Source organism: Cryptomeria japonica, chromosome 9, assembly GCF_030272615.1.
Source record: "Cryptomeria japonica chromosome 9, Sugi_1.0, whole genome shotgun sequence".
Taxonomy (NCBI): domain Eukaryota; kingdom Viridiplantae; phylum Streptophyta; class Pinopsida; order Cupressales; family Cupressaceae; genus Cryptomeria; species Cryptomeria japonica.
In genome coordinates this window covers 650,648,613-650,720,701 of record NC_081413.1, presented here as the reverse complement: position 1 = coordinate 650,720,701, position 72,089 = coordinate 650,648,613, and the positions used below count along the sequence as shown (strand labels likewise).

Sequence of the window (72,089 nt, the reverse complement as noted above, 5' to 3'; positions counted from 1 at the left end):
ATGACAGCTTCTTCAAGAATGTGAGGGACGGCAATGCGGTTTTGGAGTCGGATCAGAGACTGTGGGGCGACGCCTCCACCAAAAGCGTTGTTCAAAAGTATGCGGGCACCATCAGAGGGGTGCTGGGCCTCAGATTTGATTTGGCTTTTGCTAAGGCCATGGTCAAATTGAGTAACGTCGGTGTGAAAACTGGGAGTGATGGCGAGATTCGCAAAGTCTGTTCTGCCTTCAATTGATCTTTGTTCTTCTTCGGCAATGACATGTGTTCGGAATACATTTAAGAGTTATATAGGTCTTCGCTCTCTTATGAAATTTTAATTTCTGATTTGTCAGTGGTGTGGACGAGAATTTGTTGCATATCGTCCAAAGGTTATAGGACGGTTCCAAGAGCTAAGCTCTCGGACTAAATTTCTCACTCCTTTTTCAATAATGATAATAATTTCTTTTAAGAGTTTCATAATAGTTCAAGAGGGAATAAAAGAGAATTAGAAGAAAAAACAAATTTTTATAATGAAAGTTTGATGTTAATTTTAAATTTAAAGGTTATGTTTTCTTTAAGAGACATCTACTCTAGGGTGTTCTCATTTTTAATTGATGAAAGGCATTTGGCTTTATGCTAATTAAGAGACAATTACTCATTGATTAATAGATGTCATCATATACACATTTTTATGTGTGGGTAGACAATAATTAATACTAGCACTTGTACTAAAAGGAAGTGCAATGGTTATGTCAATAATAAAATATGTGATAGATAATATATTGGAATTAAAAAAGCGAAAACTAAATTTTAATATTAGTGTTTTACTGAGCTTCATTAAGATGCAATATAATAATAATTGAGCAGTGTAAAATCTTATCACCAAAAAAATTAGAAATATGATTATAAAATATGGATTATAAATTTTAGTTTAAAATTTAAAGAATAAATGAATAATTAAGATGAGACATTTTTTTGTCATTTAAATAAAATCAAATATTTTTTATTTTATTCACATTAATTAAACAAGAGGTTTATAGAATTACGTTTTTGTTTATTTTTATTATTATTCTTAAAATATTTCAATATATTCGTACAAGATCATTTCTATTTAATTATGAATAAATCTTATTTGAAGAAAATGAAGTTATTGTGATCTAATGAAATAAGTAAGATTTCTTCTCCAAATTTTAAAACTCAAATAAATTCATTTTGGAAAAAATATTATTTCATTCAAGAAAATAGAAAGGGAGCCAAGGAGGGAGAAAGGAAGATAGAGGTAGAGAAATATATGGATAAAAAGAGATAGAGAAGGCATACAAGAGATGGAGTGAATAGGAGAGATAAAAGGATAGAGAGAGATAGCTCAATTGATAGATATGATATTTTAGGTAGATATCTTTCTCTCTACCCATTTTTCATTTTTCAATTCTAGTTTTGAAGGTATTAGTTTCTACTGTGTACTTAAAATTTCTTTCAATACATTATTATTATTGTCTTTTGATAGATCTTTACTTAAATATTTTTTAAAAATATAAATTATTATATATCATATATAAATATTTTTTAAAAATTATATACAACCTATATATATTAAAGATATATTACAATTAAATTAAGTCACATGTACTTATATAAATTTTAATATATTTATATTTTTAATAAATATAATTTAATCTCTAATAATAATAATAAAATAATAAATGTCCAAGGGGTTGAGCTTAACTGGTTAAAACATTAGGTTCTCACTGTGGAGACCCAAGTTCAACTCCTAATAGGGATATCTAAAAGTGGAACTCTAAGTTGTGACTCTTGGCCTTTCATAATGGGGAAGGTCTTGGGTCAATCTAATCAAACATAATAATAATAATAATTTAAAATATTGCGGCTATGACCTATTACCTATCAAAAAAAAAAAAAAAATTACATTAGAACTTTATACATAATTAGGATTTTGTTACAATTGTCAGTAGCATAATTATATTTCAAATTAAAAAAAAAAAAGTTTTACAACCAACCTCCTCCATCAACAATGAAAAATTGAATCCCTAAAAAGATTCTCACATGAGTACATGTAAGAAGATAGAATCTTATATGAACCCACAATCCCTATACCATAATAAAAAAAATGAAATCCACATGACATCTATTTGACTATAAAAAAGAATCAATATATTAATTGATGTAATTGTATCCAATATAACATGAGATAAATTCAATTATAACATGATATAATAATCTATAAGAATTTACCTAGAAGTAATTTTCAAAGGCTCTCTCACACATTTTGAAACATTCTAAATAAATTAATTTTTAAATTATATAAAATATCTTAGCTATGTGGAAAGAAATTGAAGTATAACAAATTTTAAAGATTAATCAAAAATCAAATTAAACGGTAAACCTTTAAAATCACATCCAACCAAAGCACCATTAGTTCATCACTTCTTAACTTGTGAAGAGTGAAGAAAATTATCTAAAATTCATTGAGCATTGCTTGCTAGAAAATGTGGAATGGAATGTGCCATCCATGGAATCAATTAGGAGTTTAAAAATTAAAAAAGAAAGAATCACCAAATATAGGGTAAGATATATCAGTTTTACAACCAACCAATCTCCTCAATGTTGAACTATGCAAGGTCATGAAAGTATGCAACTATTCTCTTACTTCACTGATGGTGCAAATTGTTATTAAATTGGAAAGGGAAGACAATGGTGTGTTTATAGTATGCTATCAAACCCATTGCATGGGATTTAGCCTTTAGAACAAAAAAGCCTTAAATTTTAAGAATATACATAATAGGTATCATAAGCCATGGCATCCTTGGAGGAATTATTTGAAGGAGATGGATTCAAGCGAGGATCAAAGAATGGAGCCAAAATAAAAAAATCTAAATCCTTGAAATATAAGTTGTGCAAAGACAAAAATCTAGTGAGGCAAATCCAATCCGTTTTGGTCTCAAGAGAGCTAGTGAAACACCAAACATGGCCGCTATTCTCTTGCAGGCCTTACAAAACAAAAATTACAAATCATAAACTAGTTTCAAAGAAAAAACATCTAAAGAATCCATTACCCATCACAATAATTAAGGAATCTACCAAATTTTATCACATGAAAACATAAATCTTTGTAATTACATAAGGGAGGTGGGGGAAACAAAATAAAAAGAGGATGGTAAACCAATATCTAAACTGGGGAGTAACTAAAATTCTGAGAATCTTAATGAAAAATCTATACATTGTGGATTAGAGATAAAATATAAAAGTTGGTATAGAGGGGTAGTAACAAAAGAGAACAAAACAATTTAATTTAACTAATGACCCAAGAGAGATTAATGTGCAACAACCATGAGAATGGAGTATGAGATGGACCTTTGGAGAGGGGTAGCTAGCACGGTGATGTAATCGACCCTAAAATTTGGGATTAAAAAGTCTCTTCCTGCCAATGTGGATCTCCTCACTATATCATTGAGAAATTGATCAGCAACGTCACAACAAAATCAGAGAAGCATAGTGAAGATGACAAAACCTGGCCTAAGACAATAGACTATTTCAGTGGGGTTTTCCACCAAATAAAGTCTATTGGATAATTAAAAATCTTCAAGTAATTACGACACACATATATAATGAACAATATTTTTTAATTAAAATTAGAATGTACATTTAAAAATTAAATAATGCATTTTAAAAAATTCTTTTAGCTCTCTTCATTCTCATGATGGACCACAAAGAGGGATTCAAAACTTGATGCAAATTTTTTGAACACAATTGAATCCATAAACAACTATATTTTGATAAATAAACTATGTAAAAAAAATTACAATAATTTTATATAATTCTGAAATAAAATAAACAAATCTAAAGTAAACAAAATAGAATACAATAAATTTCAGTAAATAAAATGAAATAAAATAACTCTTAATAAACTAAATCTTGAATAAATAAATAAAATTATTAAATAATATACATAAAATAATTTTTAATAATATAATATAAAATAAAATAAAATAATTTTTAATAAATAAAATGATAAAATTAAATTAAATTCAAGATTGCATATTATTAATGTCTTATGTATATCTTAATGTATGTAAAATTGACTTTGATTTAATTTGTGTTCCTCACACAATTAATTTTTTCTTACTTAATTTTCCCCATCATATCTTAAATTGACCTTACTTCCTTACATCGCTTAATGTAATAATTCATTTGGCTTAATTTTTCTTCATTATTCCTTGACCTAACTTTCTGTTATCACTTACTACAATAATTGACTTTGCTACATAGACATTTTGAGCTTCATTTCATCACTAACTTGACTTAATTTATCTTCATCATGCAAGAAAACTATCATTTATCACTTACTACAATAATTGACTTTTCTACATAGACATTTTTGCGCTTCATTTCATCACTAACTTGACTTAATTTATCTTCATCATGCAAGAAAATTAATAACCGCTCCCTATTTGTTTGGTCTATATCTTACAAGTTAATATTGTTATGAGAGTAAATCTATTAAATAATAATTAATTATTTATTAAATATTAACAAACAAACTATTGAATATTAATTATGTATAAACAAACTATTTTAGAAGTTCTATTAAGAGAAAATAAAAAATAGTAATATAATCATGGTTTCAATAATTTTTAGATTATAAAATAAATTTTAAATTTTAAATATTAAAAAATATAATATGTACTATAAAATAAAATATTTTTTAAAAGGGTATAATTTATTTTTTTAAATAATATAAAATATTAGAAAAAAATTGATGTTATATGAAAACTATGATGTTTCGGTAAAGTTTCGGTTTAAAATATTATTAAAAAATATTCATGAAAAATTATTTTTTTTATGCATGTTAGATATTAAAGCTATTTATTGGGACGAGAGGGGGAGAACTGACGAAAAATAAAATTGTTCACTCTTTTTTTTGACATAAATTCCACATTACTTTTTTCTAAAATTCTCAACAATTCAAAGTTTGTCCTTAAATTTTAAAAAAAATATATATCAAACAATATTTTTTTTAGTTTTTAAATTTCAAGCATAACCTTCATCAAAATTTATATATTTCAATAGTTTACATCATGTTGGCAAGGTATAAAGGGTTTTGAGGCAACATATAGATGTCATTTGGGTCAATTTTAGGCTAATATATCCATTACATATCATTTAAATAGTCTTAGAACACCTTTAATATATCAAAATAAGCCATAAAAAATGTAAATATTATAGAAGGAAAGACAAATTTGTGGGAATAAGATAATTAAGTGTTATTATGAAAGCATTGAACACACCACAGGATTGAGAGGGGGAAGGGGTGTAAAGACGTAAATCGTGCTAACTTCAATAATAGCTGAAAAATTCTTTATTCTTAAATAAACTCATAATTCCTTTAATAAGTCTATTTCATTCCACTCGTCCTTCCATAGCTTCATTTGATCACTCCATTTATATCATAATAAACATGAAATTTCTATAAAAGATAAAGATTCTTCATTCAATAAATCAATATAAGTAGTATCTCAATCATACAATACTTAGGCATTTCAAGTCATCGTAAGTTCAATAACAAAATAATACAAAGTAAAGGGTGAGATGCATCCTTTGATCTGCAACCCAAGCTATCTTTAACACAATCTTTAGCATCAAGATGAGAACAAGATTCAGGGACTTTTTCCGCCCAACCTTGAAGCTTACACTTCGCCATAATTCTTAGTCAATCAAGAATACCCGACCCTGCACGAATTGCTTAGCAAAAGAATTCGAAAGACAAGATGGAATTTGGTGTGTGCCTAGATGATACATGCATTTTCATTTTTCTAATTCCATTAATAAATAAGAAAGATCAATCAAGGATGTGGTAGAGTGGATAAATAAAAGAATTCCATCTATTTCAATGGTTATTCAATTGATTACTCGACCGAGTATAATGCCATTGATAGCAAATAATATAGTTTGGAAAAAGCAAACTCTCTCTATAATCCACATTCGACACCCATTCTGGAAGGTAACCTTCCACAACACAAGCCTATCTAGCTTTGTTCACATAAATCTAGAATAAATATATACATAAGACAATCTTTCGCCTTTCAATTCTAGCTTCCTATTTCTTGCAAGATAAAAATACAATGATAAAGAGACAATCTTTTGTTGAATAGAAATAGAAAGAATCAATCTTTCATTAAAATCAATCCTATCTGACAGGAAGCAATCTTTCATGGGTAAACAAATATACATCTGAAAGAAAACAATCTTTCGCTTCTATCTTTCAAGCAATTTAAAGACAATAATTAAATATTAAGAAGGTTTAACACTTGTATGTATCTTTATATATAAATTGAATAAAATGAGTACACATTCTTTTATTCAATTATCAAAACATTTTAAAAGCGTAATCATTAAATTGCATTCCCTTTCTTATGGTTTAGAATTTCCATGTTTATATCATCTAAGCTCTATATCTTTCCATGTGTTTTGGTTCATCTACCTTTTTTCTCGAATAACATATTTAGTTTAATACTAATATGTGACTCTCCATGATTTAAGAACTCAACTCACTGATTTTACTAATTTTCCATAACAACAATCTAACATGATGAAAATTCATAAAGCGCCTATCTATATGGCTTTTCAAATTAGACACCTAATAATCATCTTTACTTTTCATGCAAGGATCAAATTCGAAATTATAAGTCTTTTCTTCATGAATTCAAAATAAGCTTCAATATTTAATAATTCGTTATCCTAGTATTTCCTCTTCTTTGTGATTCAAATTTTAAGTTTTGTATGCACAATCGCTCTATCCTCTTACTTCATTTCTAGAGGATTTAGTAGTCTAATTTCTATGAATTTCACTTATGTTTATCAACAATCTAGGGGGTAGTCGGTGGTGTGTCGACTCCCTCCATACTACGCTTGCCTAAGATCATGCAACTACATATTAACCTGCCAACTACCATTAAGTTTCAGTGGCTGCACGTGGTCGATGTTAATAAGAAGGGGAGGAGGAGTGGTCAGTAGTAATACTGACCCCTCCCTTTAAATAAGGGGAGTGGTCGATATTACTATCGACCTCCCTCACATTCCCTTAGCATTATTAAACCACCCTTCTCGATCATTAGCTTTTCATTTAAGTCGCTTTCCACTATATCATTATTAAACCATTTATTATTATTTATTTTATTTTATTTTTATTATATTTTTAATTTTATTTATATTTATATATAAATAAATAATGACTTTTCATTTACATATATATTAAACATTAAACTTGTTAACAAATTCTTTAATAAACCGTTCTTATGATTATATATATATATATATATATAATATGGATTTTCATAAAATAATTTAATTCCGCAAATCTATTTACATATTCGATAATTACATACATATTTATAAGTCCATGATCGAATTATTATTAGAACTCATAAATATATATATATATATATATATATAATCTCAAATGATTATGTATAGGTAAAAACAAAATTCATGAAGTAATTAAATTTTACGATAATTGGATATATATATATATAATAACTATATAGATATATATGTATATGATTGAATCAATTTATCATATATATATATATATATATATATATTATCCAATTTACAAAAGTAAAGGTTGTGGGTTTAGACAAAAATTAAACGGCAGTGTGGGAGCTCTACAACCAAGGTACATGAACGGTCCTTGGTTGTAGGTTGGCTCTCTACCCAGGGGCTCCCAGACCTAGTGGGAGGCCCTCGCATTAATCCCTACTCGTGCCTCCATTAATGGAGATGAAAACTGGAGATGATGGGTTTAATACCCACAAACCCTCTGTGAATGGCAAGAAATCATTCAATGAAGCTGTTAAAGGGCACCGCACGACCATCCCGGACGAGGCAAAGTTCGAACCAGAGACAAACCAGGATGCAACAACAAATCTCGAGGAAGGTGAGGTTGCCTCGGCCCTGAGAATCATCATTAAACCTAATTCCACTATGAAAGTTGTATTTCTAAGGAAATTGCTCAGCTTCGGGATTCTGCGATATTTTTAGCAGCCCTTGATGTAGATAAAATGCCATCTAGACAATATCTTAATAAATAGTTTCATGATACCTGGTCAGTTAAGCTTGGAATTCAGTTTTCTTTTTGCAGAATGTTAGAAAAAGGCTTATTTCTTGTTTTTTTTAATGATAAAGAGATTCAAAAGAGGGGTATTGAAAAACAATTCTGGAATGTAGGCAACGCCTGTTTTAGGGCCGTCCCCTGGACTCCGCTTGCTTGTAATGAAGAAATAATGACCCTCTCCAACCCTAAATGGGTAGTTATTAAAAACGTCCCCCCTTTTTTGTGGAACTGCATTGCTCAAATCACGGAGTTGGTTGGAAAGATTATTAAAATTGATTCTTCAGCCTCTCTGCTACCTCACATGGATGCAAGGGTTCTAATTGCATTCAACCCTGGAGTAATCCTCCCCTTTGGTATTGACATCTGTATAGAAAACCAACTCTTCTCGTGTCCCTTAGAATACCTAGGAGGGATAAATGCTTGTCATAGATCTAGGAAAAGTGGCCATTACTTAAAGAATTGCCCTCTAATGGTGAAGAAATTTGGTACTTCCCTCAAGAAAACCTCCAACAATAACCAACCTCACTTGGACTCGGAGTAAGCTAAAAAATCAGACCCTGTTCCCTCTGCTCCCCCACCTCTTGACCCCTCATCCCAGCCTAGGGTAGCTGAATCTCCCCCCCTACCTCAACCCCAAACCCTCCCTTGCACATCCACTTCTCCTCCTTCAATTGCAGAAGCTATTCTCAAATATCAGTTGGCCTTAAAGGAAGCAAATCGGACTAGTAGTGAGTCTGGTGTTCTGGATACAGAAATGAGCATAGTAGCTAATCCTCCTGGGGAACCTAGGAAACAAAATGCTCAACAAATTGTCTTTGGAAAATTAAAAATGGGGGCAGATCATAAAAAACAACTTGAACTTGCATTATATAATCAAAATATGGAAATTGAGTCATGAACCATTCCCTTCCTCCAAGAGTTGATCGGAGGGGAAGATGGTGGGTCCCAGGTTGTCACTAGTGCTACCGAGAAGGTCATTCACTCCCCTTACGGACCTATAATTAGCATGAATGGACCTACAAAGGACATAAGCACACCTCATATGGAAAATATTTCAAAGGAGACTAAATCAAGAGGTGACATTGAATCTATTAAGCAGATTAATATAACCTCTAATAGCACTGATGGGGAGGTGGAGCCCACCACTTCTCCTTTGAACCAACCCCTTGAGAAAGGGCATGATACTAGATCTGGGATACAGTCGGCTATAACTGTGGATGACAGTATTGTGAAGGAGAATCCTTTCTCCCCTAACCCTAAAACCTTTGAGGTGCGAACCAATGATGAGAGAGAAGATCTAACTGGTAATTAAAAAAAAAAAAAGAAGGAAAAGATCTCCTAAAGTTGGTAAAGACAATTCAGCTAGAAAAGAATCATTAGGACCTAATCAACTCTCTGAACTCAGAGAAAAAAGAGGGAGACCACTATCAACTGTAGCCTTTGATGCCAGCCACCTCTCAAAATCTGAGGAATGGCCCAAATGTTTTGAAGGGTTTAAAGCCCTTGGGGACAATTCTAAAACAACCCCTCAATGATGAAAACCATCTCATGGAATATAAGGGGATTAGAGGCCCTAGATAGGAAATATGTGGTTAAAAGATTTCTAAGCATGCACAAGGAGATTGATTGTCTTATGCTCCAAGAACTAAAATCAGTAGGATTCACTCTAGAAGTTGGCCTAAAATCCATCTGGAGGGATGCCACCCCCTTCTTCACCAAACACCCTAAGGGTAAGGGTGGAGCTGCAATACTACTAAGCCCTAAATGGAAGAACAAGGTTCTCAAATGGGGTCAATCCCCCTGTGACAGGGCAGTATGGGTTATAATAAAAAATGATAATGAGATATTTGGTCTCTATTCAATATATGCATCTAATGACTACCGAGAAAGAGGGGAGATGTGGGAATGGATGGAAAAATTAGAAGACATCCCTTGGCTCTTAGGAGGTGACTTTAATATGGTACTCAATGCACACGATAAACAAGGGGAAACAAGGTGGAATGGAAAGGAGCGGAGAGGATTCAGTGGGAGAGGATGATCAACAAGCTGAGGTTGACTGACCCAATTGTAGGGAAAAAAGGAGAACATAACTCAATATGGTACACTTGGTGTAACCACCAACAATAAAATAAGAGAGTATACTGTAGGCTAGATAGATTTTACTTCAACAGGGATTATTTTGAAATTATCAAGAATGAGGAAGGGGTTCAGTATATTGTTATACCATATACATTATCTGATCACCACCCCATTATGATTGGGCTAAAGATAACTAATAGCAAAATTGCCCCACCCAGCCCTAACTTGAGTTTTAGAATGAACACTAGCTTGCTAAGAGATGGTGATCTCAAGTGTGCAATATACCTAATCAGAATGTTCAATAAATGTGCAAACAACAAGCTATCAAAGATTGAAAGGTGGAACCAAAATATTGAAACCTGGACATCACTTTGTCAGGTGGTAGGTAAAAAGAAAGATAAGGATACCAGAGCTAACGAGATGAAATTATATAATGCTTTACAAGTTGTTGAATCTGAACTGCAAGGGGATCCGGAAAGTGAAGCATTCACCCATCAACTCATCAGGGCCAAAAATGACCTTAGAAGGATACAAAATCAGAAGATTAAAGGTTGGAGAGCAAGAGCTAAGCTCAACTGGTTAGAGGTAGGGGATTGTGGATCCAATTTCCAAATGTTCAAAATGAAACAAGGAAGAGAAAATATAGACTCTATATGGGAGGACAATAAAAATCTCTCTAATCCAAAGGAAATTTTAGAATGTTTTGCTCAATACTACAAACTACTGTTTTCTACAGAACCAGTTAGGAAAGAATAGGACAATGCAAGGAAATTAATCATGTCCTTGGTCCCCAAACTCCATGATAAAGAGGATAGTAAGATTCTTGAGGCTGCAATTACAAAAAAGGAAATCAAAGAAGCTATAGAGGCACTCAGTAATGACAAGTCCCCTGGACTAGATGGATTCCCAGTAGAATTTTACAAGGATAATATTGAATGGATAGTGGATGATCTCCATGAGATATACTCAGAGGCTATTCACAAGGGATCCCTTGGGGAAAATATAAACCAGGGTTTGATAAACTCCTCCCCAAAGAGGGAGATAGAGCCCTTGTTAAAAACTGGAGACCTATTACACTGTTAAATGTATCATATGATATTAGCAAAGCTGACAGCAAATAGATTGGAAAGTATTCTACCAAAGATCATCAGTACTACACAAACAAGGTTTGTCAAAGGTCGTTATATTTTAGAGAACTTAATCACTTGTTGGGAATCACTCCATTGGGCTAAAGAAACAGGTCAAAATGGGGCAATGCTACTCATTGACTTCGAGAAAGCCTATGACATAATAGAATGGGAATATATTATTCAGATGCTCCAGACTCTAGGATTCCCCCCTGGGTTCTGTAAATTGGTCAAAACTCTATTGTGTGATGCCAATGCCTCAATTGAAATAAATGGAATAAGATCCCCCAAATTTGCACTGTCCAGGTCAATAAGGCAAGGCTGTCCCCTTGCTCCTGCATTGTTTTTCATAGCTGCTGATGCAATGGCCTATGTAATCAAAGACTCCTCTATCACTCCACCTGTCAGGGGCATATCCTTACCTAATCAAAAGGAAATATGTAATATCCAATTTGCTGATGATACTGCAATGCTAATTAAACTTGATGAAGAGAACCTTACTGCTCTGCTAGAAAATATAAATGTTTTTTACTTGGCCTCTGGAAGTGAGATTTCTATGCACAAATCTAACATACTTGGTTGGGATGACAGATCCTCGGGTTGGCTTTCTAAATTTTCCCTCAATTGGTTGGGTCCTTCCCAATTGGTGAAATATCTAGGTATCCCATTCTCTGTTTGTCCGAACCTAAAGGAGATGTGGGAATGGGTAAGGAATAAGATAGAGAAGAAACTCTCCAAATGGAATAGGAACTATTTATCTCTGGCTGGAAGATTTCAGGTATGTCAAAAGATCTTGGCATCATATAACATCTATTTCTCCGTTGCCTGGCTCTTCAAGAACTATCAGTTTAACCATATCCAAAATCAGATAAGGGCATTCCTTTGGTCTAATGGGAAAGGCATCAAGAAGCAACATGCAGTGAAATGGGAGTGGTGCACAATGCACAAATTGTATGGTGGGATGGGACTAAAAGATCTAAGAACTCAAGGGATAACCCTCGCTTCCAAATGGATTCTCCAAGCCATAGATGGGGAGGAACCTTGCAAAGTCCTAATAAGAAATAATATATCATCCTCAACTCCAAAAAAAGATAAGAAATGGAAAGGCCTCCCTATAATTGACCTTCTTCTTGGACAGATGGATGTAGCCCCAGCTGAATCAGGGGTCTTCAAATCCCTATGGAAAGCCTGGGAATAGGTGAAACATCTAGTGCAATACAATATGAAGGGATGTAAATAGGGACAATTCACTAGTGAAAGATCTATCTGGTGAAATCTAAGTTATCATGGAAAACCATTGGCAGCCCTTCAAGGTTGCTCTACTCTTAAATGGAACAATATGGGAATTAGACAATTTGCTTAGATTGTGAAGAATGGCAAACTGAGATCATGGGAGGATCTGTAACTTACCTTCGCCATTCCGGTGTCCCAACATAGAACCTATAACATGCTTAGGTCTACCTTATCCAATGCTCTACCCCAATCCCCCCTTTCTCACTCACCCTTTTCCTCCTCTGCAATTAGCTGGGTTGACGGCAAACCTCTTTCCTCTCTGAAAGCCAAAAACATCTATGCATCTCTCACTGAGGTAGATACCATTTTTCTTCACCTTAATAAATGTTGGGAGCTAGACTCAGAATCTGGGATATGGAAGGACAGATTAGGTAGATTTTGGATGAACCCAAATGAACCTAAGAAACAATTCTTTGGCTGGAGACTGCTGTTAAATAAACTCCCTTTAAAGGATAAGGAAGGCAACCTCCTAAACTGAAAAATTTGTAGAACTCCTGAGACTGTGAAACATGCATTTTTTGACTGTCATTTGCAAAAGAGATCTGGAATTTATTTGGTTTAAGACTAAATGTTAACTATGTTGAAATCATTAATGTTGTTTTAGGCTACATTAAGGGCTGTAGGAAAACTGCAAATATCTTCTGGTCTTGTTTATCTTTAGAAATTCTTTGGCTCATTTGGAAATACTGTAATGATGATGTCTTTAATAACAACACCAGGCACCTCACTGAGTCTCTTAGGAGACTCATTTTTCATACTGTCTCATTGCAGGTCACTGTGGTCATAAAGCTAGACTTAGAAAAGTTTGACAAATGGATAAAAGAAGGAGCTACCATTGTCTACATTAGAGAGCTATCCCACGGATTCACATGGGAGAGAGATGAACTAGGAAAGGCAGCATTTGAGCAAGCTCTCATGGCCTTCATGAGACAGGTTGACCACAGACACCTACAAATGGACATTTCTAGGGAGGAAGCTGAACGGATCCACCAGAGCACCTCACACCCTCACAGGCAGGATATTCTGGATGACCGTATGGAAGTATGGCAAGATGGAGAGAAGGGTTGGGTGGCCTGGATCCCAATAGTGGGAGTTATTTCTACTCCAGGCTCTGATATTTCATACATTTAGACTGTGACTACTCCTTAGACTATCTATTTTGTTCATATAATATACTGTAATTGTGATTATCATCTCCCCATATGTGGTGATACTCGTAGATTATTAATTTTTTTGTTATCTACACCTTCCTTTGGTGCCTTGATACTCACCATATCCAGATAGTTCTATTTTTTTTTTGTATTGACTCTTTGATATATAATCCAAAAAAAAAAATTTACAAAAGTAAACTCATAAGTACGTTATTTCATATATTTATACATATCTGCATATAAAGAGCGTATAAACCTACAATCAATATTCATATCTAACCCATTGGCAAAACAATCTTACTTTAAAATAAGACATAATATTTCACCATCACTCATGCAACTTGGATTTAATTCAATCACCACTCAAATCTTGCAACAAATGCTCATGTATAAATATTTAAATCAATCTTCTACTCATTCCAAATTCATCATTCCAATTTAAACAAACACTCAAATAAGGTTATTTAAATCATCTATCTTTACAAGATGCAAATTATAAATCCTAATGTGGTGTGTGAGCGATTACATCTATTCTAACGAAATCCAAGAGCTAAGACAACTCTACCTGAACCATGTTCTCGCCTTCATCAGTGTTCACATGTTCCTGCATTCACTTGCACTCAAATGCTCATTAGCAATGACGATCCCAATTTTACAATAAAAATTATTACTGATCATTCAATTGTATATAAATCATTTCAATGCATTCAATCTCCTATCTTATTTCATTAACAGTTCCATTTTCATTTCATTTCAATTTCATTTGAAAAATAAACAATATTTTCTTAATTAAATAATTATGGAAAAATAGGGTTCGTGATAGGGGGTTAATTAGTTTGGACCTCAAGAGTATTTAGTTTTTTATTGTAGCATCATAAATTGTACGCACTTGCTAGGGTGGTACAATTTCACACCTAGTTTAGCACCCGCCTTGGCACATCTTGCACTTTGCATCGCATTTTCCCTTTAGCACTTAATTAATCAAATTAATTAGGTCTAGGGTTCTATATTATCATCCTCCATATCATAAAGTTGGGCCCTTTTCATTAAAGTGTGCCCCTTTCATTTTATTCCTCCAATACATCATTTAATCAAAAACCCTAATTAGGTCCTATTTTGAACTTGGGGGCTTGATTTTGGGGGTCAAAACATCTCAAAATCACCTGTAACTTCGGGATTCTCTCTAAAATCATCATATCCGACGGCCCTGAAAATTTGGTGAAAAGTTGTCGGGACCATGGCGCTCGGAGTGCACACGGTCCCGGACATTTTTCTCGAAATTCTAGGAGTGCAATCCAATCATAAAATAAAGCTTAACCCCAAGAAATTGGCAGGAGATTCAATCTCTAGGTCAACCAAAAGTTGAAATTAAGACCTAGGGTTTCATATATAAGAGCTCTCTTTCTTCATTTGAAAGCATCAGAATTTTGGTTTAGGGGACCTTCTATGCAGCGAAAGAGCAGATCTTTGAAGACTTCAACAACATTCAACATCCATCCATCAAGCATTCATCAATTTCATTCATCCATTTAGGGCTTTGAAGACATTGAAGAGCAATAGGGGATCACCAACTGAAGATTGGCTTGTACCCCTCCCTTGGGGTTGGGATCTTGCACACACACAAGGTCTGCACACACACACTACTTTTACAATACAACTTGGCTATTCGTGGAGGTGGAAATCACCAAAGCGGGGGTTTGACTAAGGCAAAACCCTATATAGCCGCCTACAACCCTTTTCAGATATAAGTGCAGATTTCTGAATTCGAAGGATGCCGCAAATTGCAGATCCGACGGAAGCGGACCGAGACAGAACTTCACACCAAATTCCAACCCAGAAGACCAGGATAGGGGCATGGGGCACCCTGGTCCTGCCAGGCTAGGGGCGCTGGGCGCCCTGGTCCTTCTATCAGACAACAAGTTTCAGACAACTTTTCAGGTGGCAAAACAACAGTTTCTGGAGCAGTTTTAGGGGCAGAATCAGGATAGTGGTGCCCACACCCCCGTCCCAAACATTTCCACTCAGATTTTAACTCCGGGTACACATCTGCATTCTTATCTTGTCCTTGTGTTTATAGCTTTCCATTGTGTAATCTCAATTCTGCAATCTTGTTCATACTTGCACTTTAGGGTTAGGAGTTGAACTTGCATCATTTTATCTTTCAATTACAACAAAGGAATAGAAACCCTAATAGGTAGCCCATGGCTCTCTCTTCCACAAAAATAAGTAGCCAATTGTGTGATACCTCTAGGCTCTTTCGTATTCCGCAATGTGTGTCAAAAGGAAGGATTAGGGTATGTTAGCCTAGTCTCGCTTTTTCCCCTACACATTTTGGTGAACCCGACGTGAATTTTATTATTGCTTTCTCTTGCATTGCATTTGTTAGATCTAGATCTAGATTTAGTGTGTGTCATTTAAGTTTCATTTTCAATAAAAAGAAAAAAAAAAAAGAGAGTGTGTTTCTTTGTTTCTTTGCATTGTGTGTTTAAGTTTTATGCAATCTTTATTTCAAAATGTCAGATTTTTATTTGCAAGATGTTCATATTTATGATGATGTATGCAATTATGTTGATTATGAGTATAGCCAAGATGAATTAGATGAAGCTTTGGATGAGTTTTTGAACCCTAAAGATACCCAACCTTCATTTTACCAAAAACTCGTAAACATTGTTACTATGCCATTTCGTTGTGATGAGAAAGATAAGTCGAATGATTCCTCTCAAGGGTACATTCCTATCAATTCTTCCACTAAATCTAGTAACATGGTTGTTTTCAATGATCCCCTCTATGAAGAGATGTCTCCTTTTGAATCAAAAGATAAACCTTTTAATAGATATGATCATGCTTTGTTGGATGATGCCCTTGATGACTTTGTGGCTCCTAAAAAACACTCCCTTCATGAGGATCCTTTTGTGCAAGAAGATGACATTATCCCTACATTTCCTAGTGATGGCATTTCCTTTTCCAATAAAATTCCCACTAGAGATGATGAATTAATGATAAATGCTTACCCTTCTCCTAAAGTTGGTCTTACCCATAAGTATCCCTTAGAGAAAGAAGATGAAATAATAAGCAATTTCCTTAATTTTGTCTCCCCTAAAGATCATATTGAACATATTTTGAGGAAAGAGGATGGTTTTAACACATCTATTAATGCTCTCCCTCCTAAGGATGAGGAATTAATAAACAATGTTATCTCCTCTCCCGAAAATGACAATACTTCAAACATTCCTTTCAACCACTTTACTATTTGGGATGAACCATTAGAAGAAGGTGTAGATTTTCCTCTACCCCATGAGAGAACCCTAGCCAAAGGGGATGAAATCAAGATTGAAAACTCCCTTGATAGTTTCTCACCTTCCTTGAATCTCAATTATTCTCCCTCTAAAAATAAAGCATCTCCCTCTCCTCAACTTGGTTCTACTCATAAGGATACCCTAGTTCAAAGCAAGATGGTTAACATCTCTTTCAAAGATCTCCCTCTCAAAAGTGAGACTTTAGAGAGTAATGTTGATCCTTCTCCTAGAGAGTTTATTCCCCATGTAGATCCTTTGATGATAGAGGATGATATGACCTTTCCTATTATTACTCTTCCTACTAGAATATCAATGCCTACCCCTTGTCTCTCTCCTAAAATTTATTTAATCCATGATAAGATTTTAGTGCAAGAGAAGACTATCAATAATTCTTCCAACACTTTTGTTCATTCCTCTAAACCATCCTCAATCAATTTGATACATGTGAATGAAACACCTAACAAACCTCTCTTCACTGTCCAAGGTGCTTGTCCTTTTCAAAATTCTCAACCTTTAACTAAGCCTATCTTAGTGGTTCAAGGTGGTTATGCTAATGATTCTTTTTGCACTCCTAAGAAACCTATTATTACTGTGCAAGGAGGTTATTCTACTAAGAGCCCTTATGAGTATGCTAAGCAACTGACTAGAGAGAGTTATAATGCGGTTGCTCATACCTATAACACAAGGAACAATAGGCAACCTAATCCTCCTCCAGTTATCCCAACTTCACTTCCTCCTTCCCAACCTATTCTTCCTCAAGTTCCTCATATTTCACAAATGCTTAGTAAGGACTATGATCTTATTGAACAACTTAAAACTACTCTAGCAAAGATTTCTATTTGGGATTTAGTTCAAACTTCACCTGCCTATCATGGGATGTTACAAGATGCTTTAAAAAAATTAGATGTCCCACCCGCAGTGACACCTAATAATAATAATAATAACATGGCTTCCCTGATTGATTCTACAAGCAAACCCAAAGCTCAAATTTTGTTCACACAAGATGAGTTACCTTCTCATGAAATTCAAAATCAATATGATCCTCTTATGATTGTAGTCATTATCAATGAAACTGCTATAAGACGAACCCTTATGGACAATGGCTCTGGCCTTAATGTGTGTAGCATTAATCTATTGCATAAGATGAATGTGGATACATCCCTTATTGAGCCTGACTCTCGTCCCATTTGAGGCTTTGATAATGTGGGTAAAGAATGTTTGGGTATCATAATCTTACCTATTACAGTAGTTCCTGTTACTTTACCTACACCTATTCATGTCATCTCTGGTAATTTGACTTACAATCTTCTATTAGGGAGACCTTGGCTTCATAGTATGCAAGATGTCCCCTCAACTTTGCATGGGCGAGTCAAATTCATTTATGACAATATAACATACACCTTGCTAGCTGATACTAATCTTCAAGAACCATTACGAACTGGATCTTCTTGTTCAACTACTTCCAATCCTTCTACCACTTCAAATGCATCTACTTCCTTTAAGGATTTTGTCCCCTCTAGTACTCTTGATCCTTCTACTCAATCTGAATCTTCTCCCAGAGATATCTTTTCTCTCGAAAAGGCTCTCTTGGATGATGATTGGGGATCTTTAGACTTTAACCCTACTTTTGTAGGAGAATATAGAGTGCCTAAGATGTAGAAGGGAAAATCTAAGGAAGAAACTAAAGAGAAGCCCACTTTGTCTAAGCAATTCAGTAACAACTTTGTGGCTACCTCCGATTCAATAACTCTTCAACATCTTCCTCTAATACAAATAGCACTGAGACCTATGGGGCATCACCATCTCTCTCTAATTTAGCATCCCTTTATGGTAGTGGTTTTCACATTTTGGCTAAGAGTGGCTATAGTGGAAATGGTTGTGGCACAAATGAACAAGGAATTAAAGTTCCTTTAGAACATAACATCCATGAATATTCATTTGGACTTGGATATAATCTTTCTAAGCCCACCAAAGCATCTAAAAGACCATCTCTCAATGTGAATGCTATATTTAGTAGTGATGATGATCTCACTTCAACTAAATCATCTTCTACTTCTATCAACTCTCATTCCCCTCATAAGGAAATCTTGGCAATGAACAAATCTCTTTATGACTCCCCTCAAATTTCTAAATCCACTTATGAATCTTTATCTCCTATTCATCATAAAGTCCTTTCCTCCAGGGATAAGGCTCTAATAAATTACACTCATCCCTCTTCTAAGATTTCTTGTGACTTTTCTTCTTCAATTTTTATCATTTTATACATGTTTTTGATCTCACTTATAGTTGAGCATTTAACATGTCATATTCAAATACCTCATTCAATCTATCATGTCTTTAAATAACATTAATGGCTATTATGTTTCTCATCATTATGTGACATTGGTAGCTCATTTACTAGGGGCTCATTATCATTCATGATGGTACAATTTCAAGTGCAATCATATTTTTGAAGCAACATAATAGCCTAATTTTCTATGTTATCTCTTGTTCCTATGGGGACAAGAGTGACTTCATACATCTCTTTCTTTTATGGTTAAAATTTCCCTTTGGGGTAATAGTGTGGAAATATGGATCATCTTTTCTTTAGAATCCTCTTTTCCTAGATATGGGAGAAGATGTGTATTCTCTTTCTTATCCTACCCACTTCTTGTGAGGAGCATTTTACATACACTAATGTCTTGCTTGCGTGAACTCATGTGAGTATGTAGTACATTTTTCTTATGTCTAAATCTCTCCCTAGAAGATTGTGTAAGTCCTTCTCATTGTCCTTATCCTTGGGAGGCAATGATCTTTCCTTATTTTTATCTAAGGATCCACTTTTTCCTATTTTGTGGATGGTGTGAACTTTATTACTTGATGTTATTCCTTGTATGCATTCGTTGTTGTTTGTTCAAGGATTCTCTCTTACAAGAGGTGTGAGTCCTTGACTACAACCTCTTTTGCACTTGGTAAAATACATCCATAATGAATTCACTCTCCCAATTGGGTTAAAAAGAGCGTCATCCTTCATTAAGAATCACTTTCACCTCGCAAAAGAAGGAAGTATTGCATTCTTATTCTCTTCTTTGTCTTATTCTAAAAGATGTTATATTTGTCTAAGACAATTCCTCTCGGGGATAGGTGGCTTTTGTACAAAGATCTCTTCTCCTCTAAGGATCTCCTTTACACATACTACAAGATAACCCTTTTCAACTATCTTATCTTTTCTTCTCTTTGCATTTTGTTTCCATTTACATCCTTCATCTTGTGTTAGAGAACTCTCAAATCCTCACACTCTTTGTTGTGTTTGAATTGAGATTTAGTCCTCTTTCTTACCAAATGATTCTCCATTAGTTTTTGATCTCATATCAAATCTTCTTGTGAGCATTTGTCATCAATATTCTTTAACAATTCGAAGTGGTAAACATGATACCCTGTTTCAACTCACTAAAATTAGCAAGCCGAAACAGGGGGGGGGCATATAGCTACCCTTGAATTTTCATCACCTTCCTTAGTAAGCATTAGGTGATTTTGTGATCTAACGTGTGTTTTGTAGGGTGCGGTTCCTAACTGTGTACTGCAGATACTGCTGGGGGCTTCGTTCGACAGACTTATGGATATATCCTTTTTCAAATAATGTTTACTTTCCTGTACTTTAGCTTGCATATGCATGTAGTGTTCATATGACCGCTAAAGTGGGGCTAAATGTAGCGTCATTAATTGTACGCACTTGCTAGGGTGGTACAATTTCACACCTAGTTTACCACCCGCCTTGGCACATCTTGCACTTTGCATCGCATTTTCCCTTTAGCACTTAATTAATCAAATTAATTAGATCTAGGGTTCTATCTTATCATCCTCCATATCATAAAGTTGGGCCCTTTTCATTAAAGTGTGCCCCTTTCATTTTATTCCTCCAATACATCATTTAATCAAAAACCCTAATTAGGTCCTATTTTGAACTTGGGGGCTTGATTTCGGGGGTCAAAACATCTCGAAATCACCTATAACTTCAGGATTCTCTCTAAAATCATCATATCCGACGGCCCTGAAAATTTGGTGAAAAGTTGTCGGGACCATGGCACCCGGAGTGTACACGGTCCCGGACATTTTTCCTGAAATTTTAGGAGCGCAATCCAATCATAAAATAAATCTTAACCCGAAGAAATTGGTGGGAGATTCAATCTCTAGGTCAGCCAAAAGTTGAAATTAAGACCTAGGGTTTCATATATAAGAGCTCTTTTTCTTCATTTGAAAGCATCAGAATTTTGGTTTAGGGGTCCTTCTATGCAGCAAAAGAGCAGATATTTGAAGACTTCAACAACATTCAACATCCATCCATCAAGCATTCATCAATTTCATTCATCCATTTAGGGCTTTGAAGACATTGAAGAGCAATAGGGGATCACCGACTGAAGATTGACTTGTACCCCTCCCTTGGGGTTGAGATCTTGCACACACACAAGGTCTGCACACACACTACTTTTACAATACAACTTGGCTATTCATGGAGGTGGAAATCACCAAAGCGGGGGTTTGACTAAGGCAAAACCCTATATAGCTGCCTACAACCCTTTTCAGATATAAGTGCAGATTTCCGAATTTGAAGGATGCCATAAATTGCAGATCCGACGGAAGTGGACCGAGACAGAACTTCACACCAAATTCCAACCCAGCAGACCAAGACAGGGGCGTGGGGCACCCTGGTCCTGCCAGGACAGGCGCGCTAGGCGCCCTGGTCCTTCTGTCAGACAGCAAGTTTCAGACAGCTTTTCAGGTGGCAAAACAGCAGTTTCAGGAACAGTTTCAGGGGCAGAATCAGGACAGTGGTGCCCGCGCCCCCGTCGTGAACATTTCCACTTAGATTTTAACTCCGGGTACACATCTGCATTCTTATCTTGTCCTTCTGTTTACAACTTTCCATTGTGTAATCTCAATTCTGCAATCTTGTTCATACTTGCACTTTAGGGTTAGGAGTTGAACTTGCATCATTTTATCTTTCAATTACAACAAAAGAATAGAAACCCTAATAGGTAGCCCGTGGCTCTCTCTTCCACAAAAAGAAGTAACCAATTGTGTGATACCTCTAGGCTCTTTCGTATTCCGCAATGTGTGTCAAAAGGTAGGATTAGGGTATGTTAGCCTAGTCTCGCTTTTTCCCCTACACATTTATCTTCAAACTTTAAACCACAACTATATAATCACAACAGTTATGAATTGAAAACATACATCACAACAAATACATGAATACTAGATTTACATGAAAAACCCAAGTAGGGAAAAACCATAGTAAGAATTAGACTCACAATATGAATATAACTTATTACAATATTGCCCCCAAAATCCACTACTCCTGAGAAGACTTCTATAACTAAGGCACACAACTTTAGGGCAAGATACAAATGACTTTCAAGGCTAAAACACATTGTCTTCGGACAATGTACAAAAAGTTGCCAAGAGACTCATTGTTTTCTAATAGAGAAAGGAATAGGTGAATTGAAAGAAACAAGATCTTTGGATCATGAAATTGCTCTTGAATCACTGAGTCAAAAGGCCAAGATCATGGCAAACATATTTGACTTCAAATTCTATCTAAAAACTTTTTCATATAGAAGATAATATCATCAAATCTCTTCACAACAGACCTTCGCACAATCTCAATATCAAATCTCCTATAAACCACCAATGTCTACTACTTGTCAATTTGCACACCTTCCATACACCACTCATACATTCACACCAATAACAACCATTGCAGTCCACTCTAAGAGACAAAGAGAACCCAAAAAAATCATAACACATCCATTTCCATCTATTCCAATGAACCATACATGTTAATACATCTTTTAAATTCGACATCAAATGAAACATGTAGATAAGCATTAAAACACACTAGGTAGTCAGCCCAAAAATAAGTCTTCAGTACAAATTTCACAATGTGGGTCTACACACGCCATGGTGAGACCCAAAAAACTAACCAAAATCATCCTTCATAGAAAACATAGAGCAAAAGGGTATGATCCAAGTAGGATAGAGCACCATAGTCAACCAAAAACCGGACCGACTAACAACACAAGGCTTAGAACATCAAAACTCTGATTTCCAATTGGACCATCATTTGAAAACTGAATTAGAACATTGCATAGACCATATGAACATGTCCTCCAAACTATATCACTCCAATCCACATATCCAGAAGCCACTAAGCATTCTCTGGACCTATTATGACAGATAGCCTTAACTGTCAAAAACATCAACAATTAACTCTATCGTTTGAGAAATAGAGGGCCTATAGATCTAAAAATGCAATATACATAGAACATAAATATTGCATTCAAAACCATAACACATAATCTTCGCATATTGGAGAAATGCAAGACAAATTCTTCCACTGAGACATTAAAAACTCTTTCCTACATAAATATTGTTTCCTACATATTGAAACTTCTAATACACCAACCTTTTGAAAATACTTGAACTTCTCCACAAGATAATCAAAATACATAAATACTCTTTCCTACATATTGAGACTTCCATTGTGCTCTCCTTACTTGACACCACAAGCAACAATACCAAAATACATAAATAATCTTTCCTACATATTGAAACTTCCACTCCACCATCCTTACTTCAACATCAATGATAATACAAGACAAGTTGACATCAATGAAAACACATGATAGGTTGAAATCAATTACAACAAAGCATAACAAATCAATTTTTTAACAAAAAGGATGTGATGTGAAGCTAATATGAAAAGGCATAAAGTGGCAAAAGTGGGAGATAAGAGCAGGGAATAGTGTGGGAAGATGTGTGAAATAATATGAACTAAATATATGTGAGAATATGTGTGTGTGTGTGTGTGTGTGTGTGTGTGTGTGTGTGTGTGTGTGTGTGTGTGTGTGTGTGTGTGTGTGTGTGTGTGTGTGTGTGTGTGTGTGTGTGTGTGTGTGTGTGTGTGTGTGTGTGTGTGTGTGTGTGTGAGAGAGAGAGAGAGAGAGAGAGAGAGAGAGAGAGAATTGATATGAATTTAATCAAATTTTTATTATAGTTTAGAATTAAATCACCAAAATAATGTAAAACCAATCCATTAAAAAAAAGGTTACCCATCTATCTTTTACCAGCAAAACTTCTAGATTTAGTTGATTTTATATTGTATAAGGAAAAGATTACAAAAAAATACAACTCGATCAGCTGTCAATAACAAAACAACAACAAAAGAAAGAAAGATTATTTTATAGTTCGGGTGGTGTGTATATGGATCTACAATATCAATATGAGACTACCTCTTACTCCTACGACAATAATACAATAATACATCTTGAAAATAATAGACTTATAATCCACAAAACAACAAATATACATTATCAAAATCTAAAAAGCAGCAACTTCTGAATTCAGTTACTGTTAATAGTTCCATCAATTGGACTACCCTATCTATATTTTCAATTTGGATTACCCTGTCTATATTTCTAGGTCTTATTGGCCACCCACAATCCAAAACTAAACGAGCAAAAAATTAGATAGGTCTTAAAATCTTTTCCATCAACATTTTTATACACTTCTTTCATCATCAATGGATTTCAACACATGAACTCTTAGAAATATTCATATTCATAGATTTATCCAACTCCACCATATGTGTGTTGAGCGTATACTGATCATTAATAGTTGTGTAGGAGTGATCCAAATGGAAACCATGAAATTCTTTTTCTCGGTTTATGGAGAATGAAAGCTCCTGCCATAGTTCATAATTGAGCTCCTCTCTCCATCAAACACATTTTTTCTTGGCCTAAGTATAGTAAGAGAAAACCCAGGACCTCACAAATGCTTTTACATGGCTCTCCACATCTCTTTAACTACCCAAATTATGACCATTAGGTTTGATATTTCATTGATAATGTATTATGTAAATGTTTTTCCTACTTTGGTAGCAATGGTCTTGCCACCATTGATAATCTCGAGGACCACCTTCTTTCTTTCTAGCTGCCTTCTAAAGTTAAACCCATTCTTTCACCAAGAAAGACATTCCAATTCTTTCTAAATGAATGTGCCACAATAGACATTATATAATAAAGGAGGCTAACTACATTCTTTATTCTTTTAACATCTTCTTGATCATTTTCCGGTATTGATAGGTGGATAGTTTTCTATTGTGATTGACATCTACTAATATTAAACAAATGGTCTCATTGTCACATTATCAATATATCACATTTATTTTCATTTATTGAGTCTATCTTCACTAATTAGCTTTAGTTAGTTCATAGAAATAAAATATATTAGTCATAGATGGATAAATCATTCATTGATATTTAACAAATGGTCTAATTGTTGCATTACCAACATGTCACAATTTTTTTCATTGATTAGGTCTATCTTTACTAACCACCTTCGGATAGTTAACACAAGCAAAATACATTATTGATAGGTTGATATTTTTCTTTGTGATTGCAATTCATTGACATTTAACAAATAGTCTTATTATTGCATAATCAACATGCCACAATCTTTTTCTTTGATCCTCACAACCACCTTTGCGTAGCTCACACAAGCAAAAGTCATTATTGATGCATGGATATAATTTTTCCATTGCAATTTTTATGCATTGATATTTATGAAATGTTATTATTTTTGCATTATCAATATACCACAATTTTTTTCATTGATTAGATCTATGCTCATCAACCACCTTCGTCCATTGATACTTAACAAATTGTCCCATTGTTGCATTAGAAACATGCTATAATATTTTATTTTATTGATTAATAAATACTGCATTCAATCATACTTTATCAAGACTTTAATAAGACAATATCAATTGATATTTGTATTAATGTGTAATTGATTTTAATTTTTATTGATGAAATTTATAAATGAAATTTGTAACAATAAGTATTAATTTAGAAATTAAGGTTCTATACCCAATCTTTTTGTTAGAAATTAAGTAGATGTATTAAGGGGATTAAGGGAACATAATAGGATTCAGGGGGGCTTGCAATCACAATTTCATATTTCATATTATTCTATTGTAATGTCACACTTCTATAGATATCATTATTTATGAAAATAATGTGCATCACAAATCAAATTAATATATAGCGAAAAGTTATTAATCACATCAAAAGAAGATAAATAAAGTTGGGTTCAATTAAATATGTCATCAATCTTCACATATCAAGTCATAAGACTAGATTATTTTATATACCCAGTCATCAAGTATATAAATAAGTACATCAAAATACTTGTCAAATTATAAAATATTATAAATTATATAAAACGAGCATACCAAAAATATTATCAAAAATAAATTCAAACATTTCGATTGGTTTAGATCTCTCATTGATTACATCCAAATTCCTCTCATGATCTTCTTCATCTAATCTCCACTTATGATGATCATGTACCATGACACACTATATTAGAGCCATATTAGTATCGACTATTAGGTGACTCTAATGATAAGTGTTATTATAGGTTCATAATTAATAAAATAGACCCAATTATGAATAATTTTTACATGTCTCAAATATCAACCGAACCTATGAATATATATTTTTTTATCCCAAATATATACCTTACAAGATAATTGAACACATGAAAAAATTTGATACCTTCAATTTCTTCTAGTTTTATCAACTTTATTATCTCATCTAGCAAAAAAAACAAGTTAATTCATATTATTTATATTTCTAATTTCTATAATGATAGTAAGAGCATATCGTGACACAACATGTACAAAGAGAAAAAAACCATAAGATACATATACTCCTTTACATATAATTTTTCTCAACATCAAGTTTAACAATTTTCTTAAACCTTTTCTAATCAATATTGAAATGTGGTCATAATCAATTAAAATTAGATAATTATATTCACATCTTTTATCTTCCTTTCAAAGTCATGAACCCAAAATCATAGAATTAATTTTTTAAAACTTTCAAATTTATTATAAGTTAAATTTATAGATAAAATAAATGAAATCACCCTATTGGGAAATTATTGAGTAGTTTGTTTAGTATAATTGATGGAATACATTGAATGTTGAAAAATATTAATTTTTGTGAATCAATAAGATTGAAAAGTAGAATGGTTTATTGTGCTTTCACCTGCCCTATGCCTATATTTTTTATGTTTACACAATTATTATTGGCATTGCTAAGCTATTGTTTATGTTTATTTTTATATTTTTATCATGTGCTATTGGTGGAATTTATATGTGTAGTTTTGAAGAAAAAGTTATTATCACATCATGAGAAAAATTATTGTATATATCTATATCATTTTTACATGTGGTTTTCATTTACATTCATGTTGGTGGCTTATTTACTTTGACATACATGATTCATGGTAGTTCACATGCAATTCCAAGAGTGGGTAAAATGTAGAGGTAAAAAGAGTATCACTAGCATTCATATTGCTTGTTTTTCTTGATTTGACCACCCTTTATCCCAAGTGCCAAAATTTAGTGTCCAAATGAAACACTTCTCTTGAAATTGAGTTGAACTTGGCCACCCATCCCCAAGGATCTAGATCATTCACCCCTTAAATTTTTGTTTTCTATCCCAATTAAATCTCATAATTGTGGCCCTACACCTAGTTCATGACTAGACATGTGACCTTGAGTTCCATTTTTTTAAATTAAAATTAATTATGGTGTAATTAAATTCAGTTCTAACTAGATATTACATATCAAATCAATAACAAAATATTCAAATTTATATGCTACAATGTTTTATAAAAAGACAAAGCTATAGTTGATAAATTAGATCATTGAACACTTATATGAGAGAGCACATACAAAATATTTTTCATATCTAATAGCATAGCATCAACATCTACATTCGTACTTGGACACATAGCTAGGTATTTGCATTCGAGATTGCATGTCTTTGAACTTTTCAAACACTAAATTGGATCAACCTAACATGGCTTCACTGTCAATAAGACAAGAAACAAATACTACCTTTAAGAGAGAATGATATATTGACACTTTTGAGCACCACCTTTTTCAAATAAAAAATGGTGAATGCAATTCCAAAGAGTCATAGTAAATAGTGAAGGTTTTTGAAAAAGATATTTGAGGCCACATTTTTTAAGATCAAGGTCATATGCATAGTTTTATATCTTAATATATAATGCAAATCTATTTATACTTTGTAGAGACTACTATCTCATATACGATAATAGAAGTATGCATTGCAATAAATTATCTATTGTTACACATAAAAGTAAATACCTATGACCTTCTTTATCAATTCTAATCTCTATCTATCCAATACCTCATTTAACACTTTTATTTAGATTAATTAACTAAAATTCTTTATAATATTAAAGAGAGACATTAATGCACTCAATAATTAACTAAAATCCTTTAAAATATTAAAGAGAGACATTAATGCACTCAATGCTTGCCATTTTCATATAACAAAAGTATGATCATAAATCATGCACTACAATAAATTATTCATTATTATACATAAAACTAAATGCACTTTACCTTATTTATCAATTCTAATTTTTATCTAATACCTAATTGGATACTTTTATTTAGATTAATAAACTGAAATGTTTTATAATATTAAAGAGACATCACTGCACCTCCTGCTTCACATGTCCATATGTGGCCTGAAAAATTAGGTAAAAGCCTATACATGGTTACTTTTAACATAGGCATGACCCTAGAAAAGCCGAGCAAAAGGCCTTTATACAGTACTGTAATTTAAGGTAAAAGGAACTTTCTAAGAAAAAGAACAAAAGAGATAAAAGAATGTTGGCATTTGTGTTTATCTACGAAGCATTGAAAATGAGCCCAATTCAAACTTTGGAGCTCACCATCTAGAATCCCTTGACTTGTAAAGTCTCCTCTCTTACCACCTAATTCTCCCCCCTCTGTAATGCAGGAATCCACTGAAACCCACCTAAGAGTGGTGTATCTTCTTTCAAGTAAAAAACAAAACATTTGCTACACAAGATGGGCCCTGCAAACATACTAATATTCTTCATTTTCCTTTCTTTCACACCTATGAAGATTTTGTTCACTTTTGAACCGTCACAGAAGAAAGGAATAAAGCCAATGGGATAAAGAAGTAAAACGCGTCGATCTGAATATGATGTCAAGTCAAAGCCTGGCACAATGCACAACAGCTAGCTTTGTCATGTCATAAAGAAAGTCCATGCATTTGCAAATGGCCGGCAGCCAAGATTGACTCTTGAGCTATTGAATAGCTATATAAAGCTTGTGTTGAAGTCTGAAATATCAGACATCAAGCAAGTTTTAGTTAAGGTTTCAACTTGAAATCTCCTGTGAAGTTGAGAAGCCATGGCAATGGGCATACTGCAATTTCTGGCCTTCTCGTTGGGTGTTTTTGTATTGGCAGGAGCTCAGGGAACCAAAGTTGGGTTCTATTCCTCCACTTGTCCAAAGGCTGAATCCATTGTTACATCCACCGTCAAGACACATTTTAATGCTGATCAAACAATTGCAGCTGGCCTGCTAAGGCTTTTCTTCCATGACTGCTTTGTTCAAGTAAGAAATCAATGGCTTTTTTATTTCACATCATAAGAAAAAGGTTTTTATAGGAAGTTTACTAAGAGTTGGGTGAATTATTGTAATGCAGGGTTGTGATGCGTCCATATTGATCACTGGTCCATCTGCAGAGAAAAACTCGCTGACTAATCTGGGGTTACGTGGGTTTGAGGTTGTGGAGGATGCCAAAACACAGGTAGAAGCTGCGTGCCCAGGAGTCGTCTCTTGTGCTGACATTCTTGCCCTTGCTTCTCGAGATGCTGTTGTGCTGGTATTCTTCTTCTTTCCCTTATTTGAACCGTTTGTTTTTCCTGGTTTTATTTCTTTTCGATTTGATTGTAGAGCTTTAAAAAACTGATCATTGTATAATAAATAATCAATAAGTATAGGGATGAATAGATCTTTTTAATGATATTAGATTTTCACAATTCATAATTTTAATAATTGCTGTAATTTTAATTTCTCAACGTCTCAACATTACAGATCAGACTCTATAATCCATCATAAATCATCCTATTTAAATATCAGTACTTGTTCTTAAGATTATTAATTTTAATACGTGGTTTGCAATGCAATGCAGAGCACGGGACCAACGTGGGATGTACCGACTGGTAGAAGAGACGGCTTAGTTTCATCTTCCTCAGACGCTGCCAATCTCCCAACACCTGCTGATTCTGTCACCGTCCAGAAACAGAAATTCGCTGACAAAGGCCTCACGACCGAAGATCTTGTAACTCTCGTTGGTGAGCACTCAAACCACACTCTACAGTGTACACCAACTAATCCATAACTGTAAAAATTTAATCTTTTTATCATTTTTGCATGTAGGAGCCCATACGATTGGACAGACAGATTGCCAGTTCTTCAGCTACAGACTGTACAACTTTACGACGACAGGGAACGCTGACCCTACCATCAGCAGCTCATATCTCTCTCAACTGCAGTCACTCTGCCCCTCCGGCGGCGACGGTTCGAAGCGCGTGGCTCTGGACAAGGGCAGCCAGTTGAACTTCGATGACAGCTTCTTTAAGAATGTGAGGGACGGCAATGCAGTGCTGGAGTCAGATCAGAGATTGTGGGGCGACGCCTCCACCAAAAGCGTAGTTCAAAAGTATGCGGGCACCATAAGAGGAGTGCTGGGCGTCAGATTTGATTTGGCTTTTGCTAAGGCCATGGTCAAATTGAGTAACGTCGGTGTGAAAACTGGGAGTGATGGCGAGATTCGCAAAGTCTGTTCTGCCTTCAATTGATCTTCGTTCTTCCTCGGCAATGACATGTGTTAGGATTTTGTTTATGGGAATAAATTTAAGAGTTCTATAGGTCCCCACTGTCGATTTAAGGCTGGCCATTTACAGTGGGTTAGGTTGTGAATTTTCAAATTTTTGATTTGTCTGTGGTGTGACAGATTGTTGTAGGAGGGCTCCAAGAGCTAAGCTCCTAGTTGGAGTAAATTCTCCACTTCTCTAGAATAAATACAATATATATATTTTTGGTAAGAGTTCCATAATAGTTCAAGAGGGAAATAAAGAGAATTAGCTTTTATAATGAGAGTTTGATGTTAATTTTAAATTTAAAGATCATGTTTTCATTGGGAGTTCTCATTTTTAATTGATGAAAGACATTTTTTCTTATGTTAATCAAGAGACAATTATTCAAAAGTGTTTGTCTTTTCATTAATTAATAAACATTGTCATATGCACATTCTTATGTGTGGAGAGACAATAATTTATATTAAAGAGTTTCAAGTAATAACCCCATTAAATTTTACATTTAATGATTAAATAATAGCATATTTTTTTATTCTTTTGGCTCTCTTTATTTCGATGATAGATCATAGAATGTGATCCAAAACGTTGATGCAATTTAATGTTGAACACAATTGAATCCAAAAATAACTATATCTTGATATTATGAAAATCTCTTTTCATTAAGATAAAATAAACAATAGAAAAAAATACAATAATTTTAAATAGTTTTAAAGTAAAATAAATAAATCTAAAGTAAATAAAATAGAAAACAATAAATTTCAATAAAATAAAATAAATCTTAAATAAATAAATAATTTTTTAAAATAATGTAAATGAAATCATTTTTTAATAGCATAAAGTAAAATAAAGTAACTTTTAATAAACAATACAATTCAAAGTTCTATAGTATTAATGTATTATGTATATCTTGATGTGCATAAAATTGACTTTGATTTAATTTATATTTGTCACACAAATAATTTGTTTTTTAACTTAGCTTTCCTCCATCATAACTTAAATTGACCTTACTTCCTTTCATCACTTAATGTAATAATTCATTTGACCTAGTTTTTTTTTGACCTAACTCCCTTTTATCACTTACTACATTAATTAACTTTGCTTGCATAGACATTTTGAGCTTCATTTCATCACTTACTATAATTTTGAGCTACATATTTTCACTCCAAACATATGCAACATTTATGCAGAACAAAGAACTTTGTCAATTCCTTGGAGGTCATCAAAAGATAGTAATTTATTTGTCAATTCCTTGGAGGTCATCAAAAGATAGTAATTTACTTAACAGAGATTTATTAAAAAATAATTTACTACACAAACTTTTAAGTAGCTTTAGATTGTACATAACATAATTTAAAAAAATAATAAGGTTCTTACTATTTGCAAGAAGCCCAATATGCTAAAGATAAATTGAGCATTGCACATTTGATAATATTGAAAATAATTAATGATGAAATTTTTCAGACCTGTCCGTCTTTCTAAAAAAGAATGAAAGGGATCTGTACCTATATTTGTTAACTACTGAACTTTTTCAGATAAAATGTAGATCTATAATATTTTCATTGTCCTAAAAATAATCTGTTAAAGCTAACCCAATAGACAAATGCACAATATGTAATATGGTGATTAAGAATAAATATACAGAATAAGAGATGAGCCCTTGGATGCCCTTAGATGAAACATTTTGTGGAGATCCTCCAATAGATTAGTGTGGTTGATTTTAATGAGCGGTAATCATGTTTAGGTTGTAAAATTTATTCTAATATTTTAATTCAATGTTTTTAATGTTGTAGTTGTGAAAGGACATGGGTATTTTTAATTTGTGCACCCATGATTTTTTATTAGTTCCTCTCATGACAGGAAAACTGATATATTCACCCAAATCTATTAAATGTCAAGGCATCAACCAATCAAATCAAGAATTAAAATAGGTTGACCATGTGAAAGCATCAATCAATCAAAATTAAGAATTAAAATAGGTTGACCAAATTTTCTAATGTTTATATTTTTTCATATTTATTTCAAAATACACAAATTGATTTATTTATTATTCTATTGATAATAATAATCTAATAGAGTCATATTAGGATGATGTCAACATTTTAAATGTCAAAAAATCAATCAATGAGAAGAAATAATTAAAATAGGTTGATCAAATTTCCTAATGTTTGTATTTTCATACAATACTGTTTCGTCATGTTTCTTTTGACAATGCAATGGATAATAAAGCCACTTGATTTTTTATAATAATAATAATTTAAAATATATAAAATTATAGATATCAAACATATAAAATGATTAAATGTATAGTTTTAATTAACTCGTTTGTATAATGATAAGATAATAATTTCTTATATAATATTTTATAATAAATAAAATTATTAGATAATAATATATTAATGAACTAATTATAAGATATTAATTATATATAAATTAAATATAATTGTATAATTAATACTTATTATAATATAATCATTAATAACAAATAATTGAATACTTACTATGAGTAATAATAGATGTTATTAATAATTAATATTATAATAATTTATTATTATATGTCTAATATTATTATTATAATATAGATTAATTATTACATGTATAATTATACATAATAGTACTTATCATAATTATTATTATATTTAATTAATTAACAATAATAATTGTATAGCTATTATAATTATATAATTATTATTATAAAATATATTAATTAATTTTAGTTTAATGATTAAGAATAATTGTACATAAGAGTTTTAATTATAATTTGACATACAATGTTTCTTACAAAATCTTGGAAATAAGTTTCTTAATACATGATTACCATTAAAGATTATATGTAGATTCACAAATGAACAATAAAAATGAAATTAATAAACCATATTTTAAAAAGTAGTAAGTGCCAACAATATTTTACTATGGTAATTGAACTATGCAAATTTTATAGTGTTATTAAATCCATGCCTAATGCATAATGAAATCTCAAATGCTAACCCTAAGTTATTATTTTCATTTTCACCAATCTATAAATATTTATAATCTTGCAAACTATAGTGCAATTTGAAATTATTGATGCATGCCATACTTTTCTTTACTAAGTTCTTTTATAATTTTAGGCTTTTTTTTCCAAATTTATTGTCTTAAGTTATAGACTAATGCATATACTATTTGTAAAGTGTTTCTAAATAGTCCAATCTTAATAAATGATTTACTACAATTTGTATAATATAGTATTTCTATATGTATAGTACATTCAATTTAATAAGAGTGTAGAAAAGAGTTCAAAATTATGATTCTTATTCAGTTTAATACAATTTGAAAAATTTCAGGACATTTTTGATGAATTCAACTCAAGAAATCAATGTTGTTCATTTTATAATGAATGTGAATACAACAACACAAAGGCGTGAAGAGCTTTGTGGCAAGAAGCAAGTAGCATCAGATGTGAGAAATGCTAATAGAAAATTAGTCTTGTTGGACCACCAAAATTTCCAATGCAATATAATTCTTTTTTTTTTTTTAAAGAGGGGTAAAAATTTATTAAATAAAATCGAATGGTACAAAGAACAAGGCCTCAAGCCCAGAAATGAAAACAAAAACAAAGAACTCAACAGAAAGCCCCCAAACGGACAACAACTAATCTGCTAAATCCTCCTTGACCAAATCCTCAAGAATATGAACATACTTCGAGGGTAGATGAACCCAGTCTTCAACTCTCTACCCCTCCAAGTGACCTGAAGCCTACTTCACCAGACAATTAGCAACTCTATTCCACTCACGGGGAACATAACAAAAAGAAACTGCCTCCAAGGAAGCACTCAAAGAAAGAATGCAATATAATTCTTATGGTTCAAAACTACTAACCATTATTTTGCTTTCCCCAATGATCAATTGTTGAAAGAAATATAAATGTAATTGGTTATTTAGCACAGATTAATTAAATTGAAATAACCCTTATAACATGTTCTTAGAATTGAATCTGAATTTTAATAATTCACAATCATTAGTTGCATTGTACATTATTCCCAAATTACCACGTCATAAACAAACACAAAAGAAATTTTCTTCATGAAAAATCAATTATTGAAATTCATAATATCATAAATTATATTCGAGTTACAAAAAGAGTTCTTGAACCTTTCTATAATGGTATAGATGATTATCCTGATTTAAAAACCACCTCTAGCAATCCATACACTTGTTGTTTTCCTTTCAATGACTATTACAATAAAGGACTTCTATCACATGGAAAACAAAAAAATTGCACACTACACAAAAGACAAGAGAAAAGAGTAAACAAATGCTAGTTGAATTTAATGGAATATAATAATGTAAAAAATTATATTGAAGTTATAAAAGTTCTTGGAATTTTTTATAAAACAATAAATGTCATGCATGTCCTTTAAAGCCCATGCAGCTTGAATGCGATCAACTAACGTACTATAAATCCATGAACATTGTTATATTCATTTAAATTTGCATTACAACTGTAGACACCTAAAATTGTCATGTCTAATTAAATAAATATTTTATTTATTTAATTATCTAAGCCTAATTCTTCTATTAATTAAATAAATCCTTATTTATTTAATTAATTCATTTATCCTCTTCTGGCCTTATTTCTCATTTAAATAAATACATTTATTTATTTAAATTATCCTTTTCCTAAATTAAATAAATATCTTATTTATTTAATTATCCCACTTCTACTATTAATTAAATAAATCCTTATTTATTTAATTAATTCATTAGCTTTTTCTACACATGACACATGTCATTCATCTCTTAGTTCCTACACTACCTACCTCTTTCATTATTTTGGTATTTCTTCTACCTACCCTCTAATCCTAGCCGACCTCTCTTTTTACACCTCTCAATCTTAACCCTCCATTTCTTATTGTGTCTTCTATTTAAGGAGATGCTTCCTTCATTGTCAAACCCTAATGACTAATGACTGATTTTGGAGTACTTGGCTACACTACGATTCTACTTGCAACCACATTCTGTTCTTTGTTGAGCTCTTGTGCATATAAAAATCTGAGAGCAAATATATCAAGCAAGATCAATGGAGATAGGAAGAATGGAGATCAAAACCCTATTGGACATGTGATGGTATAATCTTTGTGATTTCATTTGATTTGCATTGTCTTAGGTAATCTTCATATGTTATGGTGGATCTTTGTTGATTGTTAGGCTAGGGTTTAGTGGTTGGATTCATTTAGCCTTTCAATATTGTTATTATTGTTATCCATTTTCACCATATACATTTTGGCACGCCCGGTGGGACCCTTGTCCCTTTGCATTTAACATTTTTGTTGCAGATTTTGCATTTTTGAAGTTGCAGATCGGACAATTTTCGACGACATTTTAGGTTTTTCCACGTCTGCAAGCGTTCGGATCGCGTTTTTGTGTTTCAGAAGCATCTACAATATCGTGAATCGCGTCTGTGTTTTTGTCAGAATTTATTTTGCAGGTTTTTGGAGCCGCATCTGTGAATTGAAAACGCGTCTGTGTCGAATCTTCCCGAGTCTGTGTTCGAAAAAAACGTCTGCATTCTGTAAGCGCGTCTGTGCATCATAGAACCGTGTCTGTGTCATACAGACGCGTTTGTGTCTGGTATAACTGCGTCTGTGCTTTCTGTTTTGCAATTTTCAAATTTTTCTTTGATTCAGGTTTTCGGATTTTATACTTAGGGTTTCAGATCTGGTTTATTTTCGGCTAACCCTTGCAGATCTAGCTAACTAAGTTTGTGCAGCTTGCTTTGGAGGCAAAAAACATTTTTGTTGAAGGTCCCTTTTTCACAAAGTCTTTTGGGTTTTCTAAAATTTACCTAACTTGTGTTCTTGCAGGAAGGGGTTATCATTTGAAACAACCCAAACTACTAACAATTTTGTTGCAGGGCCTTTGCTAGGGTTTTGTAATTTTGTTGTGTGCCTTGTTTTCATAGATTAGCAAACACTTCCATTGGTGCACTAAAATTGAATCATTGTCTTTTGTGTCTTGAGCAATAGGCTCTTTTTGTTTAATCTTTAGAGGGCCTGTCTTCCCGTGTGGTCATTAGGACTACTAGTGAGAAGAGAACGACCCAAGTGGTAGCGAGGAAAACCCACCTCATCCAAACCACTATAATCAAATGTATTCATGGTGAAAACTATGAATAACGTGTGTTGATTAGTTCATACCGACACTATGTCTCCCCATAAACCCGTTTGATCAAATTTATTTGATCATTTGTAGGGCGTAACCCCTACCGGCTGGGAGCCTTCTGTATTTACAGAGCTAAAAGTGCCACATGTATGGCCACACGAGCGGATGCCCTTACTAGCACCTTTTTGTTTTAGAAGCCCAAATCCTTCTAGTTGTTGAGGCAGGAGGTTAGACCTCTGGTAGCGGCCCACACACATACGATTCTTAGTAGAGATACAAAGTTCGCCATGGGGAGTTTTCATGGGGACTGATGCTTGGCTGACCCGAGAAGTGAGTGCCGAGGGTGGAGCCAGTGAGGTCAAGCATCTAAGTATCCGCTCTGAATAGCGTAGCCTCGGGGGTAAAACCCTATGTGGGATCAACAACTATTGTCTTGGCCAGCCCTAAGATTTGTGCTTGTCTTATGCTAAACACTCAAACATTCAAGACTAAACAACAAAACATTGTGTCTTTTGTGTCTTCAAGTGTATGCAAAACTTTTTACATCAAACAACACACTTTTGGAGTCTAGACAGTTTGCAAACATTGAGTCATCAACATTGTGTCCTCTTGTCACGAAAAACAGTCAAACAGTCGGATTTGGTCACAACAAAACAACTTCACAGATTGGAAAAATTGCACGAAGTTTACAAAAACACGTCTGTGTCTGTTTTAAACGCGTCTGCGTAATCTAAGCGCGTCTGTGAAGGGCAGAACAGCGTCTGTGTTTTTATCAGCGTCTATGTCCAACAGAGAAGCGTCTGTGTCTGGGAATCGCGTTTGTGAAGCATACAGAGGCGTCTGTGTCAGGAATTGAAAACTTTAACAGTCCAGCAAACAAAGAAAATCAGTTTCAAAATACTTGAGCTTCCTAGGTTGTCTCTTCAGGTTTCATCTAGCATTCAACCTGTCCTAAGGTCTCATACAGTGCATCATTGCTTTACATCTCATTTTACATTCATACTTGTCTAAAAACTTGAGTCAAAAAGGTCACTTGCTTATCCTCACTATACTCTTTCAACACACTACATACAACTACACTTTGCTAAGTGGTCCCTCATCAAGGTTTCTTACCTTTGGGTCTCATTTGGTCTTACTTAGAGTCAAGGTCAGCTTACCTCATCAAGAGAAATGATCCTCTCTTTGGAAGTCACACCTACTCTACTACTTACATACTTGGTCTTACATTTTGGACATTGCAAGTACACCTCAAGATTCATTTACATTCCATACAACTCTTGGTCTTCCATACTCTTTTCACTTTTCATCTAGTCTCTCACATCTTGGTCAAACACCTAGTTCATGGTTGAAACCCGCCTTCAAAAATCTAGGAGAATAGCTAAGGAAGCTCAAGAGTCCGCAAACATGAGTTCTTATGAGTATGACAATGATTTATTCTACGATCCTGAGCACACTACATTACCAGACATGAATGTTTATAGAAACAATCCAAATGTGGAAAGCGCAAATACTATAAACAACAATGCTACACACAATGACAATGTTGACAACTCTTCAATACTATCAGCAGACATAGAAGAATCCATAATGAATCCTCATTTCAATAGATTGGTTGAAGAGATAATGAGGAGAGATCGTCAGTACTTTTTACACATGATGGCACAAAGTGGAGCTAAAATACCGCATGATTTTGACTTATCTCAACTTATGGAAAGTCGACCCTCACAAAAAACTCAACCCAACATGGATCAAAGGAGACCAAATAGTGGAGGAAATAGAGGACCGAATAATATGATGCCTGAGTCACCATCAGTTTTGCTTCAAAAACCATCAATCCCACATACACAAGCTCAAACGTATGATACTTACACTCAAAGACCATCATGGAGGCCTTATGCAGACAAATATGCACCATTACATGCTCAAGGTATGGATCAATCAAAACAAGTGGATACTCAAAGACATCCTCAAAATTTTGACACAAGGAGACCTCATGTCAAAATTGGGGGCAACACAATGGAAAATGAAATGCCTATTGAGTATGGTATATATGCACAAAACAGATATGGGGTCCCTCAACATGAAGTTATGCCAAGTGCTCCATATATGCCGCAACAATATAGACCTCCATATGGACATGTCTACGATCAGTATCATCCATACATGCAACAAGCTCCTCCTCAAATGGGTGTTTCAAACATGGGGTATGCTACAAGAAATCAATCTCCTCCCAAGAATAATTTGGAACAACAAATTAGAGATCTACAAAAGAAGATGGAGGACATGAGTACATCAAAACCAACATACACTATGAGAGATATATGTCCTTATCCCTTTGATAAGAGCATTCCAATGCCCCCATTTCCTGCACACTTTGTGACACCAAAATTTGACAAATATAGAGGGAGAGGAGACCCCAAGGCACACATAAGACAATTCTTCACAGCCTGCATTGAGGTAGCGGCAGAAGAAACATTCTTGATGAGGTTGTTTCCACAAAGCTTAGGCGATCAAGCTATGGAATGGTTTTCTCAATTACCTCCTGGTATTAAGTCATGGGGTGACTTGGCAGAGGCATTCATTCAACATTTCTCCTACAACATAGAAACAGATGTCTCAGTTACTACCTTGTGCAATACTAAACAAAAGGAAGGAGAATCTTTTGCAACATTTTTACAAAGATGGAGAAACTTAGCTAGCAGATGCTCTTGCGAAATCCCGCAGAAACAAATGGTGGAAATGTTCACACAAAATGTTAACAAGGCTATTGGCTATGATCTCAGAAAAGCTTGTTTGTCTACATTCAAGGATGTTATTGAAAAAGGCCTAGCAACAGAAAAGGTCTTAATTGAACAAGGAGTTATCAAGATATTTAAAGAAAACAAAGATGACTTTAAAGGAAAGGACAAACCAAAATTTTGGAACAAGAACAAGAATACAGTTAATGATGGCGTGGTTGATGCCAATACAGTGAGACCAAAGTTTATCTTTGCTGGATCAAGTTCTACAAACAATCAAGTGAACAATCAAACGACTTCTAAACCACGAAGGAAGTACACCCCATTGGGAGAACCACTTGAATCAGTATTCAAAAAGCTTGTGGCGAACAAAGTGATAACAGTTCCAGATTTTCCTCCATATGAGCCAAAGGTCAAACCTAATTGGTGGAATGATGATGAGTTTTGTGAATTTCATAAGAGCAAGGGTCATAAGACAAGTAATTGCCATCAATTGAAGAACATTGTGCAAGATCTCATTGATAGAGGCGACATTGAGATTGAGGGACATTCATCTAATCAAGAGCATGAGATGTTTAAGGAACCGTTCCCAAAACACGACAAAGGAAAAGGCAAAGTCACGGATGATCAAGCCAATTACACTAGAGCACCTTACAATTATGATTCTACTATCAATCACATCTCGATGGACAATCATATTTCTACTATTACTATCAAGAACAAAAATCCTGAGAATCCTTCTCAGAGACCCAAGATTGTCCTAAAGGGTGTGGGATCTTCCTCCGAGTCTACTTCTGAATGTCATGTTACAACTCGTCGAGGTAAGATTACATTGCCAGGTGCCTCAACTAAGAATACCAATTCTTCATCAATCAAGCCTGAGTATGACCTTGTAGAACAGTTAGGGAAGACACCCGCGCTCATCTCCATTCTTGAGCTTCTACGCATATCCCCTGCTCATAAGGCTATTCTTGATAAAATCTTGAGAGATACTGCCGTTCCTACCGATCTGAACGTGGACTAGTTTCAAGCCATGGTGGGATATCTTTCCATTCCACATTCCCTTACATTCACAGAAGCCGATGATGCCTCCGTAAGTCAGCCACATAATGCACCATTACATATTGAAGCCTTCATACACAAGCATCGAATAAAGCGAGTCCTGATAGATGGAGGAGCTGGTCTAAACATTTGTACATTGAGCACCATTAAACAATTGGGATATTCCGATAAAGCTGTGAATTCAAAAAATCAAATTACCATCAAGGCATATGATGATGAAGAACGCTCATCCAAGGGCACAGTTACCTTACCGCTAAGAATTGGGCCAGTCACAAAGGATGTGGTTTGTCAAGTCCTAGATCTGGATCTCACATATAACATATTGTTAGGACGTCCTTGGATTCATGAAATGAGGGCAGTCCCATCGACATACCATCAATGCATTAAGTTTCCTCATAATGGAGTCGAGGTAACGGTCAACGGTGATCCAAATCCGTTCATATATTGCAATAACTTGAGATCACATACTGAGACTATAATTCCCAGTAATCGTGAGGCTACTCCTTCTTCGGCGTACATTGATCCTGAGTCATTAAAACCCTCGACATCCAAACAAGGTGAACTTAGAAGCAAGTTTCAAGACAAAGGCATGGGAGAATACACTTTGAATCAGACAATGTTTTTACGACAAGTCATGAGTTCTCCAAAAGAATATGGGAGGCCACATCCTAACAAGCAAATCTCCATCATGATACTCAAATGGGATCCTACTACCTTTCAAAGATGGGGTGAACTAGAAGAGGAAAATTTATACAAAATGCTCTACAAAGATGTTGAAGAGGACACACAAGATCAGATTATTATACCCTGTGAGAACTATGGCAAAGGCTTCAAAATTCTGCAAAGATTCGGGTATGATGGAAAAAGCCCTCTCGGGTTACGCAAAGAAGGCATCATGGAGCCCTTACAACCTGAGTTAACTACAAGAAGGGAACGCTCAAAGGGACTTGGTTTTCTGAATTCCAAGATACACAATAAAAGAACAAAAGAGGCATTGCGAATCAAAGTTGCCGAAATTCAACAAGAGGACTACTATTCCACAGATTCTAATGAGTGGGAATGGGGTTCAGACAAATCCTCCAGTGACTATGAGCTCACCGAGACATTCAGAGAACCAGATGAACCCACAAAAGAGGAGGAATTTTACAAAAAGTTCAGAGTTGGTCAAGAACCAACCCATAAGGATCCCGCACAGTCTTTGTTTCAAGGTCCTAGGTTGAAATCGCATAGGATAAGGACACCTGTCCCTGAAGGCACTACTAGTGATGATAATTTGGATTCACTCGCGATCGAAACTGATGAGGAGAGTGCCATCGATGACCTCGACAATTGTCTTGACATACCTGAATATAACCACATCTTCACTCTTCGCCCTGCAAACTCTGAAAACACTAAAGAACTTCCCCTTGTTCACCCCCAACTCATTGACTGGGATCATGAAGGACGAGCACAATTTGATACATTTCAAAATGACGAAGCTATTATCGACTATCTTGGCATACGAGATGATCTTCCCCCTGGAGACCACAAAGCAGGATACACCATAGAACTCAACAACATGGCATATTTTGGTGAGGGTGTCGGGCCTTCTAGTCGCAAAAATGTGAAAATAAGAACAAATCAAGGGTCTTATGGCAAAAACCACACTGTGGTGCTATCTGACTCCAAAAAAGTAAAAAGAAAGGACGTATCTGAGGGAGAAAACCTCTCTGAGGCACCCGAAGATGGAAGGCTCGACATTCTCCCAGCATCATATGAGGAAAAATCATCCATGTTGGTAGAGGAGACTATAAAGACAAACATTGGTACGGAAGAGGTTCCACACAACATATTCCTGGCTCAATCCTTGACAGAGTCTGAGAGGGCAAAATTCATAAGCTTCTTCAAGGAACGACAAATCAACTTTGCATGGTCATACGCTGATATGCCTGGATTAGATCCGGATCTGGTAATGCATCATTTGACAGTCAAACCGGGGGCAAAGCTAGTAAAACAGAAATTAAGGAAAATGCACCCGCAAGTGGCATTACTAGTCAAGGCAGAGCTGGAAAAATTATTGGATGTCGGTTTCATACGCCCAATTGATTATCCCGAATGGATCTCCAATCTAGTACCTGTCAGTAAACCAGATCGCAGCATAAGGATATGTACAGATTTCAGAGACATCAACAAAGCTTGTCCGAAAGATGACTTCCCATTACCAAACATTGACTTGATCGTTGATCTCACAGCAGGTCAGGAAATGCTATCTTTAATGGACGGATTTTTTGGATATAATCAAATCAGGATTGCGCCTGAAGATCAACATAAAACATCATTCACTTGTCCATGGGAAACCTTCTGTTGGAATGTCATGCCTTTTGGGCTGAAAAATGCAGGCGCTACTTATCAAAGAGCGATGACCACTATTTTTCATGATCTCATGCACATAACAGTGGAAGATTATGTTGATGATCTCTTGGGAAAATCAATAGACAGAGATACACACTTGGACATACTTTCAGTTGTCTTTGATCGGCTGGAAAAATACAAAGTAAGATTAAATCCAAAGAAATGTGTATTTGGAGTAACCTCAGGGAAGCTCCTAGGATTCATTGTGTCTAAAAGAGGAATCGAGGCCGATCCAGCAAAAGTCAAGGCTATCTTGGACATGCCGCCACCGAGGAATATCAGTCAACTTCGATCTTTACAAGGGAGACTCCAATCCATACGAAGATTCATATCACAACTTGCAGATAAGTGTAATCCTTTCCAGCACCTACTACACAAAAACATCAAGTTCAAATGGGATGAGAACTGTCAACAGGCTTTTCAGGCGCTCAAAGACTATCTTTTGAACCCACCAGTTTTGATGCCACCAAATCCAGATCAACCTTTGTTACTCTACATATCAGCTACTCCAACGGCACTGGGGGCACTCTTAGGACAACAAATACCTGACGGCAAGGAAAAAGTAGTATACTATATCAGTCGCACACTGGTGGGATATGAGCTAAATTACACACCAATCGAGCGTGCCTGTCTCACTGTGGTCTTTGCTTCACTAAAATTACGCCATTATATGCTCACTCACAAGACTAAGTTGATTGCCAGAATTGATCCACTGAAATATCTTCTCAACAAAGCTACACTTACTGGGCGGCTGGCCAAGTCGGTAATGATTCTGAGTGAATTTGACATCGAGTACGTAGACAGAAAAGAAATAAAGGACAAGCAATTGCAGATCAATTGGCAGATGCTCCCATGATAGATGATGTTCCTCTACAGTCAGAATTTCCAGATGAAGCAATTTTAACAATATCACATGTGAAGCCATGGCAACTATACTTTGATGGCTCATACACACAGCATGGAGCAGGAGCGGGTATTCTCTTTATAACTCCCCAAGGCGATTCTATACCAAAGTCATACCACTTATCATTTCCTTGCACCAACAATATAGCGGAATATGAGGCATTAACAACTGGATTAAGAATTGCAGTTCAATGGAAGATCCAAGAACTTCGTGTTTTTGGGGATTCTCAACTGGTCATCCGTCAAGCAACTGATGATTACCAAACAAAAGATGAAAAGCTAATGCCTTACAAACAACTGGTAGATGATTTGAAACAGCACTTCACAAAGATAGATTTTGAGCAGATACCAAGAGAACAGAATCGTGCTGCAGATGCCATGGCTACGATTGCTTCGCTCATTGATCTACCACAAAATGAGACCTGCTATGAGTTCCTGGTAGATAATCTGTTGATTCCTTCATACGAGATCACTCCTACTGAGATGATATGCGTTGTTGGTCCTGAATCCCAGTTATATGGTTCCATCTTCACATACCTTCGCGACAATATCTTACCTCCTGATCTATCGAACAACCAACGCCGCACTTTCATTCGCCAATCCTCTCGATACGTCATTCTAGCTGATATCCTATACTGACGAGGTCTAGATGGCACCCTTCTTAGATGTTTAGAGAGTGACGAAGCTCAGATTGCGTTACGAGAAGTGCATGAAGGGATATGTGGTCCGCATACTAGTGGTCCTACCTTGGCCAAGAAACTCATCAGGACTGGATATTACTGGCCTACTATGGAAAAAGACTCATATCAGTTTGTCAAGAAGTGTAGGCAGTGTCAAATTCATGGAGACCTCATACATGCACCAGCACAAGAACTACAACCACTCGCATCTCCTTGGCCCTTTTGTCAGTGGGGACTCGATCTCATAGGCAAGATTCACCCTCCTTCTTCCAATGGTCATAAATTTATTATCATAGCCACAGAGTATTTCACAAAGTGGATTGAATCCGTGCCTCTCACACAAGTTACAGGGAAACAAATTGCTACCTTCATCCTGAACTACATCATTTGCCGATACGGGATTCCTACTTCCATTATTACTGATAACGGGCGTCCCTTCAAAAATCAGGATGTTCGTGAACTCTGTGACCGCTTCCATATCTCTCATCGTTTCTCCACACCATATTACCCCCAAGGTAATGGCCAAGTTGAGGCGTCTAACAAAACAATTCTCAAAATCCTTAAAAAGACAGTCGACGACGCTGGCCGTAACTAGCATATCCAACTCAATCCTGCACTTTGGGCCTACCGTACAAGTGTCCGCACACCTACAGGAGCTACACCTTACTCACTTGTCTACGGTGCTGAAGCCATCTTGCCTATTGAGGTCGAGTTACCTTCTTTACGGGTCTCTTTGAGAAACATAATCAACGATGAAGATTACAGGGTCTCTCGCTTACAAGAACTAGAACTACTGGAGGAACGAAGACATACTGCTTTTAATCATCTCAAGGCTTACCAACAATGAATGAGTCGCAGCTACAATCACAAGGTCAAGCCTCGCACATTTGAGGTAGGTGACTTAGTCCTCAGAGAAAACCCCAAGAATCAGCAAGACAGAGATAAGAAGGGCAAGTTCGAACCAAACTAGCTTAGTCCTTACATCATCAAAGCGGTATATGGATCTGGAGCATATCAGCTCTCAACTACAGAAGGTGAACCCTTGGAGGATCCTATCAACAGCATGCACCTTCGCAGGTTCTACACATAATTTTCTGGAATATCCTAATTCGAAAATACAAAAAAAAAATCAAAAAAATCAAAAATACAAAAAATAAAATAAAAAACAAAAAAAATCGTTACTTGGTGAAAACCTGGCAAACAGGCGCCTTGTGACACAAAAAACATTGAAAAATTGAAAAAAGTAAAGAGAAATAATTTCGTCCAACGGTGAAAACCACTTCGGTGGCGCCCTGGGCAAGTACCATGGTGAAAACTGGGTCACTAGCGCCATGCGTAGAGACATTGCTCCTCCCTCCTTCAAGATTCACTTTCATCCTTTCACTTTGCACACACTCACAACCTATTCATCCATAATAAACTTACCCATTCCCATCATGGCTTGTTATTGATCTACCCAAGATTGGTTAGCCATTCATAATAAACCTCCCTTTTCGCCTCCCTTTCCATCCATAACAAATCAGATCCTATCTGTGGCTAAGGCAAAATCCTACGTCTAGTGATGGGTGTGGAACTGAGAACATCACATGTTTCAAAGAGTACAGTTTCTTCCAGCTTCCTTCAGTCTATCCGTGCACAATCCGCAATAAAGCAACATCTGCATCGCCAGTCCACAATAAAGTTCCATTTTCTCCACAATAAAGTATCAGTTTCATGGATTCAGTCAGTTTCAAATGAGACGCAGCAGCAACAATGAGCTTCAACAAAATCAAATCTTTCAACAGACTCAGACAACATATGGTTCAAGTGCTATCTATCCTTTTTGTGAAAGTGAACATTGTGACCACAATCGAATAAGACTTAAACAAGTGACAAGAGACACTAAACTTGAGGACTACAGTGGATGTTGGTGTCGAGTCTTGGTTTTCTTTTGATTTTATCTTTTGGTGACATGTCTTTTAGCTTTTCCAGGATGTCTCTGACTAGAGATTCTATCTCCAGGATGTCTTTGACTAGAAAGGCGAGGATGGGGTATCGTCACCTATTTGCATTTGCTGTCTGTGGATTGTCTTTTAGTAATGCTATGACTTGTCCAAGGATATGAGGACACTGTGAGTCTAGTATGAACTGGGGCATTCCTTGTTTATGACTGTCTTATCTCCATGCAAACGGGTACAATGACTTTCTGGGTCGAACATATGCCTCGATTGTCATAACCTATTTTGCCATAATAAAGCTCAATGATGATAACGCACAAGAAGCTCTTTCACGTTCATATCTTCTGTCTTCCATCCCCCTTTCTTGATTGACTTCCATCGTCCTTCTCGAGTCCGCGTAGCCCGCTATCACATGACTGAGTATAATGACACACCAAAAACATTTGCATTTCATATAGTTACACCTGCATCACCACATATAAGCATTTCAGATATCACAATTGCATCACATCCTGCATACAACATATGTTAGCACATCTTACATTTTCATCAGGTAAATAATCATTTGCATTATCATATTCATTTGCATTACATACATTCACATTTGCATCATGCATCACATCTAAAACATAAAAGAACAAAAATATTGCATTGCATCAATCACATAAAACATACATCATCAAAGCATACATCACATAAGGTACACATGCATATAGCTGCCACAAAAATGGTGAATCATCTCATATATAATCAAATGTGTCATGATACAATGATGTCAAAAGAATCATATGGCTACAAAATCACCCGCAAGTGTCTACAATACAAAAATGGTACATATACTGATACAAAGGGGAGCCCTCTATGGCTATGATGAACTCCCTCCCTCGGAGCCGCCTGGCCTCAACGGACGTTGAGCTGTAGATGGATCCGCTCCAAGATCCCCCTGCCTGTCTGGTGGTGGTGGAGGACCCATAACCCCACCACTAGATGCCTGCCTCCTCCGAATCCCTCCCGTAGCCGTCGTTGTCCGCGATGGTCTATGGAAGCTCCTCGCCCGCTGATCCGCTGGCACTGCACCATAGTACAGGTCTCTCCAGTAGCCAATCTCCTCACTGGCTCGCAGCACATATGCGTAGCTTGCCCCTGCGTCCTCTGCCGCCTGCCTCCCTGCCCTAAGAGCTGTCTCAGCCTCAGTATATCACTGAATGGCCTGATCCCTCTCTCACTCTGTATCTCAGAGCCTGATCCTGAGGCGATCCCTCTCCCGCTCCAACTCCTGGATCTCATCTGCCTGGCCCTGGCAGATCTCTCTCAGCTCTAACAGCTCATCCTCCTCAGGATCTCCACCCTCAGCCTCTGCCTGTGGCTCTCCCTCTGCAGGTGCCTGTATTTGTGCCTGCCCCTGTACCTGTCTGGGTGCTTGAACCGGTGCCTGTCTCTGTACATGTCTAGGTGCCTGCACCTGTCTCTGTACCTGTGCCTGTACTGGCACCTGTCTCTGCACCTGTCCCTGCCTCTGTCCCTGTGCTGCTGGTACCTGCAGGGGCAATCCACCTCGCCCCCTCACTACCTGGGCTGGTCCCTCCTGTCCTCCCTCCCTCCGAGGTGCCACTCTCCTCTCTCCCACTACTCCCCTCCGCCTCCGTCGGCCCCTACCTCCATCCCCTCCACCATCATCATCATCATCCCCTCCAACCTCCCCCTCCAGCAGCTCTCCCGGATCTGTCAACCGCGGAAACGGATGCTCTGCCCAATATGCAGCGTACTCTGCATCCATACCTGCATCCTCAACCTCTGGCCACATATTCCAGGGTAATGGCATCATCTCTGTCATCTGTGTCACGGCTTGATCATACGATAATAATGGCCCGAACTGTGCCTAATCCCTGACTGTACGGGCATACATGCCCGAGCCTCGCGGCATCCTCTGGATCCGACCGAACTGTCTGCCTACCCTGTCAACCAGCTGTCTCTCCAAAATGTAGGGCGTCCGCCCAATCAGATATCTGCTCCTGAATGTATATGGCAGCTCCAAGGCGTCGTCCTCCCACTCCTCGCACCCCAAGTACGGCCTCCAAATGACTGTGTCAATATCATCTATAACACGCCTCCAGTACTCCAGCCGGCCAATCCGAGGCTGTGACGTAATCATATCATAGAGGTGTACAAAGCTCCGTCCATGCCCTCTGCCTCTGAAGTGAATCGGCCGTGTGATAGGAAGGTGCTCATATGCCCACACCTGTAGGAGTGTCACTCCACAGCCCAGTCCCACTGATCCGTGATAAACGAACTGATGCAGCTCATAGTATAAATGTGCCAAGACACATGGCCTCCATGCATATCTGGTATGCTCAGTCACCAGTATCTCCAGTGCTCCTCCCCAACCCACTGCCAACCCCCGTGTAGCTCTGTCAGGACACAAGAACCCACTGATGGCTCCTCCAATCACAGCTGGCAAGGCTAACCCTGTCGCAGTCATGGTATCCCATGCCACATGCCCTGCTCTCATCTCTAGTTCGGGATCCTGGAACACCCGTCTCAAAGCCTCCCTGTCTCCGTCATGATCGTATGGAATCAGCTCTCCATCGATCGGTATGTGCAAAATCCTATAGACATCCTCGAGGGTCACTGTCATCTCCCCCATCGGTAAGTGAAACGTGCAAGTCTCGGAGTGCCATCTCTCCGCCAGCGCAGTCAGCAAACCCATGTTTGCCCGAAACTCAGGCACATACAGTACATGTCTGAGGCCCATCTCCTCAATAGCTGCTCTCTCCTCAAACGACAACTCTGCTCGCAGTCTCTATGTAGACGGGAATCTCTCCCGTGACTCCAACATAGGCAGATACTCCTACAGTCAAACAATCAATCATGTCAGTTATCGTGGCATTCACTGTTTATCACACAATGCTACTTGCTATCTAAATGCATATGGTTATCTATCCTAGTGACACTCACTGTTCATCACAAAGTGTTGCTATCTATCCTAGTAGTGCTCCCTGTTCATCACAAAGTACTACGTGTGTGACATTCCCTGTTCATCACAAAGTGTTACTCACATTCGCACTCCCTGTTCGTCACAAAGTGCTGCCTATCCTGGTACTCCATGTTCATCACAAAGTGCCTTGATCTATCCTAGTCTTCCTAGAGGACCTATTTGAGTGTATCCTCTCAGCAGCTTATCCAATCGACAGCGTATGTTCATCACAGAACTGCCGATTTGACCTAGAAGACTAAAACCATGCATTTTGACACATAAACGCGCTTTAAACTCATAAACGCGCTTCTAGACTGCACAAACGTGCTTCTGCGACACAAACGCGCTTTCTGAACACAAACGTGCTTACATTATGCACAAACATGCCTATGGAACCTAAACGCGACTTCATGACACAAACGCCTCTACAATACCTAAACGCGCCCGCAATCAATGCAAACGTGGTCCCAGGCATAGACGCGTCTGGAACCGACACAGACGCGCCTGTTGGACACAGACGTGCCTGGCACTGACACAGACGCGGTTGCGCGTTTTTGCATTTTTCTGTACCCTATTCCTAAGCGCATTTATTGCTACCTACTGAGCATTAATGACAAAAATTGAAATGCGTGAAAGTACGAGGAGGTTTCATGGTACTTACCGGCTCTCCTGCCTCTGCTGGCCTCTGAAATCGACGAACGCAGTCGAATCTGTGAATGAAGGCCATCGCTGCTGACTGCTGCTGCTCTTTTCTCGCTCTGCACTGTGATCTTGTAAGGGTGTGGATGACAATGAGGATGTCTTTTGCCCGTGGTCTATCTTATAGCCTATCCTAGCCCTCGCCTTCATTTCCTGAGTCAGTATTCTTCATCCTGTGACTTTGTCACTTTATTCGGTCAATCCCTTCTAGCCTTTCTTTCTTATCGAGAGATTGTCTTCAATCTTTTCTGACATTTTCATCCAATCTCTCGAGGGGGCATATTATTCCCATACTGGGGCAACTTTGTATCAGTTCATCTTATCTTCTTTGAAACAACGCGACAAGCCGCATTGTCTCAAAGAGGGGCAAAATGTAGACACCTAAAATTGTCATGTCTAATTAAATAAATATTTTATTTATTTAATTATCTAAGCCTAATTCTTCTATTAATTAAATAAATCCTTATTTATTTAATTAATTCATTTATCCTCTTCTAGCCTTATTTCTCATTTAAATAAATACATTTATTTATTTAAATTATCCTTTTCCTAAATTAAATAAATATCTTATTTATTTAATTATCCCACTTCTACTATTAATTAAATAAATCCTTATTTATTTAATTAATTCATTAGCTTTTTCTACACATGGCACATGTCATTCATCTCTTAATTCCTACACTACCTACCTCTTTCATTATTTTGGTATTTCTTCTACCTACCCTCTAATCCTAGCCGACCTCTCTTTTTACACCTCTCAATCTTAACCCTCCATTTCTTATTGTGTCTTCTATTTAAGGAGATGTTTCCTTCATTGTCAAACCCTAATGACTAATGACTGATTTTGGAGTACTTGGCTACACTACGATTCTACTTGCAACCACATTCCGTTCTTTGTTGAGCTCTTGTGCATATAAAAATCTGAGAGCAAATATATCAAGCAAGATCAATGGAGATAGGAAGAATGGAGATCAAAACCCTATTGGACATGTGATGGTATAATCTTTGTGATTTCATTTGATTTGCATTGTCTTAGGTAATCTTCATATGTTATGGTGGATCTTTGTTGATTGTTAGGCTAGGGTTTAGTGGTTGGATTCATTTAGCCTTTCAATATTGTTATTATTGTTATCCATTTTCACCATATACAACAACAAAGCATTCCCAATCATGCATGAATAGAAAAAAATCATAAAGAAGACATCTTTTGTTTGTTGCAAAGCCAAATTATTGAGTAAAACATGATCTAATTGGTTCTAAAGCAAACTATTTGATATTCAAACCTAAAATAAAATTCCTTGATGATGAATTTGACTATAACAAAATACAATAAGCATTTCAAACCCAATGAAAAAATGGTAAGTGAATGTTTCTACTAAAAGATGATCTTGCTTAAACACTAAAAGTTTGAAAATGCAAATTAATCTTGCTAAAACACTAAAAGTTTCAAAATGCAAATTATTGTGGAAGAGACCTGCTTTAAACTCATCAACAACTATTACATGCTCTCAAGATTAAATCAAGATCATTGATAATTGAAATTGCAATTCTATACTTTTAACATTATTATGTAATTGTGATTAGATAAATCATTACTAAAATATAAATTATAAATTGAATAATAAAAAAATAAAATTTAATTTTAATTTATATTTCATTTGATTGCTTTCATAAATTCATTTTCAGGTGGTAGTGACTTTGCTGAATGAGCAACGGTTAGACAATGTTAGCTAGCACTTGACTGTGGTATTTAGACAGATTCTTTGGTTGTACAATTCCTTTGAATCTTCTACTTTTAATCACTTTCTTAGAGAATGGAATGGAGTTGCTAATTGTTTAGTCAAATGAACTTCTGATCATGAACAAGGCTGAAATATAATAAATAAAAGACAATTATTTATGAATATGTTTCATTTACTTAAAGATTTAATGAATATCGATAGAGTTATGTAATTTTTTCTATATGAAACATGTTACTCTTCTTACTTTGTTACTCTTTCTTTGATCTAAAAACCCCTCTTTTAGTTTACTAAACTTGACAATACAAAAAAGAATTTTTTTTTTTTCTCAAAGTAGATGCGAAACATATCTAACAACTGCCCTGCAAATTGCACTTCTCCCGCAGCCCCTGTTATGAATGGATTTCTCGCGCTTGTAGATGTGAAACCTCTGATTTGTTCAATTGGTGTGGTCTAAAATTGACCTCCATTTGATCTGAGTTTACAAGTATTTGGTTCCGAGTTTAGATAAATTCTATGATATTCAAATTTTACAAATGAAACCGTGAAAAATAGATTTCTGGCACATCATGAAATGGGAACCTGCAAGCAATTGCAAGGATGCCGAGTGATATTACTGACATCAACTTCGCACAAAGGCTACCAGCAAGATTAGAATGCATATATTTGTCTTTTCTTCACATATCCAAAAAAAAATTACGGAACAAGATGGGTAATGTTTATAAGAAAAACGTCCAAGGATGTTAAAGCTTTTCAGACAGCAGGGTAAGTGCAAATTTATGCCGTTGTTTCACTTACAGCATCAAGGGGTTACTACAGCACAGCATATTTGCGTCAGTGAACATAACATTAAAGATTACATTCAATTCTTGCAGACTTGCATTAAGGAGAAAGACATAGCAGGGGGCAAATTAATGCACGCTCGCATAAATGTGATAGGATTTACCTCAAATACAGTTTTACATAATGTGGTGGGCAACATGTATGTGAAATGTGGGAATGTGGAGGACGCTCGTAAAGTCTTCGATCGAACTTCTGAGCGAGACGAATGCTCGTGGAGTGTCATGATTTCAGGTTATGCAGCGCAGGGCTTTCCTCACAGAGCATTGGCACTGTTCCAGCAAATGCAAACAAGCAGCCTTCAGCCCAGTCACTTTACGTTTTCCGCCATTATTTCTGCATGTACATCTCTTGAACAAGGTATGGAGATCCATGGACATTTGATTAAAAGTGGGTTTGACTGCCATGTTTCTGTATGCAATGCCCTTGTCGATTTGTATGGAAAATGTGGATATATCGTGGATGCCCGCCAAGTGTTTGATAAAATGTCTTTGCGAGATGCTGTGTCTTGGACTATTATTATTTCTTCTTATGCAAGGAGAGAACCTTGCGAGGAAGCTTTGAGTCTGTTTCGGCAAATGAAGCAGTCAGGCTTCCAGCCATGTCAGTTTGTATATTCAGGGGTGATTTCGGCATGTGCACGTCTGGGATTGCTAGAAGAGGGTGTGGAAATCCATGAGGAGATCATTAGGAAGGGAAATGAGTTTCATATCTCTGTGGCCAATGCTCTTGTAGATATGTATGTGAAATGTGGAATGATACGAAAGGCGCGAGACTTGTTTGACAAAATACCCCAACGAGATGTTGTCTCATGGACTGTGATGTTTTTGGCTTATACAAAGCAAGGGTTTGCTGAAGAGGCGTTGGCACTGTTTTGGAAAATGAGAGAAACAGGCTGCAGGCCTAATGAGCTCACCTTTGCTAGTGTTCTTCCGGCAGTTGCCAACATGGGATCTCTCAAGCTCGGTACGCAATTCCACGAAGAGATATTGAGATGTGGATTCCAGACTTATGTCTCTGTTGCAAATGCATTGATTGATATGTATGCAAAATGTGGTAGCATAGAGAAGGCGCAGGATGTGTTTGCTCAAATGCATCAAACCGATGTGGTTTCATGGAATACAATGATTACAGGACTTGCACATAACGGATTTCTTGAGGAGGCTCTAAAACTGTTTAACAAAATGCCTCGACGTGATGTGATATCTTGGAATGCAATTATTGCAGGGTATATGCAGAATGGATTTGTTGAAGAAGCTGTGAAACTGTTTAACGAAATGCCCGAAAGAAGCATAGTTTCGTGGACAACGATGATTTCAGGATATGCACATAATAGATTTCTCGATGAGGCCCTGAAGCTCTTCGAGGAAATGACTATACGAGACACTGTCTCATGGAACGCAATGATTGCAGGATTAGGGCATAATGGTTATGACGATGAGGCCTTGAAGCTTTTTCAACAAATGCACTTAGCTGGTGTAAGGCCAAACTCGGAAACCTTTTCTACTGTGCTACCTGCCTGTGCAAAATTGGCAGCTCTAGGACATGGGGTGGAAATCCATGAAAAAGTAATAAGAAGTGGGTTTCACACAGATGTTCTTGTGCGTAATGCCTTGATAAATATGTATGCAAAATGTGGTGATATTCAGAAGGCAAATGAAATATTTGAAAGAATGCATCAAAGAGATTCAGTCTCCTGGACATCTATGATTACAGGGTTCGCGATGCATGGTTATGGCAAGAAATCCCTTGACCTCTTTGAGCAAATGAAATTTTCTGGTATGACACCAGATCATATCACCTTTCTTAGTATTTTGTCTGCATGCAGTCATGCAGGTTTGGTGGATGAGGGCTATAAGTACTTCGATTGCATGAGAACGTATTATAATATCAACCCTACTATGGAACACTATAGATGCATGGTTGACCTTCTTGGGCGTGCTGGCCATCTGGATGAAGCAATCGATTTCATCTACAAAATGCCAGTAAAACCCAATGGCGCCATCTGGAGTTGTTTGATGGGTGCTTGTAGGATACACAGTAATGTGGATTTAGGAGAATATGTGGCAGGACGAATTTTTGAATTGGAGCCTCAAAATGCAGCACCTTATGTGCTTCTTATGAATATCTATGCTGCAGCTGGCAGGTTGAGTGAGATTGAAACTATAAGGCAAATGATGAACGACAGGGGTGTAAAAAAGACACCCGGATACAGTTGGATTGAGATCAATGAACATGTAAATGCTTTTTCTGTAGGAGAAAGGTTGCAGACAGAAAATTGAAAAAAAGGTGGCGACATTATCTTGGAAAATCAATGTAGTATATCTATTGCTGTTCGAGTTCTGTGATGAATAACAGAATAAGTTAATGAACATGGGAACGAATTCTTTTGACACCAACTAGATTGAAAAGCTAGTGTTACCATTCAGGTACTTATATGATATTAAACAATCGCCTCGAATAGCTAATGAGACATCCCATGACTTCTGAGGTCTAAAAGAAATCCCCTTGGGCCATCAGTAAACTGTATGTGAACAGTGAAATTGACACACTGAACCAACTCTTTCTCCATGATTTTTCAATGGAAAACTGCTCTCAGGGTGCAAATTTTAGTTTTATGGAGAAAATTCCACTCACAAGATAAAAAATAGAAATCTTGAGTATCATCAGAAAATAAGATAAGAATGTGTCCTACTCTACAGCAGCAGCCAGCTTCCCCCAACATCTGAGAACATCTGGAGGGATCAACAATTGACAGTCTTGGAAGAGATATACATGTACACAATCCATTTTATTGTGGAGCACAACAAAAGATTAAAAGGCAGAAGTTGAACTACAATTCTGAAAACTCCGGCAAAACCATCTCAAGATCTAGTAATTGCAGAAGTCAAATTTGGAATTATTCTCAAACGCTGTTAAGTTTGAAATTATTCTCAACACTGTAAAATTGAATGACCCGAAAGATCTTTGATTTGTCTATACTACAGCAATTTACGTTTGATACAACAAAGGGTTAGCTCTGCAGGAGCAGAAATGATTTGAGTATGAGATGTAAATCCTATTAATCTCAATCAAATTGAAGACTACCTACAAAGTCTCCAGATCACGGAAGCTGGATGAAGCTTGAAGTTTCAATATCTCTCAACTGTTCTTTACACTGCTGGTAATTTTTGGTTTTTTTGGATGTCTAACATGACTCTTGAATTCCATACATAAAACTCGAATTGTTGTATTGCCTTTGTAAAAATATGGCTATGCTAGTTCAGCGATGAGAAAATGCCAGCCTTTAATCTTATTAGTTATTACGGTGCATCTTATAGATATCACTACATTAAGATGTGATAGGCTATAAGTTCAGCTTAAAAATTCAGTTTTAGTTTGTCTTCATAGCTGGTCCAGAAGGCGTTATAGATTATTCTGCAATTTTTGTAATAGACTCCCATGTTTTATATGATCTTCTTCTTGTTTGTCATCAGTAGAGCATTTAAACTCTCTTCAGAAGAGCCAGCGGGTGTCTTGGATGCCACTTACAATAAAATTTATCACCAAGCTTGCTGCTGATCCTCGTAGAGCATGCAAACAATGAGATTGTATCAAGAGATGAAGGTAGGACTTATCTGCCAATATGCTGCATGCTGAATGATGCGGAGGAGGAACAAATTACCCGCTACCACAGCAAGGCAATTTGAATGCCATTTATGCTGTTACACAATTACCCTGCGTTAACAAGTATTATTAATCTTGGAATATGCAGCAACTGCCACTTGAAGCCAAATTTCTATCCAAGATTGTTGCACGAGATAATGAACCAGAGATCAGTTTTGTTTCCTATTAACGCTCATTCATGGAACGTTTCCCTGTCCTTGGATTTGTTCTATTTTGAGAAAAACCTCCCAGGTCTGAAATAATTTAGGCGATCCAAACTCTCAGATAAATAAAATGAAGGCATTCTCCCATTCTCTTTGTATATCTCGTTTGCAGTAGGATTTTCTTATAAATATTATTCTTATTTCAAATCACTGGATTTTCTCTTTTCTTTCTAGAATGGAGACAAATGAAAATGGGCAAATAATCTCAAGAAATCTTGAAGAAAACTGGTAGACCAAAAGTCCAGTCAAAGTCCGCCATTGTCAAAAGCCATTGGCATGTGATTTTTTAATCATGGCTGCTTCTTGTAGAACCCATGCCATTGACATTAGAATTTTTTTAGTAATGACTGCTTCTTCGAGAACCCAACCAATGAAATAACCCAATAATGGTGGGACAAAAAGCTACATCAATTTATTGATGTTGAGTCTGCAGATTTCTTAGGAATTGCAGAAAGAGATATATTTGAATAATCGATTCATGAACCTTTCTTATGCGAGTTCGCAATTACAGTGCACAAGGTGAACCATGAAAAAGACTTTTGGCGTTATTATGCAATCAAACGGAAGATCTGTTAGACAAAAATAAAATTGAAACAACTGTAGAAGTTATAGTTTGTGGTTGCCTGAGCTATAGATGAGCAGGTGAGCTAACCAGTAAACAATTACTTAATAAAGGTTACACGCGGCATATAATATTTTACCGTGTAGACTAGTACTTCCTTGAGATGGATTGTACTATTGGTTCAATTCCATTGTCCATCAATATGTTGCTTGAAAAGGCCATTGCACCTTGAGGCCCGTAAGTTTTCAATATAAAATGGTTCAGTGAGGAGGAAATAAGGTAGGGAAAGGTTCAAGATGCTTCCATTGTAGAAATTTAATGTGAATAAGAAGGGGCAATAAGGTTGGCTTGTACATAGGAAGAAGAAAGAGACTGACGAAAAGCCAGGGGAAATTTTGAGGATTGAAAGGGATTTTAACACTAGATTTTACCAAAACAAAATAAAGATTTAAAAAAAAACCAAAAAATAAATTTCAGTTTCTATTTAATAGTCAATGAGGTTATTTCACTTCAGTTTTTTTATTAACTAAAATGCATAGTTTCACACCTAGACATTATATTATATTTAACAACTTGAATTGTATTGTCACTTTAATTAATTGGAAATACTTTAATTTTATGAGAGTATTAATGTAATAAGTTAGAGATTTGGATAAAATTTAGTTTGTTAACAATATAAAGTACAAAATATATTCTGTAAAAAAATTAATGTTCAAAGTAAGTCTTGATTGTTTTATTTAAATAGAATCTTATAGTATAACACCATAATAGTGCTTTCAACAAGAGATATGACAGATATTCAACTTTGTCTTTTAGAGTCAATTATGTAGTGTAACAATGCTACAAAACACCACACAATTCACAAACTCCATTCCAACATCTAATAAATAGGGTTAGACATTTCAAAAAGTCACAAGTGGTTTCCAATATCAAGAGTTAGAACAAAGTACCTAATTTGGGCATCCAAATTAGACTTATAAATTTTAATGCACCCTTTCATGAATGCACCTTTGGATAATTTGATGTAACTTCAAGGTCAAGGACTTTGCCCATTCAAATCTCTTACGGGATACTCTTACATATGCCATAATTGTTGAGAATAAAGTAAGCATATACAAAGAAAGCATAGATTAATAATGATCGAATTTGATTTGATTAGTACATGTGATCAAACCATCAAATGGAACATGTACAAGCATAAATATAAACAACAATAAGACATGACATTGGAAACATTTGTTAGAATTAAGTGCTCACCAAGTTTATTGTAATCCACTCAATATTTCTTTAGTCTAACAACATTACAATAAGATAATAGCATGCCACTTGCATAACACTACGAAACCTCTATAAAATACACTAAATGCATTGAGCAAAGAAAATAAAAAACCACCAAGTGGTTTCTATAAACCCTTAGCCACCAAAACCATGGTCCACAAACAAAAATCTATGCCCCACTACTCATTAAAACGTGTACTCAAGATAGAAACTGACTAATAACAAGATGTTCCACTCTTCCCAATGCAACTCTTGCTACAATAGGGGGCTTCAAGAATTTTGCACTATATTATTGGATACCTATCATATATTAAAATCATAATTTTGAGGGACATATTGCCTTTCGTATACTAATGCGTTTTCATGCTCTTAGATGCCACATTGGGCACATATGTTGCTCTAGTGTCTTACACACTTATATCACCATCCTTTATTTTCCCATGTCAAGAGCAATATCATTTTGTATAGTTATCATCTTCAACCATTAGCTTATAATGCTTATCATTTAATATATTTGTATTCATATTATATGATGTATTCATTTATATAGTTATTATTTTGCATGAATACATCCTTAATTTCTAAATACATCTCTACATGTCATGTACTATTTTTCCTCTACTTAAATTCTTCTATCCTATGAATGCAACGAATTATTGGGGACATGTTCAACCACTAACACTTTCATGCCAATTTTGTAGATAGTTTCAAGTTTTTATAGGGACTCATCTTTTGTAAATGAAATTTCTTGCGCTTTGCATACTTTTTCATTCATTGAACACCAAATGAGGAAAATCATTATAATTTTGTTTTTAGTAGAATTATTATAACTTCAATATCGGTAATATTTCTTGTCTCCAAACAATGATATTGACACTGGAATTCATATTGTATTTGTTCCTACTTGCCTTACAAAATCTACTCACATAATATTTGTACATGACAAAGGACAAATCATCAAAATCACATCCTATATATAGGGCCCATTACTTTATACAGACTTTAGCCTTTTGTACCCTTTGGTGTTTGCACATCTACTTTGCATGAATGTTTATGAACTTGCTACATACTTCTAAGATAACTGATCATTATAGGATCACTGTGAATTTTGAAATAGGGGTAAAATGCAATGGTTAAGTTTGTAGACTAGTTCTATTTCCCATTTATTTTGTTCCCTTTTTAGGATAATTTATTTATATATACAAACATTAACAGGTTATACAGTCTTGTGCAAACTTGGACTCATTTTATTATACTTTGTACCTATTATTAAATACACACATTCTCACATATTTATCTCCTATCTTATCACTTTATGTAGATATCCTAATACATTCACCTTTAAGCCTTTCATTTATTACACTTATTTGTACACCTATCCAAAAATAGCTAGTATCCATCTAAATTTGAAAGTTTATCCTCTCTAGGACATTTGTTGCAATCACAAGGTTTGACCCCATTGTTATAGACTTAAGCCCTATTTCTAAAACTTAATTCAAAATTTTGCCAATTAGCCCCCTTTAGTTTCTAGTCTTGAACTAAGTACATGATTTCTAAGTTTTTAGTTTCTAGTACATGATTTTTTGAAATTTGCTGTTTTTGATTAATAAAGCAGTGTTAACTAGGGCGTTGACCCTTGACATTGCCAAAGACTATCAACATTAAAAAAATAGTAGACAAGGGTGTTGACCCTTAAAAACACAACCCAAAGGCAGTAAAAGAAACAACAAAATAGGGGTACAAACCCCAAAGGAACCAGGGCCAAACAGGTGAAAAGAATCTATCAAACCTGCAACAACCCAAAACCCAGCTCAAAGATGGGGAGAATCATCCGAGCCAAGGCAAATTTGGGGGAGGGGGAAAGATTTTCCCTTCCTCTTGTGAAGAACCACAGTCCAGGCAATACTATCATTAAGACCATCAAAATAAGGATTGGGAGGGGAGGCCCCTGTAGAGTTACAGACAACATCGATAGTAAGCTGCTAAGGGGAGGCCCCTGTAGAGTTACAGACAACATCGATAGTAGGCTGCTACAACATAACAACATCATGAGCAAATTCGGTAGGACTGGATCGATGATGTAGAACAAGAGCAGTAGTCATAGGGCCAAAGGAGGCCAAGTCAATAGCGTCGAGGGGTTCAATAAGTGAAATTTGATGTTATGTGCTAGTATACAAAGGAATTCAATGCATTCATTTTAAACAACCAAGGATCACTTTGTCTTTCAAGATTCATTCATATTGCAATAGTTCAATTGGTATAATAAGAAGAGATTAGATATGAACAAGTATTCTAGGAGCATATTCATAGTTAAAGAGTTTTTTTTTTTTAATCTTGTACACACATTTGGAGACATGTTGACAGAGGAAAAGGTGTTCCTTAAAAACACAATGACATCCTTTCTAAGGCATTTCTATATACCACTAGCCCTCAAACATGACAAAAGAGCACAAAAGAAGAATATCATCAAGATGAACAATATATATCAAAATTTCACATTGTGTACAATGTTGAATCTAGACTCAACAGAAATATTAGTGATTGTGGACTTGACCCAAACTCATGAAATTGATCTCAAATAGAACATAGATTCAACACAAATTTCAAGACATTCTACTAACAGAAGATCATAAATTTTAAATATAAATAATTAAAATTTAAAATTTTCATATAAAATAATTATTTTTCACTTTTATTATTTATATATAATTTTAAACTAGATTAACACGCAGCTTCTAAATTAATTTAAAAACAAAGTTGTAAACAATTCAACCTAGACTAAGATCTTAAGGAAAGTTTTTCTTCCTATACAATCAATGAAGGCATTAAAAGCTGTCTATCATAAACCAAACAAGCAAACTCTAAAAACAAGACTTCAATATATATACAAACTTACTTCAAAGATGTCTTTATTATAGAGGATGTTAATATATATACAACTTATTTCAAAGTTGCCATTTTATGGATGGTTTCAATATATATACAACTTACTCCAAAACTTTTATGGAGTATTTCAATATTTATACAACTTATTCCAAAGCTGCTTTTTTATGAAATGTTTCAATATATACAACTTACTCCAAAGCTCTCTTATTTATCGAAGATTTATATCATCAATAAATTTGTTTTGCTATCTCTGATACAAGATAACACAAACCTACAATAATATCTCTTTGACTTCCATGCATAGATCCCCACATTCAAAACATTAACAAATGTACAAGCCCTCAAACCCTATACAAAATTCCAGTGAGATGATGAATCAAGATTCAGGAGGGCCACAAGAAGCCATTGGGGAACTGCCCATAGGTGAAGAAAGGATTATTAACAAGATCAAAAGCATTCAAGGAAAGAAGAGGAGGGTGAAATGGTTTTGGCCTAGGAAGTACGTCCACAAGAAAATCAAACACCTCACTCTCGCTCACACCACTCCAAATATCTTTGTTTTGCAGGGTACGTCTCTTGCCGTCCCGAGTTCGAATCCACGCCCGCAAACTCAGCTCTTTCATCATCATTTCACACGCCTTTCCCATCACAACAACTGCCTCAGCTGAAACCATCTTCGACTCATCTGCTTTCATTATCTTCTTCACTCTCGCCAATGGCAAATCACCCCCACTTTTGTTTCTCACTTCCTTGCTATTCAATCCTTGGATTTCCTCCATTTCCTTACTCCAAAACTCCCTTAACTCGGCATGTTCTTCATCACTCCCAATTTTTACTCTCTCCCCCATGGAAGGATAAATGGGAAGATACTTTTGCTCCTCCATATTTCTTTCTTCAATTGCAACACAAAGTTTCTTATGATTAACTAAGGTGGTGGGCAACTTATATGAGAGGCTAATCTGTATGCGTTTCTTATTGTTAGAGCTTTTCTTCAGCGGATAATTAGCTTTATGGCAGAGATTTTGAACAAGATTTTATCAATTCCTGTAACACGTTAAGGTAATGGATAATCCATGGACCAAACGTTTTATTCTTCTGGGTGCTTTCTTTTACTGGATGCAAATCCATATATAAGGACTACACGGCATTAAATCTCTAGTTTTACTGGTTGGGTTTCTTGAAAAGATTTGTTTGGTGCAGTTTGTCCAAGTTAGTCTCTGGATTTTTTTATTGTTTGATTAGTCACCATTGTAAGTTATCCAAGGAAGAATGGAGAATGGTTACTGATATTTGGGCAATACGTGCAAGAGAGTTGGATAGTCTTGGCTTGAGAGGGATAACCCAGTAGATTTCAATAAGAAGTTTGTAATAGACATCTTATAAAATTTTAAAGATATCTTTCTTTTTATATATTATTGTTTTAAGTGCATTTTTTTAATAAAGAGTTGGTATATCTTAGTCAAAATATTCGTTGTTTATATTTGGCACATCTTTCAGCTATATTGATTCAAACATATTTAATAATAATGTTGCTGGGCTTTAAAAAAAAACAGATTTGACTATTTAAAAATAGTATTATGATAATCTAATACAAAAAATTTTTGAAAATGATATTATGGATTATAGAAGTTTCATGTTTTTAATTCAATAAAATATTATAAAATGTCGAAAGTGTGAAAACATTTTTACAAAGTGAGAAATTTTCAGAGATGTGAATTTGTTTAATATTTATAATTGTAGACATCTAAATTTTATTTTTCGATGCACACAATAACATCTTATTGTCATTGTGAAAAGTGTATATCTTATATGTGTTTACTTTCATTTTTTATTTATTTTAAGTGATGTGTTCCTAATGCAACACATAGTGTATTTATATTTGCATTTCTTTTAATATATATGTGAAGATTGACAAATAACTTTATCTTCGACTCATTCCATCTCCACATATCCCAAGGGTTTAGTTTCAATCTCAAATTTCTATTATTCATCACCTTGATTTATATTCATGGGTATGGAAGTGGTTTAGATTAGTTTCGTGTCAACACATTTGAACCCAAAACTTTAAATTTTAGATTTTGAATTGGATCCATGTTCCCCTTGCCAACAAGTCATTATGAGCCAACTAAAACATATAGTATTTCAAATTATATGTTAGGGTATAATTTAAATGGCATGCCTTAGTGCATTTCAATCCTATAAGACATGGTAACAACATGAATATTCACATAAGAACATAAGGGTAGCATCATAGAGGATCCTAAATGCATTATCAACTTACATCTAGGGGTTTGATAAAAGTATAATTAATAGTTTTCCTAACAAGGTCCTCAATGTTGTCCCTAGAGACTACCCTCTTCAAACGTAGGTACGACAAGTCAAGGCAAAATATTTCTTGTTTGTATTTTTTTGTCAAATTTAATCCACATCCTAAGTATAGACTTGTGTGTAGGGTTTTATATGATCGAGTTTCCACACACAAGGTTTGAGGTTTGTTTCTATAGGTGCATCATTATACTTGACAATTGATAAAAAAAAATATTTACTTTAGTATATATGGTCCCTAATGAATCATAGTTCTTAGGCATAATGACAACTCTATTTTTTATACCTCTCATAGTATTCTAGAAAAATATTAGTATCTTAATACATTTATGTTTATTTATTTATTTTGAACATTAATTAAAATATCTCTTACAACATTAGATAGTAGTTTCAACTCTAAATCTTAAGGTTTTATTATTGTGTAATAATTTATTTTAGGTAACTTTCAAGTCAAAAACATTTATTTTAATGCATTAACATGGTAAACCCAACATACCTACATAGGTCTTGCATTTTTTCTTAGGATTTGGTGCTTCTACACAAGGTGCTAATCTAGCACGACATCCGCCTCCTGATCTTGTTGAACACTATTTCGGGAAGGCAAGCAACACGCCAGAGGAGCGACTTCGAGCACAACAGATGAAGCTATCACAAGATCCAAACAAGGACTATGCTCATGTTGGAAGTCACCTTGTTTGATTCTAGGAGCTAGGATTAGGGTTTGTGAAAATTCATCTAATAAATGCTTGTCCACATCAACATATTCATACTCACTATCAGAAGCATTAGGAGTTGTATTGCCATTATGAATAACATTTACACCCATTTCTTCATCAAAGTTTAGGGAAAGAGGAGCAAGAACACGAATAGGAGTAAAACCATCACATGTTTTGTGCAACTTATGATTTGGAGATGTAGGTTGAACATCTTGCTTGGGAGAAAAGGGAATCATGTCAACTGTCAGAGTCTGAGGGGACTGAGTATTTTGAGGGATAGCTTCACGAGCTCGAACACGACATCTTCATCGGTGTTTTCTCGCACAACGATTTCGTCGAGTCTTGGTGGAAGGCTGAGAAGGAGGAACACTTGAAAAAGTAGGAATGTTTCTCTCCTTGATAGTTGAAGGTTTAGCTTGAGGTCTTTTAGGTTGAACAAGAGGATAAGCATGCCTCTTCTCTTGATAAGAGGAAGGAGGTGGAACTGCATCATAGAAGGAGGAATATTAGGTGTAGGAAGGAGACAGGGTCCATCATGAGGAGGAGGTATAGGTCTAACCTTAGGAAGAATATTGTTATTCTCCTTAAGAGAAGGTAAAGTCACATCCATAGGAATAGGTTTTTGATCTTCTTTAGGAGGGAGATTAGTTCTATCTGTGAAGGGAAGAACCTCATCTTGAAGAATAATAGGAATGTCAAGTGTTGGAGATCTAAGTTGACTTAAGGATTAGATCATATCATTCTTCCATTTTTTATAAGATTGAAAAAGAGCATCGCTCCTTGATGGAAGAGATTGAAATTGTTTGGGCCAAAAGAAATCAATAGGAACACCTGGGCTTCTTTTGGATGGACGAAATAAGCTATGGTTCACAGTTATGATTTCTCCATTGTGAAGAAATTTTAGACACTTGTGGATTGGAGAAGCAATAGCCTTCATGGAAGATAGCCAAGGATAGCCCAACTTCACACAGATTTGCTCAGAAGAGGGTATGAAAACAAAGTCAACATCCATGGATTTAGTATGAACTTCAACAGGAAGGGTGATAGAGCCAATGGTAGGACAAGAGAATCCATCAAATAACTTCACAACCACATTAGAAGCATCATATATTGGTTTATGCAATCGTAAAGTGAAAAGATACTCCTTAGTGATGACATTAACCATGCAAGAGGGATCAATCAGGGCATCACGACAAGGGACATCCTTAACCTTCGCAACTATGTATAAAGGGCCATCGGGTGCTCTAATGGTCTCGCTGGGGTCAAATGTAATACAAGGATCCTTAGGCGTATCTTGTGTTTCTACCATATTAACCAAGTTTGGAGCCATAGAGGTGAATTAGGCACAATCTCAATAACATTAGAAGAGAAAGAATTAGGCACAATCTCAATAACATTAGAGGTAGGAGAAGGCAAGGGATCAGTGAAAATCTTAAGATTTTGATTAGGAGGAGCTACTGCTTTATCATTCACACCTGCCACATATATAGTATTATTATCAATCAAATCTTGAATCTTATTCTTCAATGCAAAACATTTCTCAGTATCATGACCAGGTTGACGATGAAATTGCCAAAAGGAATTGTTATCAAAATAAGGGGATGCAAGTTCAGAAGGATCAATTTGTTTTATAGGAGGAAAAGTTTGATAACATTTTTGTGCAACAACTGAGACATAATACTATGTAAAGATTCATTCAAAGAAGTAAATTGTCTTTCTCTTTGGAAAAATTTAGAAATAGAAGGCACGCCTGTTGTAGCATTCACATTGTGGTTGTTGATTGTATCATTGAACTTGATGAAGCTTTTTGTTGGTTTGAACTTCACAAACGGTTGTTGAACACTTTCCCCCTTATCACTCGGAGTCATATGAGTGGATTGCTCCATTAGACTCATGGCCAGTTGATAATTGTGAAGTGTTGCGCACAACTACGGAAAGGAAGTAAACTCAGACAAAAGAAGCTTTTCCCTGATATCTTTTTGTAAATTAGAAATCAAAATTCTTTGAATATCATTATCAGGTATATGAAAATAAATTTGAGCACACAAATGCTTATATCTACCAATGAAATGGGTCATTTTTCTTTAACGCCTTGTTTACAATGCATTAAATCAGTCAAAGTGATTTTAGGACCAATGTTGTTTTGAAATTGTTGGATGAAAGCATTTGCCAGTTGTTGAAAGGAAGTGATAGAATAAGAAGGAAAAGAGCAATACCATTGTAAATCCTTATCTCTTAGTGTTCTTGTAAACAATTTTGCAAGCAATCTTTGATCATAAGCAAAATCAGTACATAAAGTTTGAAATGTTTTGACATGCATAAGAGGATCACCATTTCCATTATAGAGTTCCAATTAAGGGCTCTCCACATGTTTAGGTTGCACGGATTTAACAATATCAAGATAAAGTGGGCTCGCAACATCAAAGGTGGGTACATTAAACTTGGATTGACTCATAGAAGCAATTTGTTGTTGTTTAAGGAAGACATGGTTTGAGCAAGATTGTTAATTGTCATTTCGGTAGAAGAATTGATGTTAAACATAGTTGATTGAGAAGGTGGTGTGATGTTATTGAAAGATGACATGGACTGAGAATAAGGTGGTGGGACATTATGATAAGTAGGCATATGTGATGATTGGGTAGGAAAAGGGATACTCAAAGGAGGAATAAAGTTGTGAAAGGAATTGCCCCCTTATGTCACACTGATTGGTTGAGGAATAATAGGAACACTTATGGAAGATATAGGTAAAGAAGAAGGATTTCCCCCATGACCCATGGTTGTAGGAATGACATTTTGAGTTGAAGTAGCCATGATGTTGGAGGTGAAAGTAGGAATACTAGTCATAAGAGTAGTCAAAGGAATTGAAGGATTGACTTTTGTTGAAGGTTGTGAATAGCCCAGGGTTTCAACTCAACCCTTGATATGCATGACATTAGAATCAACAATATGTAAAATGCCACACAATATATCAATTCCATTCTTATCACTTTGAATCATGCATTTAAGGACTTCAATTAATGGGAGAGCTTCACTATTAGGGTATTATTGGGACATCCATTGTTGAAAGTTATCAAATTGATTGTCCAATGTGGAAATTTGATCTATAGAAACCCTAGTTAAAGCTTCTTCTTTATCATGGGATTCATCAATGGGGTGAATAGTATTATTGCGTCATTTATTCCTCATGATAAGAGTGAGTCATCCTTTAAGATTTTCAGTTGGAGTCCTAATCTTTCTTGTGATACCTTGGTTCAAGTACTTAGTACGTCTGTAAATCCTTTTTCAATCATAAAAGTCAAGTTTAGATAATTGGTTGAACTCTGTGAACACGATGAACCATTTTGAACCAGGTTCAACAGGTTCATTTAGGTTCCATAGGTTCCTAGGTGTTCAGGGAGGTTTTCCGTACTAATATTTTCTCTAAGTGTCTTGCAACGGCTCTCTAAAAGTTTCTTGTTCGGTGATATGTTACTTTATTTCTCTCCGGGTTTTGAACTCATTGAACTAAGTTCAAGAGGTTCAAACATGTTCAACATGTTCAATATAGCACAAGTGGTCAGCAGCTTGATATTATTTGTTTTCTCGACAAAATTCTCCTTGAGCGCGACATACATCTTGAACTACTTGAATGCCCATGAAGTCTGTTTAGGATGTTCATATGTGTTCGAAGTTGGTGGGTCCTGCAGGTTTTAATGATTTGATGGTGCATTCATTGCCAAATATGAGGCAGAACCATGTCTTAAGTGACGTCAATCCTTGGTTTTTCGAAGTAAGTAATCATTTCGGGAACTGGTGGTTACTTCAAAAACGCCGCCATGCATTCAATGCATGTGTGCGATGTCTAATCCACAAACTCAACACACTCGAACTGAAAATTGGAATTATTGCATTCAATGTTTCCGTATCATTGCCTTCACTAATAAGGTATGAAGGATTGTTAGTGCTCCGCATTTTTTCCTCGCTGTTGTGTCTTTGTGCTTACTCTCCCTCCTATAAAGCAAATAGATCCTCCAAAGATTAATTCACCCTATTTTGATAACAAATCTTTTTGTCAATTTCATCGTCAACCTGGGCATGATACTGAAAAATGTTTTGCTTTAAAGGGTAAAATTAAAGATTTGATTGATAATAATACTATCTATTTTTCAGCTGTGAATGATAAAGGCAACACATCTGTAGCTCTTCCTAACCAAAATTTTAATATTTTTACTAATCCATTACCTTCTCATACCTCTAATGTGATTGAGACTAATGATTCCTCTTTCTCACCTGATGGCCTTGTGTCTATGACTCCGAATGTGATTAACTTTGTAGAGCAGTAGAAAATCCCTAAAGAACCTTCCATCACATTTGATCTCTTTTGTTACTTCTTCTATGTGTTATTCTCATTCTTCTATTTGTTGTCCTTAGTGTTGTCTACTTGAGGATGATGCAAAGCATTGAGATCTCTTTTGGTCTCTCTCATGTTGACTCAAAAGACACATGTGTTCCCTTCTTCTAGGTGACCTTCCTTGATTGGGGAATGAAGAACAATTATGCATACATACATATGATATACATGAATTATCATACAGCATACTGACCCCAAGGAAAGCGAAATCACCTCGTACTTTGTGTTTTGTGTCTATTATCCTTGGGTTTATCTCACACTTGGGGGCTAAATCTTTGTGATAACATGCTCCTTTCCCTTCTCATTTCTTATGTGTATCACTACCTTAAAGCAATCACCCCCAATGAGGCATGTGCAATCGCTTAAACGTAGGGGGCATACACTCTGTTCATATCTCTTCAAGATACTTGAAAATTTCTTGGCGAACTTAGCTTTGCCTTGAAAATTTTTGGTATTTTTCTTAGTGAGGGAACCTTACTACTGACAGTCATGGTTCTCCCTCGTGATCTTCCCTTTTACTTTGTCAATCAAAGTTGTAAGATCCTTAGTCCACTGGGGGCTTGGTGTATCTTGCCTCCTTGACGTGGTGAAAGTCTTTCAATGTTGTTTCCTTGTACTTTACCGGAAGTATGGGCGTACGCTTATACTCCTGCTAAAGTGGGGGCTAAATGTAGCATCGTAAAATTACGACACTTGCAATTTCGACTGCATTTGGGTCTTCACAATGGCGGCGCAATGTTGAACTTGAATGGAGACCCCGAAACCTATTTACGACATCAAAAACTGCATCTTTTTGCACCTTGGCCTGATCCTCCTTGCACCCTGCTATCCCAGGAGGTGGGACCATGGCACCCAGTGCCCTAGTCTCTGGCCCTATTTTGGGCCCGGTCTCTTGTTGGTTATCGGGTCTTCAAGTTTGCAATTTGGAAAATAATGCTCCTAGGTCGGCCTAAGGTTAGAAAAATCAATCTCCTAACCCTAATTGACAAGTATATAAACTACATTTCCCCTCCCAGAAAAAGGGAGAAAAGAAAAGAGGGCGAAAAAACATATGTGTGCAAGAGGCGGAAGCGATAGGCAAATATTCAAACATTCAAACATTCAAGCATTCAAGCATTCCTTCAAGCAATTGAGCATTCTAAGTCTCCATTCAAGGCTAGGTGTTGCATTCAAGACAAGGATTCAACCATTGAAGAGGAGACCACCTACAACATACAACATACAACATCATTACACCTTCGCATGTAAGAATACAAACATTCTTACAACAAGGTATCAATACTTGATTACATTACAAACACTTACATTTACAGCATTCTCATTTCTTGGTTAATTCCAAAAAACTGGGGTTTGACCTGAAGGAAAACCCCTAATCCCTAACCCCCCAATTGTCCTCTCTTTTCTGTGTGTAGGTTGCAGGTACGCGGCTGTAATTGAAGATCTGGAATCCTTGTGCAGAGACGAACAGATCCCCCTTCATTTCGCGGATTTTTCGGAGGACCGTGTGCACTCCGGGCGCCATCGTCCCGTCAAATTTCGCTCAAACTTGCAGGACAGCATCGTCTCAACATTTTACTGCTAATTTTAGGTCCGTAGCTTCATCCCGTGTCCCTATCTCCGTCTACAAGGGAATCTTTCTTACTTTTACATACACTCCTAGTTCAATCCTTCTATCTACATTCTTTACAAAAGAGGGTATCCTTGCTATCTCAACCCTTGAAACTCATTTAGAATTAAATCTTGCATTGTGTGGGATTGGATCTTGTGGGTTTCAACCCCTCTTTTGAATGTAAAGTCTCTCCTAAGTGAAAACCGTCAATCCTAGTGACCTCCTTTCTCTCTCCTTGGAGTGGGGGAACACCTAGGGTTTGATTTTCCGCTTTACAATATATATATATATATTATTGTATATCAACAATGTATATGTACAAATGTATCAATATATGCATCATACAATACATCAGATCTAAAAGAATCAATACATCCCTCAGTAACGAATAAAAGAATGATGATCACCTCGCATGCTCAAAAATATGCAAGGGGTTCAAAGAATAAATACAATGAATGAATCCCTCAATCTTGTATATGATACAACAAAAATAATTATATGCATCTACATCTGCATCAAGCAATGATTAAATGCTCTGGGAAGACTAGGTTGGTCCCTCTTCTTGATCCTACCCTTGAGATCCCTATGTGGATCTTGATGCCAACCCTATGCTTTGCATACTACTTTGTGCGGAGGTCCTCCTGCCTGATCCATCGGTACTCCCACTGGATCACCCTGAGCCTCCACTCGATTCCCTGCTATGGGATGAACTCAACCCTCTAGTCCTAGGTGGCAATGTGTATGTTTCTCGCTGATCTGGCGGGATGACTGTCGCATATTATGCTTTGTACCATCCTGCCTTATGAGATAAGGCCTTAATCTTGGCTAGTTGTCATTGCATCATCCCTGCCAATATCCTCTCTCCCCCTCCTCCCCTAGCCTGGAAATGAACCTCATTTTGTTCCCTCTGGTATCTAACAAATGTCTCCTATGTCCTTCGTTGTGCATGCTCAACAACATCCCTACTGTCTATCGTTGCATCCCTCTCTTATAGGATTTTGTCCCTCTTAGCTTGTAACTAGACCCAGGCCTACTCTGCAACGTCCCTCTCCTGGCATAGGTCATCCCTCTCTTTAGTCATTGGATACAATCTTTGTTCTGCCCTAGTAACAGCCTCCTCAAGGGACCGAATCTATGCAACCAAATCTGGAGGTGTTATCGACCTCTCTCTCCTCTCCTCCCTCCTCTACCAGTGAGGTTGTATCTATCTTAGAGAGGTCCTTCCTTGTCCATGTCCCTGTGTAGGTGCCTATGTGGGTGTGGGTGTATCCACATCCATGGTCTTTACCCCATCTCCTTTATATCATGTTGCCCCTTTGGATCCTCCATCTCCTCCCTCCCCTTCTCCTCCCTCTCCTTTGATGGTTGCCCTAGATCTAGTCCTAACCACTACCTCTACCACTCTATCAGCCCTCCTCTTTGTTGGTTGATACTATCCAACCTTGCCTCCCCTAGCTTATATCTGCATACTCTTGATGCTAAGGGTTGCCAATCCTACTTTACCCACAGCCCTCATC

General features: G+C 35.9%; 4 protein-coding genes across 5 annotated transcripts in view; 3 read left to right on the top strand and 1 right to left on the bottom strand.

The window, feature by feature from the left end:
* Nucleotides 1-293, top strand: part of LOC131045729 (peroxidase 25-like) — a 1,587-nt gene extending 1,294 nt beyond the window's left edge. The window contains exon 4 of the mRNA XM_057979320.2: nt 1-293. This exon is cut by the window's left edge and continues 186 nt beyond it. Coding sequence (XP_057835303.2) covers nt 1-236 — 236 coding nt within the window. The 3' untranslated portion in view covers nt 237-293.
* A 29,040-nt stretch (nt 294-29,333) lies between these two features.
* On the top strand, nt 29,334-31,064 carry LOC131045756 (peroxidase 25). Its single transcript, XM_057979347.2, has 4 exons — nt 29,334-29,568; nt 29,660-29,839; nt 30,149-30,311; nt 30,397-31,064. Exons 1-4 carry the CDS (start codon nt 29,362-29,364, stop codon nt 30,816-30,818), a joined length of 972 nt encoding a protein of 323 aa, XP_057835330.2. The 5' UTR covers nt 29,334-29,361; the 3' UTR covers nt 30,819-31,064.
* A 21,391-nt stretch (nt 31,065-52,455) lies between these two features.
* Nucleotides 52,456-56,887, top strand: LOC131045750 (pentatricopeptide repeat-containing protein At4g13650). 2 transcript variants are annotated; one of them, XR_009358970.1, is made up of 2 exons: nt 52,456-56,100; nt 56,414-56,887. XR_009358970.1 is itself a non-coding variant. In XM_059211389.1 (1 exon), exon 1 carries the CDS (start codon nt 52,838-52,840, stop codon nt 55,217-55,219), a length of 2,382 nt encoding a protein of 793 aa, XP_059067372.1. In that variant the 5' UTR covers nt 52,456-52,837; the 3' UTR covers nt 55,220-56,249. The 2 variants fall into 2 exon arrangements, 1 of the variants encoding a protein (XP_059067372.1); XM_059211389.1 differs by lacking the exon at nt 56,414-56,887 and having other exon boundaries at nt 52,456-56,249.
* Nucleotides 56,888-61,604: 4,717 nt separating this feature from the next.
* LOC131045748 (nuclear transcription factor Y subunit C-2-like) lies at nt 61,605-62,410 on the bottom strand. The gene has a single exon (XM_057979341.2). The coding sequence runs from the start codon at nt 62,378-62,380 to the stop codon at nt 61,916-61,918; it is 465 nt and encodes a 154-aa protein (XP_057835324.1). The 5' UTR covers nt 62,381-62,410; the 3' UTR covers nt 61,605-61,915.
* Between the last annotated feature and the right edge of the window lie 9,679 nt (nt 62,411-72,089).

Bases quoted from the DNA above. Each gene is read 5' to 3' on its own strand.
- LOC131045756 (XM_057979347.2), top strand. From the start codon at position 29,362: ATGGCAATGGGCATACTGCAATTTCTGGCCTTCTCGTTGGGTGTTTTT. The intron at 29,569-29,659 runs GTAAGAAATCAA...ATTGTAATGCAG, and splicing joins TCCATGACTGCTTTGTTCAA to GGTTGTGATGCGTCCATATT. The intron at 29,840-30,148 runs GTATTCTTCTTC...AATGCAATGCAG, and splicing joins CTCGAGATGCTGTTGTGCTG to AGCACGGGACCAACGTGGGA.
- LOC131045750 (XM_059211389.1), top strand. From the start codon at position 52,838: ATGTTAAAGCTTTTCAGACAGCAGGGTAAGTGCAAATTTATGCCGTTG.
- LOC131045748 (XM_057979341.2), bottom strand. From the start codon at position 62,380: ATGGGGGAGAGAGTAAAAATTGGGAGTGATGAAGAACATGCCGAGTTA.